This window comes from Planococcus citri, chromosome 5 (assembly GCF_950023065.1).
Source record: "Planococcus citri chromosome 5, ihPlaCitr1.1, whole genome shotgun sequence".
Taxonomy (NCBI): Eukaryota; Metazoa; Arthropoda; class Insecta; order Hemiptera; family Pseudococcidae; genus Planococcus; species Planococcus citri.
The window spans coordinates 14823714-14894547 of record NC_088681.1 but is presented as its reverse complement, the minus strand read 5'-3'; the positions used below and the strand labels follow the sequence as shown (position 1 = coordinate 14894547).

Sequence of the window (70834 nt, the reverse complement as noted above, 5' to 3'; positions counted from 1 at the left end):
GAGGGAAGTTGGTAAAACCTTTATGGCGAATATGTATCTCTCAGACTCGACTAACTCACGTTATAATGGCACGAGACAAGCAGGTGTTACACAGATTGCGAACATATAGTTCATATAATTGCGGAAAAATTTCTCTGTTTACCACGAAACGACAAACATTTTAGCACACAAAGGTACAGTATACCTACAGTAAAGGAAAATACCTCGAGTATATATCGACGAATACACATACCTATCTTTAGCATGCACCTATGGTAATGCAAAAAAGTAAAAAAAAAAAAAAACTACATAAGTACTTCATGCTATAAGCCCAAGTACGTGAAAACGTCAAATATAATTTATCGCATTTCGCGATGGTGCTTTTGTTAGGTACGATGGCGCCTAAAAATTACACGTTATCGTAAAAATCGCCATTTACCGAGATGGGTTTTGAAAATAAATGCTAAATGCGTTAGGTAGCGAAAAAGCAAAGAGAAAAGAATACTTATATGACTGCAACGGACGACCAAGATGATGACGACGACGACTACGACGATGTCTATTATTTGTATTATAATAACTTTTTTATGGGTTACTCGACATCGGTTAGTTGTGTGTGCTGTGGTCGTCGTTGTCGTACTTAAATATCGGTAATTATTTGTACGACGAGGGGACTGGCGCTCAAGTAGTAAAATGAGAGACGACCAGAGACTGACAGTGAGTAACAGACAAATTTAACCCTTTTATGTCCAGATGGAGTTCAGCAAATAAATTTCGAAAATTTTCATGCGAGAACTGAGGCTGAAAAATTATATTCTGATACCCACTTAATTGGAAAAGAGCCACAACTCAATTTTCAGCAGCCTTAGTTGATTTCCACGCCTTCTGGAGAAATTTTAAAACTCTGGAGAAATCGAAAATCACGCTGGAGGCTCCAGAATATACAGAAATGGTGAAATTTGATACGAGGGAGTTGGTATTAAACATTTTCAGGCAATTTTTATCCCCCCCAACCCATCCACTGTTTTGAATTTCCATTTTTTTCAATGTTTTATCAATTTTTTAAAAAATTTTATAATTTAAAAATGACCGCAACATGTGACCTTGTTTAATTCCAATTTTCTCATTAGGTGAAAATTTTAGCCTTTTATTTCGAGCGTTAAAGGTCTAGGTCACGTTAGGGTGCGAGATGAATAGCATAGGGTGAATTTATGAAGGAGAAGTGAGAGATTAAAAAGTTCACTTTCATTGTAACATTCATTGCGAAATCAAATTACCCATCTCGTATCCGCATTAACCCTTTAAAACGTTCGACGAAACAAAGACAGACACAAAAGCATCAAATATGACCTCGCATCGTATCCTATCCTCTGTCATACAACTACACATACATCGCTTATACGTCCTGCTATAGATTTTCAGGGAGAAGATCGTTCACTCACTAGACCATCTAAACGTTTCATTAAAATAACTAAACGACGGGTGGTTTGGTAATAAGTGGCGGGTATCTTGTTAGAAAACGTCGTTGTCGTCTTCTTTTTATTTGCCATAATATTATATGTACTTGTACTTATATCTCTTAAGAGTACTTACTCGTCCTAGTCGTACAATTCGCATCGTTATCGGTGAACCAGCACCACAAAAGCCAAAGTCCAACGCATACACTACGTAAATGTGTAAAAATGCCCAGCCTTAGAGCAGACAAAAAAGCAATAATCGTGTCCAAGATGTTGATCACAGACGAACGAGAGAGACAGATGAAAAAAAAAACTCTTGTTCGAGAATAGTTACATCGATGTCGGTGCGTAACTTATAATTATCGAATGTAAAAACTCTCTCGGTACTTGACCATAGTATTTTTTTTCTCTTCCTTTTTCTCTATCTCTTTTTCTCTGCTTTCAATATGATATATCTTGTACCTTGGGTAATTTCTCATTTTACTGCCATTTCGACTTTGGCATTTTTATTAGCGCTGTATATGTCATAAAAGCGCCACACACAATATATCCCGGCGCGTTCAATAAACAAATGTCCCTCTTTCTCTCTACCCTCCTTCTGTGAGTGATGGTGATGCAGTATGAGCGGTAGCTGTGGCGTGAGACTTTTAGAACCTGTGTATGTATGTACATACAACATGTAATGAATATAGTCATAGGTGACGTGTACGAGGTTATATTGTCATTTTATGTACCTAGTACGACGTATAAGTTTTACGTTGGCTGTGTGAAATCGGTATTGAAAAGACCCTGCGAAGAGCCATTTGCATCGTTTTGACCTGTAAAATCAAAAAATGATAAACAGTAGAAATTACCAGTACAAAAATTTTTATTTTCACGTAAGAATTTTTCTAAATAATCTTCTTTTTAAGAATAAACCCTCAGCAATCTATTTAGGTCCCCCCTTGTTTTTCTAAATAACACACTTTTCAAAAACAAATTTTACTTGGCCTCCTTAAATAATCTATACTTAATGGAGTCCTACAAATTTAAAAAAATTAAACATTGAAGTGTTTTGAATTTTTGTTTTGTAATAAATTTTTCATTTCTTGCCAAAATCCTCGTGAAAGACCCTGTTTTTCAGGAAAAAACCTCTCCCCCTTCCCCCAAATAAAACAGATTTCTTTATAGGTATTGAGTCCAATCCTCATTTGGAAAAAAAATAATCCAAAATTGAAGTCTGAACATTTTTTGAAAATTCATCATTTCGCGACAAAACCTCGAAGGAGATTTTTTCTTGAGAAGAGGGTAATTTTGGAGGATTTTGATTTGAAATGAGAAATTTCCAACAAAAAAAGGTGCAGATTTAAATGTTTTTTTATTTTTTTTTTCATTTTGAAGGTCCCCCATACAAAGGAACCAAAACTGCCTGGAGGGGTATACTAAGAAACGTTTTTCCTTGAAAAATGTATAGGTAATTTGAATAAATCTGACACAGAACCGGTTTTTTTTTGTTAAAAAATTGGCTAAAACTGAAAAATGTTCAAAAATTTTGATTATATTTGTATTTTCCACAGGGTGTGGGCTCCATAACAGGAAATATGTGAAGAGTACACGGAAAAAACCAGACAAGTCACTTTTTCAAACTTTTGTGTTATGGTGTTTTAAAGTATCAAAATGCTCCAATTTTGTAATGAATCTGAATTTCATCAAAGTAATGACTGGAAATATATCACACAACATCCCACAAGCACAACACCAGGCGTAGTAGGAAAAAAATGAAGAGATACGCCAGTTGTTATGGAGTTGAAAAGTCACTCTTTTCGTTAAAAAATCAAGCAAATAAATACCCGAAAAATTAGTGTTTTGCAACAACTTGAATTCGATGAAAATCGATTATCATGATGACATAATAAAAAATTTTTGCATTCTAAATAGTTAATGATGTTGAAAATTTCTTCCTTTTGTCTCAGGTTTGGTTTCGGCTCATTTCTCTCCCCTCCTATATGAAACCTTGATTACACTAGGTATAGGGGAGGAAGAAAATGGCCAAAATGATCAACAATTTGCTCCATGGATCCAAAAATCAACTCGAATCATCTCCCCGAATTAATTTACGAAGGTCGATTGAAAAAAGCTACGAAAAGAGTGCCTTTAGCTTTTAGCTCGCAGGTTGTATTCGATCGAGACGTCTTTTGGTCAAATTATTTTAATAGATAAGAAGTGCTATTAAAAGACCGCAGCTTGGAGATGATCATCGTCTCGGTATGGCTAAAGACAAAGCCACCAGAGGGCGTTTCTTTCTATTACTTTCTGCTCTGTAATTACCAGTTTGTGGCGTTTTTCGAGAAGAAGACGCATTTAAAACGTCAGATGTCACATTTTTTATATGTTCCGCGTAGGTACCTTTGCCTAGGTGTATCTGTGGTACCCGGGTCTCTAGTATATGCCAGAGATCTAGATACCCTTGTTTTTTTTTTCCATTTAATACGTGGCTCGACACATCGGTTCTTTCGTTTTTACCATCACGACGACCATAATACGCGGTAATATTTCTGCTCGAAGACAATTTAATAACACACGAGTGAACGTTTTTCTCGTCGAGTTGTATGGAATTCCACGAATATATATCCATCGAGGTATCGGGGGTCACCTAGTTTGCCTCGTGGCCCTTTTATTTTCATTAAGTGTGTGTGTGGAACACGCGTATCGAGTGTGTGTGTGAGTGTGGGGTGTCGCTGTATAGTTTGAATGCGATAGATAGGTAGATGGAATGAAAATGAAATCATTTGAAGAACTTTTGTTTTTTCAGAATGTGAGATGTTGGTTGTCTGGTTTTCTTTGAGAATTGTTCTTACTCTGCAGAATTAACGTGTAATTTAGGGTGGTTCTTATTTTGAGATTTCGCTTTTCTGTGCTCCTACCTCTCTAAGTTGTTGGATTTTATATTGAAATATTGTGTAATTTCCTATTTTTTGATTTCTATATTTTCCAGGCCAATTTTTCCAACTTTCCTGATTTTTAAAATACCATAACTACAAGTCAAGTAGCAAAAAGGGGGGGGGGGGTTAAAATTATCACCAATGGTGATGGCAAAGGTCATTGAGTTTCCCACCTCTGCGCAACCTTTACATTTCAGAAGTCAACAACACAAGTGAACGTATCAAAATCTTTCAACGTGAACCAAAAAACTCTCCTTTTTTTGTCAACATCCCACAAACAGGGTACTAATCCAGTAAAAAAAGAAAATCGCAACAAGTATCTTCAGATTAACATAATTTAACTCAAAAGAAGGGGGAGAAAAGGTAGATAATTCAGCATTCGTTACACGTTCTCGTACAAAGCGCACTTTAAAAAAAATTAACGAATAAGAAACGAAGTATAAGGAGTTTAAAGAGCATCGTCAGCCAACGAGAAGAAAAATCTGCATTAAACAACGCTCGAGGTATCAATTAATCTTATACAAGCCCCGGTAACACTGTAGCAAGATCCCAGGATCTGACACACCGAAAGTAAACGACGACGACGACGCCGACGTCGACGTTGTACTGCGGTGAAAAAGCATTGTCAACGTAAAACCGTTTAAAATTTAAACAACCTTTTAAACACTAATTTTCAACGAGCCAAAGTCCCCTGCTACCCCGATTCAGCCCACGGCTGTCTGTGCAGTTCGCGTGGGGTTTAATTTATGTTAAACGCTTATAAAGACACCCCAATTTAAAAGCTCAAACCTCCCTTGCCGCCGCACTGCGCACGCCAAGTTGCCAAACGAACGAACACGACGATGACGACGACGACGAAGGGGCGACGAAAATGAAAATGGGGATACGCGAAATTATTCAAAGCGGATAATTTGTTAAAATATCCTTGCTCGTAACAAGTGCTGCTGCGTCGAAATTAAAAAAGAAAAATGGGCTAAAGAAAGATTTAACACCGACGAAAGATGAAAGTGACAAGCTCTGATGGCATTTGTATCGCCTCATTACCTTTGTCTCAATTTTCTTTCAACTGTGAAACCCCGCCGTCTGTGTACAGTGCGGTGTGCTTTTACCCCCGTGATCTTATATATTGCTACCGTCAGTTGAACGAGGGGGGGGATGTTGTGGATGAAAACGGCGATACTTTTTATACTCGTAGTAAAACAACGTCGATCGTGTACTACTTTTACTTCCCTGAGTATAATTTCACCCTTCTTGGTTTACTTATAGTGTTGTAATGTAAGATATCTGAACGTATAGAGGTTATTTTTGCGGCTATGCTTCTGCCTGAGTTGGTGAATACGCGTCTGCCCTCTCGTTTATTCGATTTTTCAGCTTGTAATCGTAATTTTCGCACGGTTCGAAGATCACCACACCGTCGTACGATTAAAATGTCGTCGACGCCTATGATAAAAAGGTACTATTTTCACTCAAAATGTAGTGCAGGGTTCAAGAAAGAACTATTCTAGCAGGGAAGTTGACTTGAAAAATTGGATTTTGATACTTGAAAAAAAAATTCATTTGATTGAATAAATCAGGATCAAATGACAAAGACATTTTTAATTTTGAAAATTTCAATTTTTAAATTTTTAAAAATTTTGACGAAGCATTTAAATTGAAAACATTTTTATTCAGGGATACTGCTGAACGTGCATGGAAAAAAATTTCAAGTTTTTGATCACTTTCATATAATTCATTTTTGAAATTTGATTTTGAAAATATGCCAATTTCCCAATTTTTACACTTAACAGTGATGCTTACACTTTATTTTCCGCTTTAAATGTCAAAATACGTAAAATAGGTATCAAAATTTTTTTTGAATCCAAAATGGAAATTTTAAGTACAATTTTGTCGATTGTTGAACATTTCCAAAAATTTAAGTTTTTTTATCAAAAATGTTTTCTAAATTTCAAAATTCTAAATCTCCCTGCATTTGAAAAATTTGAGTTTGAAAATCAACATTCCTAATTCTGATGATAAAATTTAATTTCTGAAGTGACTGATGATTTGAGTGTGAAAAAAAATTTCACCCACATTTAAATCTTTGCTCATGCCAATAAAAAGGTTCACTTCACAGCTCAAATATGTATAGGTATGTCTATGTATGCAGTTCAAATGTAGGTTTTCAAGTAATGTTATGACACTAGGCAAACCAGTTATGCAACTTAAAAATCACCAGAGTAAACCTACCATGACTAGTTCTAATTCAGGGGAATTTTAAGTTTTGGAACACAAGGTAAACGAAATAATAACAATAATGAACAGTTGTGTAAAAAAATTGATAAAATAGCTAATTTATATACTTATTAAAAAAACCATAAATTACACTAGGCAACGGCATATTTGTTTTCGGGTCGAAAATGGGCTTAATCGATAGTTTAGACCCTAAAACAAAAAACAGAGTAAGGTTTTTCAATTTGAGTTGTTTTTGTAGTCAGGAGAGATGATCAAAGTTGCAAAAATGGCCGTTTTTGCCCTATTTCACGAGTCTGTGGCGACATCAGTATCATGTTTCAAAAAAAAACAAGGTCATATTCGGATTCTACGCACTTTTTTAAGTAAACATCTTTACCGGATTTTTGATTTTCGAACATTCAAGCGCATACGGAAGATTTTCGTTTGTAACACGAAATTTTTACTGCACGAGAACCTCGCCCGCGCGAACACGGTTCCGCGCCACGATTACATCGTGGAGTAACGCCAGCGTCGCGCGCTCCGAGTTTTAAAATATGTTACAAACAAAAATCTTCCGTATGCGCTTGAATGTTCGAAAATCAAAAATCCGGTAAAGATGTTTACTTAAAAAAGTGCGTAGAATCCGAATATGACCTTGGTTTTTTTCAAAACATGATACTGATGTCGCCACAGACTCGTGAAATAGGGCAAAAACGGTCATTTTTGCAACTTTGATCATCTCTCCTGACCACAAAAACAACTCAAATTGAAAAACCCCACTCTGTTTTTTGTTTTAGGGTCTGAACTATCGATTAAGCCCATTTTAAACCTGAAAACAAAAAAAAGGTCAAAAATTGTTGCCTAGTGTTATCAAAGTAATCGTCCAAAGTACTTATCAAAAAATTGGTAAAAAGTTGAAAACTAAAAAGAAGGACCTTGGAAGGACTTTGTGAAAGGATTGAAAATGTACTGATCCCCCCCCCCATTCACTTCACAAAATTGCCCAACAAAAAATTCAAAAATTTATAGTTCTTAAAAGTAAAACAAAAAAATAATCAAAAAAATACATCAAACGATGGAAATAATCAATTGGTTTTCACTTTTCAATAACAAAATATTTAATTTTTTGCTATGGCATTTAATTATTTTCATGTTTAAAAAAATGAAAAATTGAAAGGATAGAACTATTTGAAAATTTGGAAAAAAGGACCTTCGGGCACAAAGGACTTTTTCCTGACTATTTTGAAAATAAAGACCCATAGGCAAAACGACTGTGACAGAACTGACAGAAGTTGTGCCAAAACAGTTTAAATTGGTTTTAAAAAAAATGATAAAATTTCGCAAAAAGTAGTAAAAATTGAACAATTTATCACAGAAATTGTCGAAAATGACCGAAATTGAAATAAGTAAAAATTATATCAAATTGGTAAAAAAATTATCAATTAATATTTTGCAAAAATTATCTGGAATAAAAAAAATGGCAAAAAGTTGATGCCTGAAAAGTTGATAAACTAGATGACAGAATAATTTATAACTTTGGTGAAATTTAAATTTTTAAATCATACCACAAAACATGAACAAAATTGACAAAAAAAAGTAAATAAAATACTATTGTGAAAAATTGAAAATTGCGTAAAAATCATAAAATATTATCATGAATGCAAAAAACGCTTCAAACACCACAAATATACGAAAAATTGACAGAAAATTGACCAAAGTTCTGCTAAAACCGTTAAAACTTTAAAATGACAAAATTAAGCTAAAATTTCATAGATTTGTTGTAAAATTTGCACGATTTATCAGAAAAAAAACGCCTAAAATGATGACATAAAAATTGGTAAAAATATTAAAAATATATAAAAAGTTGTAAACATTCTCTAAAAAGAAAAAAATTCAATGAACTCGTAAAAAAAATGAATAAAAATTGACGAAAATTCTAGAAAACTGATGAAACACCTACCTGATTTCAAATTTACTGAAATTTTGAAGAAAGAAAAAAAATGCCACAATATACTCGTATGAACGAAATAGCTCAGAATGATCGGAAAATCAGTAAAATTAACATAAAAATACGAAAGAATAGAGAAAAAGCAGGTAAAAGACGCTATTAAAATGATTGAAAATTAAGTAAAATGTGATCAAAAATTCAAAAGATTTCGAGAACTGCTCAAAATACAATAAAAATTGAGTTAAATTGATGAAAAGTTGATAAAATTACGTTTAAAAAAAGTCGAAACTATCAAGAAATGACAAACTACAGCTGAAAGTTCGTTATAATTACTAAAAGTTACGTACCTAAAATTTCCGAAAAATCAGAAAAATTGAAATAAAGTTGAAAATGATCAAGAATACAAAAATGTATAAAACACAGAAAAGCTTGCTCGAAACTTTTAAAAAATTACCTAGATTTGAAATGAAACGTTGACAGAATTAACGCCACAATAATAAGTGCCTAGGAGAAAAATTATAAAATTTTGTAAAATTCACAAAATTGTTTGAAATGATCCAAAAATCAATCTTCTTGACATAAAAAAGATTGAATATTGAAACAGTATTTATGAAATATCGAAAATTTCCTCGAAAATTCTAAAAAAAATCGCTAAAATTTATATGAAAATTATTGAGAATGAATAAGGATTTTTTAAACATAGGTACTGCGAAAATCAGACAATACACATATCGACAAAATCAACGCAATTTGCCAAACAAATGTTTAAAATCGAGATGAAAATGGCTTAAGAAACTGGAAAAAGTTCTGAGCACATCTCATAATTCTCATATCATGGAAAAAATGACTAAACAGATCTAAAATTTCATAAAATATATTTAAATACGAGTATAATTTCAGATACATCAGAAAAATCAGTAAAATTGACACGCATAATTATGAAAATGGAGAAAAAATTAATTGAAACTGTCAACGCTGAAAAAAAATTGAGAAAAATTCACGAAAACTTGGCTAAGTAAATTTACATAAAAGTATCGAAAAAAAAACATCTTGCGCAGTTCGCAAGATCAACCGACTTTGCTCTAAATATACCCCAGTAATTTACCAACATTTATCTCAGTAATTTACCAGACATTACTTAAAAATTTACCAATTTATCAAAATGCGCGGAAGTACCCAAATTTACCGATTTAATGAATACGAAAAGTCGAAAACATCGACAAAATAAAATAGTCAATCATAAGTAGCCATCATATTACACTTTTATGAAATTGATTTTCAAATAAAAATTAGCGTACTTATGAAGACGTAACCGTCATATTACAAGTGGAATAATATATCAGGAAAATTGTTGACAAAAAACAAAATTATTACCGAAATTTACCAATTTACCGAAATTTAGCTATTTACCAAAATTTACCAATTTACCAAAATTTACCAATTTACCTATTTACCGAAATTTACCTATTTACCGAAATTTACCTATTTACTGAAATTTACCTATTTACCAAAATTTACCTATTTACCGAAATTTACCAATTTACCAAAATTTACTGATTTACCAAAATTTACCGATTTACCAAAATTTACCAATTTACCAAAATTTACCTATTTACCAAAATTTACCTATTTACCAAAATTTACCAATTTACCTAAATTTACCGATTTACCAAAATTTAGAGGTTTTTAATGGCTTAATTTTTATCCAGAATTGAAATTTAGCTATTTACTGAAATTTACCAATTTACCAAAATTTACCAATTTACCAAAATTTACCAATTTACCAATATTTACCAATTTACCAAAATTTACCGATTTACCAAAATTTACCAAATTTACTAAAATTTACGAATTTATCAAAATTTATCAATTTACCAAAATTTAACATTTTACCAAAATTTACCAATTTACCAAAATTTACCAATTTACCAAAATTTACCAATTTACCAAAATTTACCAATTTACCAAAATTTACCAATTTACCAAAATTTACCAATTTACCAAAATTTACCAATTTACCAAAATTTACCAATTTACCAAAATTTACCAATTTACCAAAATTTACCAATTTACTAAAGTTTACCAATTTACCAAAATTTACCAATTTACAAAAATTTACCGATTTACCAAAATTTACGAATTTACCAAAATTTACGAATTTACCAAAATTTACGAATTTACCCAAATTTATCAATTTACCAAAATTTATCACTTTACCAAAATTTACGAATTTACCAAAAATTACCCCAGCAATTTACTAACATTTACCTCAGTAATTTACCAGACATTACCCATTAATTTACCAATTTTCCATTTTACCAAAAATTACCCCAGCAATTTACCAACATTCACCTCAGTAATTTACGAGACATTTCCTCACTAATTTACCGATTTTTTTACCGAATTTTAATTACCCCAGTAATTTACTGTCAAAGGTTTTTACCAATTTACCAAAAATTACCCAAGCAATTTACCAAAATTTTCGACCAACTTTAATTACGAGTAATTCACCAAAAATAAATAATCATTTTATTTACTAAAAATTACTATTAATTAACAAAAAAAAAAAAAAATTATCAAAATTTACTGGCTATTTACCAAAAACTTAATGTTTTTTGTTAAAACAAAAATTACACTAGAAATTTTTGAAAAATTTTGATTTTTTATGGCAAAAAAATTTTGGACGGATAAAATTAACAAAAAAATTAACAAAAAAATCAACAAAAAATTTTCTCCTCTTGACTCGCGCGGGATTCGAACACCCGACCTTCGGCGTACCAATCTGCAACCTACACACCCTAACCACCCCATCTGTTTGTTGGGGGTGAGCCGTTTGCGAGATATAAGGGTTTACACAAATTTCTGCTTATCCATAACGTTGAAACATACTTAAACGTTCATATCTCGTAAACGGCTGAACCGATTTCGACCAAATTAAAAATTTCTCTAGTTCAGTATCAAAGCAATATTTTGCCATCATCAGTTTCGACTTAAAGTTCGGAGCTTTTGAGTTCAGCGTGACACAAATTTATACATAAATTGATATATATATAAATAAATATATAAATAAATAAATATATATATAAACTTATCTCGTTTTGCGCCATATGTCTTATCGTGATCAGCACACTCCAAAACGTCAAGAAAACCCACCCCCACCCAAATCCTCAACCATCATGACAAATACAATACCTTACTTTTCCGTTTCACGGCAAAGTCGGTAAAATGCATAAAATGTCAACAATATTTTCCAAAAATGGGATAAAAATGGAATTTTTTGAAAGTATCCAAAAAAATTATCGAAAATTTATCAGTCATCGGTTCAAGAAAAAATTAATCGCATTCAACGAAGTTTAGTTTCTTGTCAATCATCTCAAAATTAATCCAGAAATTTCGATATTGAATTATCAACGAATTCAATGTTAAACTGCTTTCATCAAAAATCGTTCCTCTTAAAAATTAAAAATGTATACATTTTTTTTTTATAAAGTCTCGTATCAATAGTTAGTTCAAAATTGAACTAGGCTATCAATAATGATACTCTAATGAAATTTTCATCTTATCGCAGAATAATTTGAAGAGATGAATGTTGAAAAATTTCATAACTATAGCGTAGTCTCCCATTGACAGTCGAGTATTTGTTCGCAAATATTCACGGGATAAAAAAATGACTCATGAACCTGCGTACAAAATTTTTTAAATGTTCTTTGAAGTTCTTTGAGATAAATAGAAATTCGTCGAACGTTACGATGGAAAAAAATCACTACGAGTTATCCCCATTCAAGAAGAGATACAGAGGTAAGATGTCACCTATTATTCGAAATATGATTTCATAAATAATTTTTGCCTTATATATTATAGGTATTTAAAAGAATTGTTTTTTGCTTTCAGTGGACAACGTAAAATTGGTCATCAGAATGATGATAAAAAATATACGGCATCTATAGAAAAAAGAAGAATTGACATCTAAAGTATCCGATACCTGTTAATACCAGAAGAACATTGAAGAATCAAGAGGAAGAATAGGTCAAACAGTACCAATCTTATGACTCACGAAAGCATACCATTGCGACTTTAATCTCGAATACTGTTTGACACAAGTGACAATTGTTTCACGATAATTCGTGAAGTTATAGAACTACAGAATACACGATCGAAAAGTACGAAAGAGTAACCACCAACAAAATCAAAATCAGACTTCGAAATCCATGAAATTTAATCCACACTGATGCTTCACAGAAAATGAATCAGAACTGGCAACTATCGACGCAAAGTCACAATAATAATGGCTTTGATAGGATTTTTGGAAGAAACGTTCCTGTGTGAGAGTAGAATGATCCAAAAGCCCGAGGTTCAACTTCCCACCTAAAGACACATATTTAAATTCATCGTCGATACATTATAGAACAAATCGGTTTGGGGCAAGTTTGCGAATTCTGCATTAATTTTGCATTTATGTATTGGAACGGATATCTCAAGAGAATACAATTTGGAGCTCATTTGACCTTCGATGATTTAAGTAAAAACGATCTACACGAATTTTTCATGAAATTCTCGTAGTGTGGGATAAAATCAGACAACTTGGAATCTCTGTTCCAATTTTGAGGATATGTCGTTACACACATTAGGCCTACACCATGATATAACTGCTAAACTTTTGACTATATTTTTGATTCGTCAATGACTGTTTCATCGTCGGATAGATTTTTTTTTACGGCTGCGATGAAATCTAGTACAATACGAGGATCTTTAGAATTCATAATAAGTACATGCATAACTCGATACCATTTTAATATAAGCTATAAGTATATCTAACGTATCAAATATAAAAAATTTGACAAATACTGTAAAATGTTTCGATTATTTAGAATGATGACCATACAAAGTGGAGTGTATTCGATTGAACTAATAAATAAAAAATGCTATAATATCGAACTGGTTCCATTGAATATTATTCTTGTCGCAAATATAAAAAGATACGTGTATCTATCGTAAAACCATTAGTAAATTCTCGAATCCTTTTTCAAAAAAATGTGCAATAAATGAAATTTCAGCTGATAAAATTGATTTTTCGAGCTTTTTGGGAACATTTAAAAATCCAAAATTCACCATTTTCAACAATTTTTTTCTATCAAGGTAGGTGTACCAGTACCTACTACCTAATCCCATGAGCAAGTATTTCATTCAATTTTTTTTTTCAGTAAAAATATAGGTACATACTTGTACGTATTTACTGAGTAAGAAATAAGAATGATGAGAATTACTCCAGAAACTAATCCAAATTCTACCATTTCGGACCATTCTGGAGTCTCCAGCACTATTTTCGATTTCTCCAGAATTTTTGAAGCTCTCCAAAACGCGTGAAAATCAATTTCAGCAGCTGAAAATTGAGCTGCAGCTTAACATCTTCGACCTGTTCAAGGAGTTTATCCACATTTTGAGCTAGTCTTCAAGTGAACACCTTATTTGGCCTTACTTGAGGTAAAAAAAAAATACCAACTGAACACCTAATAAAAAAATTATAGTAAAAAAATCACACTTGAGGTAGGTACTCGGATGGAAATCAACTCAGATGTGGGTAAACTTTTTGACAGCTGAAATTTAATTTCTGCGCTTTTTGGAGAACTTATAAAAATTCTGAAGAAATCAAAAATTGTGCTAAGGCTACAGAATGGCTCGAAATGGTGAAATTCAAAAGACGATACTGTCATTTGTAGAGAATTCAAAATTTTACCAAAGATTAGGATGTTTTTGATGATTTGTGTTTTTTTGGAGGCTTCAAAATGGCTGGAAGTGGTGAAATTTGGGTCGTGGGAGTTCGGATTAGTTTCAGGAATCCTTTTCAACATGCTTACTGAATAAATAGACATACGAGTATTGGGGTGGATCGCGAAAAACAAGTCGATAGATTTTGACCAAATTCAGCAAACACTTTCATTTTGAGTCGAAATGTAACTCAGAAAAAAAGTTACCTCCGGAGGTGGCTCTGGAGGAGAGAAATGGACATTCAAAGAAAATACATTTTTGGAGAGAATCGAGGTTCTTTCGCTCCTGTTGCCGTTCAACCTGTTTTGGGAAAAATGACCCAGTCCCAAATTAAAGTATTGGCGATTATGCGTCGATTTATGCTACTTTCGTCAAAATCCAAGACCATTTTCAAGATTCTACCGAGGGTTGAAAATTTGCAACTCTCGCTTATTTTTGGATAAAATTCGCGTTTTTGAAAATTTTTTCTTCGCAAATATTTTGTATGTATTAATATTACCAAAATATTCAAAAATACAGGGTGTGCCGGAAAAATTGTCTGCCAAGGTTCAACTGTAGATAGTACTCGAGAAGATGAATTAAAAAACGTCGGTACGACTGGTTGCCTATCTTCTGAATTAAAGGAGCCAAGTGGTTTGCAAACCTCGAACTAATTTTGAAAAAAATCAACAAGAATAAGAAAATGTTTGAATCATTTAAATGATGCCCATAACCCATATATAGTACTCGAGTGGACAAACCAAAAAATGTTATTATGACAAATTGTCCATCTTCAAAATTGAAGAGGCTAACCTGACTCAGAATTTCTAAATTTATCGTGCCCTAGATTTTGAAAATTTTCAATTTTCAACTTGTGTTTTCTCCTTTAATTTTGAAGATAGGCAATTTGTCACAATAACTTTTTTTTGTTCGTCTATTCGAGTACTGTGAGTTAGTAAAGTCACTCAAATGATCCAAACATTTTTTCATTTTTACGAATTTTTCAAAATTGGTGAATTTTTGCTCAAAAATGGTGTAACTCCTTCAATTTACAGATAATCAGTTGAAAAATGTTTGCTTATCAGACTTCAATAACCCACAGGGCTCAAATGGACGAATAAAAAATGCTGTTATGACAAATTGCCTATCTTCAAAATGGAAGGCATTAACACAAATCGTAAATTTGAAATCCTCAAAATTTGGAGCATCCCAAATTTGTAAATTTTGAAGTGAGCTTGCTCCAATAATTTGGAACGCAGTGGTGCCAATTTTTTTGTTCATTGCTGCCAATTTCAAAGCGATTTTCCTCAATTTTTTGAAATTGGCAATAATGACCAGAAAGTTGGCACCACTGCGTTTCAAAATACAATATTTTTTACTCATTTTGAGAAGTTGCACAGAGTTTTACCTTCAAAATTGACAAAAGTTCACTTTTTGAAAATTTTGAGGAACTTACTTGTATTGCTTACATAGCAGCTTTTTCAGTACACACAAATACATATAATAGATGAGGTGTGTAATTTCGTAAACGAACATTTCCTGTTCTTCTCAAAGAACTATGCCAGAATTCACACTCAAAACTATCAAATTATGAAAATTTGGACACATCCGGCATTTAATTTCGCATTTCATACGACAGTTCTCTAAAATTCAATTCACGACTAAAAAACTGGCTTTGTTTGATTTCTTCGATAAAGAAAAAAAATCACTCAAAGCCTATCGATCTCATCTTCGGTTCAGCTCCATCCACGCTACTTAAATTGAGACTATTTTTTATATTAAAAAAGAAGAACAACCTTCCAAAAAAATACAAGAATAAAGTAGCCCGGCGTGAAAAAAACGATTACGTGGAACGGTGACTACGTCGTAATGATGAAGTGGTAGGCTGGGTGGAGGAGCCGTCAGCATTACGGCGACACGAATATTACATATTTTAGGGTTAGAATAAGTGAAACGTCCCTGGGGTCATTGCGAATTCCGTTATTTCTTTGATGTGTGAGTTGTTTCGCCATTATCGCGGAGTTGAATTTTGCATCTTTTGACAAAGCTTTTTGCTACACTGTATACTCAACTTTCACGCGTGTACTTTTCCACCACATCTTTTCCACCAGTAGGTAGGTAGGTATGGCGTATGCCGAAAGCTTTATAATATGTAAAGAAGTCGGAAGGGAAATTGCGAAATTTTCTTACGCTATTCCTGGTACTATGGCATTTTCATCTTCGTATATAGAACTCTGTGTACGACGATGACGACGTGTAATCCGTATACTAATAAATTAAAAAGCAGACTACACGCGTAATTACCGCAGCTCGGTGCGTTGGCAAACTTCTGACGCCTGACTCAGTGCTCTGTGTGGTGCTTTATCGTAGAAAAAGCTAAATCTGTGGGTAATGAAGCTGTAAACGAGAGCGCGGTGTCGACGTCGAGTACCACACCATATAGATGAGAAAGAGCTGAAGCTGAAGCTGTGCCGCATATTACGATCATGACAAACGACACAGACGCGTTCTAGCGTATTAAAGGCGAAGTTCGCCATTAATCATTACCCTTTTTCAAGTGTCAATAACCGAACAAATTTTTAATACTTTTTCCAATCGAAATGGTTTAAATTATTCCTCAAGCGGTGGGTTCATTCGCTTTTTGTCAAAAATGTGCGTACGAACCGCAAAGTACGTTTACGTGAAATATAAATGTACTTTGAAAGGCGATTTGTGTAATCGAAATTGATTTTTTTCCGGATATAATACCGTTTTAGGGTATTCCATCTCGATTCGCTCGAGCTTTTCGATTTTGGTGAAAATTTGTTTCCTGGATCGTGAAAAAATTGATACAATATCTACAAAAGTGGGGATAATATGCAAAAAAAAGTAAGCAAAATGTTCATAAAAGTAATAAAAAAAGAACAAAATTCAATGGAAAAAATTGCATAAAATAGATAGGTATCAAAAACATTGCTCTACCAACTCTTGGCTCTTCAAAAAAAAAAAAAAAAAAAAAGTAAAAATTGAAATATCTACACAAAAAACTTTAAATGAAAATAACTGCGTTAAAATATACCTAATTAATTGTCGTACTCAGATTTTTAATAAAATAGTCTCGTCGACGATGACACTATTCGTTGCAGGCCTTTATCAAAATAAGCTTCTATTCTTTTCTTCGACTGACAGAAAAATTCGAAAATCTCGAACCGCTATAACAAAGCGTAATTGTCGGACTTGCGAAAACGAATTTATCGCAAACTCGGAACGAAAATAGTTTACCCGAGAGACCCGAAAGCATTGTACGAGTCAACTTTTTCATTTTCTATTATCTCCCATCCAAGTTGCGAATAAGTTTTGATAAATCGCGAAACTCTGGGGATAGCATCGCCAACGTTATCCATCAAAAATAACATCAAATCTGTCTTGATTGCGCCGTATGCGTATGGCAAAGGCTTTTGTCACTTAAAGGCTAGTCGGGTTGCCGTGCTGTGTATACGATAAGGTGTATTAGATATTTTTTCCGAAATGACGAACTGCGGGAAAATGATGAATTCAATTTATGAATAGAGTAGGTTATTTCATAAATCAAGGTGTAGGCAGTCGATGAACTTTGTGAATACAGATTTTACCTACCTAATTTATTTTTCAAGAATTTGAAAACTTGGAACAATTTTTTGTGAAAGTGGGCTTTTTTCCCCAACATGTATTGTTACCTTAGTTTTGATTTTTTGAAAACAGTTAATTACTTTCAAAATATTCAAATTGGGTCTAGGTATAAGTTTTTAGAAGGGTAATTGATGCATTCGTATTATAACAGATTCACACTATTCATGATACATATACCTAGTGGCACGATAGACAATCCTCCATCTTCCATAAAATTATAAAATAACTCACTAATAATTCACTTATTCTTATACGCGGTTAATACATAGGTACATATTTTGTAACGTTCATACGTCGAAAATTCTTATAGCTTACTCACCTGAAACAAAGAAAAATACAGTAATGGATTAGTTGATTTTGATCAATAATTAGTTAAATTTTAATACCTACACTCCTGAAAAGTCTAAAAAGCATTAGTCACATGATTTTCCCAATAACATTGGCGAACTCACTTAAAAAAATCAACAAACAATGTTGCGCACAAGAATTTTTAATTTTTTTTTTTTTTTTTTTTTTAATTTAATGGCTGATTGTGAGGTCTAGGGCACCCATATTGAAAAAGTAAACTGAAATTTAAATTCAGCACCTTATAGAAAAATTAAGCTGAAATTATTCAAAATCAGCACCTTCGAAAAACCAACAAACTAAAGATGATAGCTGTCATAAGCATTTTTCATTTTTTTTGAAATTTGAGCTTATTTTGGAGTCTAAGGGACTTAGCACCAATAAAATACGCGAACATCACAATTTTTCAAAAATTTAGGAGCTCAGACTATTGTGAGACCTCAGGGACTTGTATCAAGAAATAATTTCAAAATTCCAAATCAGCAGCTCTAAGAACCAAAAAAAAAAGAACAACAAAAAAAACCGATACATTTGGGAACTAATTATGAGGCTTAAGTAGAGGACTCATTATTAAGAGAATTTTGAATTTTAGATTTTCTCAAAATGAAATTTGGGGCCTGACATTGTGAAGCTTAAGAGACTTGTAATAAACAAGATAAGCTGAAATTCGAAATCAGCACCCATTAAAAACTCAATGAACCATAGATTACATAAATCATCAATTTTCTTCTCTAAGAGCCTAGTACCTAAAAATCATTTTGAAATTCGCAATCAATACCTCTGGAAAACACATAAAAATCATGGTTGACAAAAATTTTACAATTTTTTTCATTTTAGAAATCTGAACACTTCTTAAGGGGACTCGTATCAAAGAAGAATTTTTTAATTCGCAGTCAGCTTTTCTGATCCAAAACACACAAAAACCACGAGTCACTCGAATTTCATTTTTCATTTTTAGAAATTTGAGGACATATCGAAAGGCTTTGAGCACTTGGATCAAAACAACAATTTGAAATTAGAACTTTTGAAACCCTCACAAATCATAGGTCACACATACTCGTATTTTTCAATTTTTTTTTTTTTAAATTAGGGGACTTATTATGGGCCTTAGCGAGCAACGCTGTATCAAAAAAAAAAAAAAAAAAAATGAGATCCCATTTTCAATTACTTAGCACGTTTAAAAACTCCACCAAAATATCACGAATTTTTCCATTTGTGAGCTTATGTGAGGTCTTGGGGGCTCGTATTGAGAAACTAATAGCAAAGTTCAACTTTTTGTTCTCGCAATCAAACGATTTTTCAATTTCGAATACCTTGTTTTGAGAGGAAAAATAAAAATAATCCAACACATTGGTTGAATAAGTTGCCTATCTTGAAACTTGAACGGCAAATATGTATCCACTTTTTCAGAAAAATCTGGTGGAACGATTTTTCAATCAAGAGAATAGAAATCATACAGATGTAAAAAACCATTGGTATGTATAAATTTTCATCAAACTAGTAACAACTTTTTGAAAACAGAAGAGACAAAAGAATGATAGATTTCTGCTCGTAGCTTGAATCAAAATTCAAGAAGCTACAAAATATTCAGATTAGTCGTATTTTCAAGAGTTGATCAACTTAAAATGTTGACAATTAATCAACTTGGATTACTAATTTTTTTTTTCAATTTAATAAATGCTAATTATACAATTATTTCAACGCCATATACTCGTAATTCTAAATCAATTATTCAAAAACTGGAAAAATTTCAGCACAGTTCGAGAAACAGAATCAACGAAATGAACACCATCGAAAACTTGAATCAGTATTGGAACTCAGAATCATTATAAACACATATCCGATACTTGATACAATTTTTAAAAATTAATTTGCACTCAAGTAGGAACAATCAACGAGGAAAGAGAGAAGAAGATCAAGAAAAATTTTTAAAAACACATTTTAAAACAAACTCATGTCTCAAAAATACTAAATTCTCTTTGGTCAAATGGCCACCAATACGATAACTCATGACTTCGTTCATGAAGACAAATCAACTGACATAAAAGCTTTACCAACCACATGAATAGATAACGAAAAAAAATAAAAATAAGATTAAAAAGAATTGAATAAAAAATAAATCAGAAAATACACTTTAAGACAGTTCTATACATCTTCACTTAACGTGGTTTTAAAATTGACTCTCCATAACATTATTTATCTCGAAAATAAAAAATAATTATAATTCACTGCAACTTCAAATTTATTCAATGAAACTTTCTAAACGATGGTAATAGGTAAATTCAAAGTCGAATAAATATTCGCAACTTTGAATTTCGTCTCTTGTAAGGTATTAAAATGCTGCTGATAAGGTAAGTATTAAAAATGTCCCATAGTTCGAACTCTAACGATTGCCAAAATAAAAACGTCACACAATAACGAACTCAATATTTCTATCGAAAATTGAAAAAGTAAACTCAGTTTATTCTCTATCAGGGAAAAATAATGGAGATTTGATTCTTTTTTTAATAAGAAAAAAAATGTTTAAAAGGATGAAAACTTCAGTTCAATATGACTGAAAAAGTAAAAACGCTATTTTTAAAAACAGCATACGTGCGTTTTCCTGTTGAAGAATCACTTTAAGAATTAAATTTCAAAATAATCAATATATTTTTTAACATCTCAACTAAATAGATAATAATTGTGCAATGTGCATTATGCATAAAAATATTAAAAAATGAAAATGGCAAATCTCAACATCTAACAAAATTTACATTTTTTTTTTTTTTTTTTTTAAATAAAAAAGTATTAACACAATGGTTGAGTACCTGTTTCAAACATTTTTACCTTTTTAGGATTTAGTTCGAGAGAAAGAAGCATAGAATTTATTTTTAATAACATCTTAACTGGTAATCATTAGGTTTAGGTATAGTAAAATTAATTACCTAAAAACTGTAGGTATGTTCAGCATTCAAAAATTCATAAAAATTCAACAAAGAGGCACTAATAATTAATTAATTCCAACGTAAAATTTGAATAAATTATGTATTACGATTTTTTTATAAACACGAAATTTTAATAAACATCATTAAAACGAAGCCCAGAACGTGGTATGAAAAAGAATCGATCAATAAAATAATTTTTCTAAAACTTGACAAATTACTCCTAACATTTGATCAAAATTACTCGAACGCTTTGATCGATAGATACTCGTAGCATCAATTTTCTTCTTGATATTTCATCATCCATTCGAATTCGCCCAACTTCAAAATCATCTTTAGCTCATTCACTTCGATCAACTTTTAAAATTCAAAAATTTTATAGTGATAGAACCCCCCTGACTACATGAGCTGCCCTAATATGGTGGAAAATTGGGGGGAGGGGGAGGAATCACTCCAGCGAAATCAGGTAGGAACCTTGGACTCGAATAAAGTAATTGTAAGTACTTAGGTACACTAATTATGATACAGCTTATCCTGCTTATCTATAGGTATGTAGATCAATCCGGCCAATGAACATAAATCTCCGGTCAACGTCCAGCTCCGTTGAGCTTTGCAGCCGTTAGTAGGTAGGTAGAGGTACCCTTTGGATTTCCCAACGTATCCATTTCCAGTTCCCTGATGTAATTGTGAGGTTGACTAGGCGAAAACAGTACATTGGTGTAGACGTAGATGTCCTATTACGTACCAAATGGGAACTCATCCATCACAACTGACTAGGTAGATACTTTCAAAATCAAAAATTGATTAGAAATTCATCATAAGCGTTACATTTATAGTTAATTTTACCTTACGTCGAACTAATGGAGATTGAAACGGGGTTCTAACAACTGCTGCGATCGATATCGTCGAACTGAAATACCTATACATATATCGATCAAAACTGAAAAAACTCGATCATCGTTGTATCTTTTATCGATGAATTCGTTCACTAGTTTGTCATCTGTCACTCTTACCACAGTCTTACAAATTGAGATCGATACCGAACAATAATTCTAGAGACACAAAAAACACATGAATACGTGCTCGGTGATCATTTCCGATTTTCGCGAAATACCTAAATATCTACAATCACCAATCTATATACATTCTTCTTCGTTGAAACTAAAACGAAACCATACCTCAGATTCACACCAACGAAACCGATCGAAATTATTATTAGGAAACTTCGCAAGTAAATCTATCAACTACATGATCCTGTTCAAGTAATTTCATCGAACAGTTTCTCACATCGTTTCAGTAAAACATTCACTTCTTCAGTTCGTTCTTCACAATTAAACGTAGAAAGCTTTGATTATATCGTCTACTTTATACTTTATCTATTGATGAATTTCTGCGACCGATGCTTGAAAGTTCGACGATTACGACCGTATACAGTTGACACTTATGGTATTCCCTACGAGCTTTCGGTGACGATGGTGATGGCAAATAGCTCAAAAGATGATGACCGGAGTCAAGTATTGGTTGGTTGCAATGTAGTTATCCTATCCTCACATGGGCACCGTTGCACTGAAAGTACTAACTCAAAAACGATTTAACCATAGTAAGATTTCGATTATTTTATGTGTCTTACGTCTACAAGATATCCTTACAGTCACCATGTACATTTTCCTCCATCAAGGCGAATTATTTAATCCACAGCAAGTCGTAGTTACCGTAGCAAGTAGCTTGATTCGTACCTGAGTGATTTCGAATAACACGAAGTGTGCATTCGTTCCTGGACCATTTTCGACTTCCAAACACGCGAACTGTCACTAATTTTCACTAATTACACTAAAAATACAATCATTTATCGCGAAACACGAACGAAATTCGAAGAAAAAAAGATTTTTTTCACGAATTCCACGAGTTACCGGCGATCTTTGTGCAGGAAAAAACGCGGAAACTCGAGTTCCATCTTGAAGATCAGTGTTACCACTACCAGCACTTATTTTTTCACCGAAAAATTTGATGCATGAACGCTTCCAATCTTGAAAAAATATTATTTTTTAGTGCGGTTTTTTTATAAAAATTATTATTAATCATAAATTTTTAGAGAATTTGACCTTTTCTTTACAAAATTGGTAATTTAATTTCAAATTCTCCTCATATTTTAGATTATTTTAGAATAAAATTGATTTCAAATCAAAATTTAAAAAAAAAATAAAAACTTACTTTTTTGATGTTGTGAAAAAAGCAAGATCCATAATCGATGCTGGCAAAATACGACTTTTGTTCAGAAAGTCATTTGATTGCGTCTTTTAAAATTTTTTTTTGTTGGCAAATTTTGAAATTTTTTTTGTCGGTGTCGGTAAAAAAATTTCATTTATTGTGAATTAATTACCAGAAAATGGTAATTTAAATACTTTAATTCGTATTTAAGATGAATTCTAATTAGTTCCGAGTGTTCAATAAACAATCATTCACCTATACAAACTTCTCTAAACGTATGTTCCACTAGTGACGTGTTTTTTCGATAAGGAAAAAAATGGATAAAGTAATCATCTCTAAGTTTATTTTATTACTATGTACGGTATACGTGAATTGCGCCACCGTTAGCATCTCGCCGAATTTGAAGATAATCAACGTCGACCGTCTGATCGATATATCATCTCAAATAGTCAAAGTAACCAATAAGATATCGTTCGAGAATGCCGGTAGAGAACCAGTACCTCACTTCGTGTTCACCGTTGATCCTCAATCTGTCGATAAACTGGCCATCATCAAAGCTCGAGTATCCGATCTAGATGTTCCTCTGAGCGTCGCCGAAGTTACCATCGATAAGAAGAAGTGCTGGTTGATTAAATTCGAGAACCCGATTGACGAAGGTAAACGAGCTGTCGTGGACGTTTACTATTCCTTAATCGATTACCTGCAACCGTACCCTACGCAGATCACTCAGAGGCAAAAACAGTTCATCAAGTTTATCGGAAACTGTTACATTTACTCGCCTTATCCGGTCTCCAAAGTTACTACGAGTATCGCTTTAGGTTCCAAGAATATCGAAAGTTTCACCAGATTTGAACCATCTTCGTATTCCGATTCTCATATCTTATACGGTCCGTACAAAGATCTGGCACCTTATTCGGTCAACGAAGTTGTTATTCATTATGAAAATAACTCGCCGTTCTTGATCGCTTCGAAATTGGAACGTAAAATTGAAATATCTCATTGGGGTAATATCGCCGTCGAAGAAGAAATCACCTTGGAGCATACTGGAGCTAAATTAAAGGGACCTTTTTCACGATACGATTATCAGCGCGAACCTGACAGTGGAATGTCCAGTGTTAAATCGTTCAAAACTACTTTACCTGGTAAATATCGAGTTTCTTCAAGCTCTATGTGAAATGAACGAATATTTGAGTATTTATTTTATTGTTTTAGGTACCGCTCAAGATATTTACTACAGAGACGAAATCGGTAACATTTCAACATCGCATTTATACAGTTTGGAGAATTCAGTCGAAGTAGAGCTACGTCCCAGGTTCCCCTTATTCGGAGGATGGAACACTCAGTACATTTTAGGCTACAATATACCATCGTTTACGTATTTGTACACGAAAGGCGATAATTTCCTGCTTAAAATGCCTTTAATCGATCACATATTCGATAACATGGTGGTAAAAGAAGCTCGTATCGAGATCATTTTACCGGAAGGATCACACAACATCGAATTGAGCTTACCATATCCGGCCGAACGTTTAGCTGACACACTCCATCATACGTATCTCGATACCATTGGTCGACCTGTGATAACGATTAAAAAAACCAACTTGGTCGAAGATCACATCGAACCGTTCGAATTACGTTACGTGTTCCCTAAAATGTTCATGCTTCTGGAACCTTTACTAATAATCGGATTTTTACTTATTTTATTCGTTACCGTTATCATCTACGTTAGGTTAGATTTCTCGCTATCCAAAGACGAAATGGCCGAACAAAGATTACGAATTTCAGGCCTATGTGGTAAATTCGTAGGCTACCAAGACCGAGTCATGAAGTTATTCCTCAGTTTCGACGATAAACTCAACGCTGCTAAATACAGTCCTGATCTCAACTCGTTCAACGCCGCTGTCAAATACTTCAATAACGAATACAAAACGTTATCTACTCAGATCTCCGAAATATCCTCCAAGTTGAAGAACGAATCGCCCGAAAACGTTGAAAAAATCAACGATATCCAGAAACTAGATAAACAACTGAAAGAATTATACCATCAGCAACAAACCTTATACATCGAGAAGCTCATCCCGAGGAAAATCAATAAATCTGGTTTCTTAGACGCTGAGAATAATTTCATCAAGAAAAAAGACGAATTAGTTGGCAAAATTAACAAACTGATTAAAAGCTTGGAATAAGCGAGACTTGAGTTTTGGCAGATATAATTATACTGTGTAATGGAATACTTAAAAGGCTGTTTTTTTTTGAGAAAGCTGCAATCGTTATGGCGTGTAAATTACTGAAGCGTTTTTCGTGTAAATATGTAACATCTTTGTAAGCAATTTTTTTTGTTTCAATGGTCTCGAAAGGTGACTGTTCGTTGCCTTAAAAATGTAAATAATTTATTACGCTTTATTATTCCAATTAGGTATTGAAAAAAGTTGACGCATTTATTGTTATTGTATAATTTTATAGCGTTATTGTTTCTTTATATTTTACACGATTTCATGAAAGTTCGTAAATACTTAAGAAATTTATTTCATATAATATTGTTTTTAAATCGATCGTTATAAATAAGTCTAAACGGTTGATTAAATCGTTTAGGTATATTTGTTTTTGTTTTAATTTTTATTTTCTCGAACACGTGTTGTAATTGTACGTGCATATTTTTTGGCTTGAAATTTTTATCAATAAATTTTCTCACATTGTATACGAGGTTTGTGGGTGTAATTTTTTGAAACTGTTATGATGTTCGTCTCGAGCTTATGGATTTTTTTCCCAATTGCATTTCAAGAAGCAAGTACAAACTACACATCTACTAATTGTCAGATTAAGATGAAATTTGAAATTTATGTATTTTTTTAATCAAGGGTATGGGTGAAGTTGAAAGGTAAGCTTGTTAATTGAACAAATTACGAACATGTTGGGAAAAAACAATATTAAATGATCAGATCTTGAACGAGTGTTCGTGAAAATGAACTGCAGGTTAATTGGAAATGAAACGATCTGAATCTTGATGATTTTTTCTAAATTTTAATACTTGAATGAAATTCAATTTTATTGTTTCACTTCGGACTCGATTTTTCTTCAAAAATTTGATTACAGCGTCGTTGATGACATTTGCTTATTTTGGATCATTCCATGTCAAATCAGTTCGGTTTTGAAGCTAGATCTACTCAAGTACTCATGTCGTGAAATACCAGTAAAACTCAAATTTCAGGTACTGAAGTTCGTTTTTGAATTCTTGACGAATTTTTTAAAATTTGAAAAGAAAAACTGTTTCGAGGAAGATTTTCAAACATTTTCACGAAGTATAAAATTTCTTGAGCAAAGTGAACCAAAGAGAATAATGCCTTCAATTCAATTCTCGTCTACTGCGTTTAGGCAATTTTGAAGCCTCCTATGATTTTTCAATTTTCTCCAGAAATTTCAAATCGATTTGAAATGGCTAAAAATGAAATTAGGCACTCAAGTGGTGCTTATTTGGTACTTGCACGGCCGTTTTAGGTGATCACTGCAAAATTCTAGCAGTATGAGTTCGATATTTTGTTCCTTTCTTCTTCGAAGATGAATTTTTGTTCTAGATAGGTAGAGGTACCTACCTACTAATGTATTCTTACGCTCAAAAATACTCAAACAGTTTCTGTTCGATCGAATTGCTACTAAAATGAAAACTCAAAACTCAGTTAAAAACAACTCAACTGACATGAATTTCCACAAAATTATTACAGTGGAACCGCGATAAGTGCAAACTCAAGGGACCAGAAAAATCAGTGCACTTAAGGTGAATAAATTATGCGACAAGTACCTATTTTTTTTTTTTACTCAATTTTGATGATTTTTCATTTGATTTTACCTTACCTACATCCATTTTATGCCAACTTTACCGATTTTTCAATTTTAAACGATTTTTTTTGGACATTCTACTATTTTAGTGTAAATGTTGGAGGATTTTTTGGATATTTTCTACATTTTTTACAGTATTTTTCAAATGTTCACTTTGATTTCAATGATTTTCACTAAAAATTTGCCAAATTTATTGCACTTATCGAGGTACTGTTGCAGTTATGGAGGTGAATTTACATGGTAAATCGACTGTAGGGACCGGGGATTAATTTTTGTTGCACTTAACGTGAATTTTCACTTATTGAGGTTGCACTTATCGCGGTTTCACTGTATTTACCTCTAAAAAAAATCCCAAGAGTCTACTTCAATGTGAGTAGAAATTTCAGAAATTGGGTATCCTCTTCAAAGTTTTTGAGATACGTCAAAAATTTAAAGAAATTTTTTCCAAGTTTATGAAAGTCAGAGAGAAGATTCTAAGATCAAATTAAAACTAACAAACTTTTTTCCAAGAGTCTGATGACATCAAAATGTCAGAAATTGTTCCTTTCATTGAGTCTTTAAAAGTCTGACTTGATGTCAAGAGTTTATTGAAATTTTTTCAAAGTTTCGAAAAGTAAAACAAAATATCTGCTTTTCAGAATTAATTGACAGGATTTTTTCAACGTTTTTAAAAGTCCTGCGTAATTTTATGAATCACTTATTGATCGTAATTCTTCCTAGGTTCTTAAAAGTCAGAAAAAATACGGTAAAATCATAATTTCACATTTTACTTTAAATATCGGTTGGTTTAAATTCAAATTTTTTCAAGTTTTTGAAAGCTTGAATTATCTGAAAATTACCCAACAATCAAGAAAACAAATAAATCGAATGTTTTAAAATAATTTGCTCAATTTTTTGATTTTTTAAACGTTTCAACAATTTCAAACTTTTTTTTTGTTGCTTTGAATTTTTTTTCGTTAATAAAATGTAAGCATTTTGAATTTTGCATTGAATTTTATGCAAAGCCTATTTTTTTCTGATGTTTGGTTTGCTGTTTGCTTCTACATTATTTCACCCCAATTTTGACATCTGAAGTGTTTACTGTTTATTTAACAATTTGTTTGAAATGTTTTATGCAACTTGAACATTTTTTATACTTACTGAATATTCAACTTTTTCTTGTAATTATTTCAAAAAAAGGTGGTTAAAATTTTGATTTCTAAAATCAGTGCTTAACAACCCCCCCCCCCTTCTAATCAGTATCAGAAATCAATAATTCAAAAAACCACTCGTTTTATGTACGCATACCTTTTTTGAAAATTTGTTTTTTTTTTCATCGTATTTTTTTCTGAAATTTACAAATTGGTTGAAAAATGTTTCTTGAATGTGGACTTCTGGGATTTCGCTGCAATCACTAAAAACGACCGAGAAGGTGCCCAATAAGCTCCTAAGTGAAATTTCTGGATTCTAGAGAAATTTTGAAAAATTATTGGGGAGTGGGGAGGCTCTCAGATGGCTTAAAACGTTTTAAAACGGGTGGTTGTAGACGTGTGGGAGTTGAGTAATTATTTAAACGTAGGTACGTTGGTTTTAATTAAATTTTTATCAAGTTCTGATGCTGAACATAAACATACAGTCTTTGATTGTTTTTATTAATTATGTACCAGTTAAGATGTATTGTTATTAAGAATTCATTTTTTTAAATTAAAGTACACTAAAAAGTAAGTTCAAACATTACATTTCAAAAAATCAAAAATACGAAAATTTCACATTCTTATTTTTCGAAAATTAAAATAAATTATTTTTTGATGTTTTGAGTTCTGGTTTCAGTTTTTCTGGGTTCTTGCTTCGGTTTTTTTTCAACGTTTCAGGTTCGATGGTTCCAGCTTCAGTTTTCCAAAAGCTCACAAAAACTCGGAACAGAGGAATAAACTTGAGACGGAATTAACAAAAAAATGGCCTGTAAATTTTATTACTTTTTTGAAAAAAACAACAACAAAATCTCACTTCTCAGTACGTTTCTTCGCAATACTAAAAATGGACGGGCATGATTTTAGAGCTGAAATTACCGCGAATTCGGTTCCCCCAAAACCAAATTTTCAGCTGCTTAAGTTCATTTCTCGATTTTTGGCGAACGGTTGAAAATTCAAAATTGACTGTTTTTGGCGATTTATGCATTTTTTTAAAAAGTGCGTACTTTATGAATAAAAATGGTCAAAATAAATCCCAAAACTAATATCAATTACCCAAATCCAAATTTCACCATTTCCAGCCATTCTGGAACCTCTAGCGCGATTTTCAATTTCTCCAGAATTTTGAATTCGCTCCAGAAGGCGTGAATATGCAGTTGGGTACTAAAAATGGAGTTGTGTATTATACTCGACCTGTTTAATGAGTCTATCCACATTTGAGCCGACTTTGGAAGTGACACCTCAAGAGTGTTTTTTTGACAAGCTTTTTTCAAAATTAGAAAATCCAAAAAATCAAAAGTTTCCCGTTTGCGTGGAAATTTTTGAAATTCACGCGAATCGCTGTATTTTGTCCATAAATAACTCCCCAAAATCCCAATTTCACCATTTCCAGCCATTCCGGAGCCTCCAGCGCGATTTTCAATTTCTCCAGAAATTTGAATTTGCTGCAGAAGGCGTGAATATAAAGTTGGGCAGCTAAAAATCGAGTTGTGTATCATACTCGACCTGTTCAACAAGTTTATATATATTTGAGCTGATTTTGGGAGTAAACTTGATTTTTGGATTTTTTATTTTTGAAAAAAGCTGGTCAAAAAACCACTCTTGAGATGTCACTCTCAAAATCAACTCAAATGAGGATAAACTCGAGAAACAGGTCGAGTGTAATACACAACTCGATTTTTAGCTGCCCAACTTCATATTCACACCTTCTGGAACAAATTCAAAATTCTTGAGAAATTGAAAAATTGCGCTGGAGGCTCCAGAACACCTGGAAATTGCGAAATTTGGAGTTGGGGGTTAGTTTTAGACAAAATACAGCGATTCTCGCGAATTCCGAAAACTTCCACGCAAAAGTGAAACTTTTTGATTTTTTTGATTTTTCAATTTTGAAAAAAGCTGGTCAAAAAACCACTTTTGAGGTGTCACTCTCAAAATTGGCTCAAATGTGGATACACTCGTTAAACAGGTCGAGTGTGATACACAACTCGATTTTTAGCTGCCCAACTGCATATTCACGCCTTCTGGAGCAAATTTAAAATTCTGGAGAAATTAAAAATCGCGCTGGAGGCTCCAGAATGGCTGGAAATGGTGAAATTTGGATTTGGGTAATTAATATTAGTTTTGGGACTTATTTTGACCATTTTTACTGATCAAGTACGTACTTTTAAAAAAAAAGCATAAATCGCCAAAAACAGTCAATTTTAAATTTTCAAAAATTCGCCAAAAATTCGAAAAATGAACTTGGGCAGTTGAAAATTTGGTTTTGGGGGTTTTAGACTATGCTCTTACCAAAAATCGCGGTCCCGTTCAAGTCGGAGTGTGACACCTCAAGAGGTTCCCTTGTCAGTACTCTTCTTCGCGATTCCAAAAATTAGCATGCTTTTAGAGCAGAAATTATCGCAAATTCGGGTTCTAAATGAAAAAATACATTTCAAAAAACGCGATTCGTAGCATAATTTAGAAAAGATATTATTCCAAAAGCTCATAAAAAACTCACTGAAATAATAAGGCTTTTGACGTATTGCGGGTTGCATATCGGTTTTCCAGAACTTTATCGGTTTGGTGGGCATTCTTATCAGTGAGTATCACAATTTCATATTTTGAGCAATTTTCACAAGATGTTTTTGAAATTTATAGCTTTTATTTAGTTTTTCCTTCAATTTTAAACACTGTTAAATCCTGTGATGGAAAAAGATCCCCTCTTTGTCGAGGTTCAAAGACGTTTTATCAACTTCTTTAAAACTCGACGAAGAGAGGATATTTTTCTATTACAGGGTTTAACAGTGTTTAAAATTGAAGAAAAAACTAAATAAAAGCTATACATTTCAAAAACACCTTGTGAAAATTGCTCAAAATATGAAATTTTGATACTTACTGATAAGAATGCCCACCAAACCGATAATGTTCAGGCAAACCGATATGCAACCCGCAATACGTCAAAAGCCTTATTAAGATGTGCCACAACTAACATACCAAAGTCTCAAACTAACCCAACCCTTAAACAATTCGCAGCACTTTCTGATATGCGATTGGTACTTTTCAAACGAAGAATTAAACCGCGGTAGTTCTTTACTTTTCTTCGAGCAAAATTCAAATTTTTTTGTAGCGTTTCGATAACTTTGGACTGCGATTTGATTTTTGCTTTAGTCATGTTCAAATATTTCTTCGCACGTCTGAGATCAGATAAATGTGGTGATTGAATATCCCCCACATATCGAGGTTCAGCGAAAATTCTATGACAACGTCCATTATCTGTAAAAGAATTAATTGAAAAAGTGGCAGATGTAAAATATGACACAGATAATTCACAATCATTCAATGTACAACAGATAATGTAGCATTTTACCACGATTAGTTGTACGAGAAGTTGATAAAGTTACGTGGTCTTCGCTTTGGTTTTTTTGAACACAACTATCATCTATAAAAACAAGAAAACATCATCTTTCAATTTGAAAACGCTCAGCTCAGGCACATTGCGTAAATACCACCATATTATTCTACCTGCATGAATATTTGAATGTGACTGCTGAGAACCGCCTAAAACAAAGAGGTTTGAAACATCAACTTGGCAAGCCACATCTGAAATAAAATTAAAAAAAAAATTAGTATTCTTGGATGAGTCGTAAAATTGTAATGTTCGAAATAGAGTTATGGAGCATATACCTCGAGTCTTTGTGAAGACAGAAGATTCGAACGTTTCAACTTCGTTGATTAAATCCGAGGCATCAGTTTGGCAATCGAAATCTGTCGTCGGAGTAGTTTCGGAGATGTTCATCTCAACGTCACATAAATTTATAGTAGCGTTTAAGGTGTCATCACCTTCCTTTGTATGATTTTCATTGTGTACTTCTGGACGAGTGGTAACAGGTGGCGGATTTACACTGCAAAAAATGAACATTGTTAATAATTTAATATGTATATTTGTGCATTGTCCCATTGTGCATATGAAGATTCACATACTACAAATCATCTCTCAAACGTAGGCATCTGTGCAGTAAACGTATCCGGTTTTAATTCCCCTCAATTTTTGAAAATTAACTTGGTATGTTGAAATTACTGCTTACTTGAAAGGTACAGCTTTCTTTCGCAATGTTTTTTTCCTGAATGGTAGATTTTTCCCAATGAAATCACAATCGGAGAAATGAATGCTACATATACGATGGTTATCGGTGAGCAAACGATGACAATTTTCAATTCCTAGATTCTGTAACCACTGATTTTTAAGTTCTGAATTTCTGGGAAAGCTAAAAGGAACATATTGTGTAAGATCAGTCCGTAATCATCAACTGGACTCGTCGTGGCGAAATGAGAAATAAAATGGACACTCATCACACCAAATTTATCAACGTACAGGTGAAAGGAACGGTTTTCTGAGTTATCCAGGAGTCCACATACAAAACAATTTTTTTTGAAATGTTTTCCGGATTTCGAATTTGTCATTCTGAAAATGTACACGTTGAAAGAATTATTAGTGAAATTTCCAGTTTTGAAAATTAAATATAACAAGGATATAAAAATACAAACGGAGTAATTATTATCGATGGAACAGCTCCTTTATACAATCTTTGTTTTAGAATTTGTACATCACTACTCCTAGTGAAATCCTCATTCCTGAAATGACCACTGCATATCCTGGCATCTTCTGGCAGAGCCCAGGAATTGGAAAGATCAATCCCACATCCCAACAGCCATAATATTCTTTTATCGTTATCCTTTGGAATTCTGTAATACAATCCTTTAGTTACAAAACAAAGTTCATTCGTGCAATGTATAATAATTCATGGTCAATTTGGTCATCACCTGAATAACGAGTCCTTTGAGTTTCCACAGGCACAACATCTTCGGTCTCGGTCCCGAACCATTTTTTTTTTCAGATCACGTAATTTTTAAAAATCCTTCTATTTGGATTTATTATCACGTACATCGAAATTAATTTAATCCATTTATAACATTATTCTTTGAAAAATAATGTTAATATTATAAAAATACCGGGTACAGCTTAGTTCCTTCGTTGTTCGATGATAAGAGAAAAGGACCCATCTGCCACATTCTAAGTACCGGGTGTCCAAGAAACGAGCGTCTCAGGAGCAAATTTGAAGCGAGTTTTTCTTTTTTGTTTTTGGACTTGTTTTATTTTTTATGATGGTGTACGTATTCCGATATTTCTACATTTTTCTTTTCATAATTATAAATTACTTCCATGTCCAAAGTGTGTTGCACAGAACTTAGCTTCAACTCCGCCAACATTTTCAGTCACAACCTGTTACATTTTCAATCAATCAAAACTTGCATACAAAAGTAGATTTTGGTGAAAAGTATTTTTATTCTTACTAATGACGATGTACACGTTGAATTTATTCGATTTGACCCTTGACTTTTGCAACGTCTTTTTCCAGTTGATCTGCTTTTGAAGTAGCCGCTACGATGGCAATGATAATGCTTACGATTCCCATCTTTCAAACGAGCAGTTGCCCTTACCGTGTATCTACAGAGATTGTCCTTTTCAAGTTCATTTTTCCAGGTTATGAAAGCTAAATATTAAATAATAAATCAGTATTAATAGTGTGTGATGAATGACGAAAACATCTATGTAATGTAATGAAACATTAATACATATTCAACTATATACATAACTATACATACCATCATAATTAGGAAAATGAAGATTTTGTTCTTCCAATTCCACACCATGGCATTCTTTAACATGGTTCTTGAGTAATTTGTGTGCAGAAAGTATTTGTCCACAACCATCTTCAGGACAACGAATTACATTTTTATTATCGTCTTCGTTATCCTTACTAACATTCGAACACGATTTCTCATGCCTTTCCAAGCTCCATTTACGTCCAAAAACTTTGGTACATTTCGAGCACATAACAGATGACGATGCCGACGAATCCATACTATTAATAATATAATTATAATTAAATCATAAATAAAAACATAAGAAACGATTAAACGAAGAAACTCAGGGAGAAAAAAACTCAAATTATTCCCACTTTGGTTTATCAAAACGTATCAAATTTTTGGACACCCGGTATATTCCATAAACAACATTTTGCTTTTTCTTATCAATCTGCTGCAAAACTGAACACTTTTTACTTTTTTTTCGAATTTTTTCAAAATTTCAACAGATTAGAAACGTATTTTAATTATGTTGAAGTTGAAACTAGGAAATTAGCAATAACTAGAAGTAAAATTGTCTATTTTATTCAGTCAATGCGAATCATATTGCGTTAAAATGGAACGTTGATCGATCTCAGGGTACGTAGATAATCATGATACTCTCGAAATTACAATACAAATAATCAGTATTTAGGACACCCAAGGTCCAAGCTTCGGTAAATACTTGATTTCAATAATTCCATAAACTCTGTCTTTTTGTTTAGTTGCCATCGTTTAGAATTTGATCCTCGAAGAAGAAAGATATCACCGTACAATGGATAAGGTTCCCAACTCTGATGAGAGTTCAAACTTAGTGCTGCAAAATTGTCGAAGCTTGGAGCGATTTTTAGATACAATACGTGAACCGAGCCCTGCAGAAGACGAAATCCTGGAAATATTGAAGAAAAATGTTCAGCTCTTCGTTGCATTCATTGAGCTGGAGACTCAGTCGCTAATTAATGATATACCTTCGAACCAGCAACAGAGTAAGTAAAGAGAGAACGTTCGTGATATCTAATTCAAGATGACTGCTCCTTGAAAAATTACGTAATATATAAGTCCATACATATAATAATTACGATAATTTGACTTTTTTAGATCACAAGAATGTAGAAGAATCACAAAATAAGAACAAAGTTCAATTTTCGTTTAGTGATTCGAACCTCCTCCGTGATGAAAAGAGCACAGAGAATCAAGCACTCGTTAATTTACCAGCTCCACCCTGGTCAAATTCAAAGAAATCTATTTTTCCATCTTCGTCAAAGTCACAGCCTCAGGAAGCCAATGCTAACAAACCGAAGACACGGATAGAAACTATGTTAGGGCTGGATATATTCTCACTTCCTTTTTCTAAGACTAAACGTAAGAACGAACCTTCCTGTAAAAAGAATGACGCTGTGACTGAGCCTAAGACTAAAACTAAAAACGAACCTTCCTGTGAAGAGAATGATGCTGTGGCTGTGCACACATCTCCCCTCCTAAAGAGTTTGAACCAGCTACAGAGTAAGTGAAGAGAGAACGTTCATGATATCTCTTATAAGAATAAGATGACAGCTCCTTGAAAAATCACGACTGTAATATTCGAGTCCATACATATAATAATTATGATAATTTGACTTTTGTAGATCACAACAATGTAGAAGAATCACAAAATAAAAACAAAGTTGCATTTTCGTTTAGTGAATCGAACCTCCTCCGTGATGAGAAGACCACAACAAAGAATTTGAACCAGCAACAGAGTAAGTGTGAAGAGAAAACGTTCATGATATCTCTAATAAGATGACAGCTACTTGAAAAATCACGTAATATTTATTAAGTCCATACGTATAATAATTATGATAATTTGACTTTTATAGATCACAAAAATATTGTAGAAGAATCGCAAAATAACAACGAAGTTCCATATTCGTTAACTGAGTCAAACCTCACCAGTGATGAGAAAACCACAGATGATAGTGAGAAACCATCGAAATGCAATTCTGATTTGAAAGTCGCCAGTAAACCTGCTGATACGATTGATCGCACACTAATTAAAGCACCACCTCCTCCATGGCTAGTCTCATCCTCAAATTCAGAGAAATCTTCATCATGTTCGCAGCCTCAGGCAATTGAGGTAGTAGTCAATGTTATGGAACGGAAGAAACAGAAACCTCTTCCTGCGTCAGATCTGCCATCATTACTCTCATTACAATTTACTAATAGGTACTAATATTTCTATTGAAAAAACAGTCCTATAACAACAATAATATTGTGGATAAGCGCACATTCATTAATCGTAGTGTTTCTTCCCTTCATAGTGCTGAAAAGACCACGGAGGATGGCGTAAAACCGTGGCTAATTTCAGTCGTGCCAAGTTCCAGCTCTAATTTAGAGGAATCTACTTTGTCATCTTCATCGTGTTCGCAGCCTAAGGAAGCCAATGCCAAGAAACCGACACTTCCTGCGTCTGATAAGGAAGCCAATGCCAAGAAATCGGCACTTCCTGAGTCAGATGAGAAAGCCAATGACAAGAAACCGACACTTCCTGCTTCAGATCAGAAAGCCAATGCCAAGGAACCGACACTTCCTGCGTCAAATAAGAAAGCCAAGGCCAGGAAACGGAAACGTCCTGCGTCAAATCAGAAAGCCAATGCCCAGATAGAGATACCGAGTATTCCTGCGTTAATGCAGAACACCAGTCCCGAGATACCGAGTATTCCTGCATTACTTCAGAACACCAGTCCCGAGATACCGAGTATTCCTGCGTTACTTCAGAACACCGGTCCCGAGATACCGAGTATTCCTGCGTTGCTTCGGAAAGCCAAAGCCCAGGCACAGTTACTTCCTGCGTCAATTCAGATTCAGAAAGCCAAGATACCGAAACTTCCTGTGTTAATGCAGACACCCACTGCCAAGAAACTGAAACTTACTCCGACAAATCAGATACCATTCTTCCCATTCCAAATTTCTGGGGTTCATCCTACTAAAGGAACACAGAATTATATTTTAGCTAGGCATAAATTCGGTAATGGTACTGATTCTAAAGTGGTATTTGTTCGTGCTACATTACTACTCGGCGATGGTTACGTTTATGGTGTTGGTACATATGTTTCGAGCTCATTGTCATTAGACCCCTTATTGTATAACAGTTCTTTATCGATTCCACAGCTTTCAGCGGCAATCAGAAGGTTTAAACAACTGCCAGAAAGCGTTTGTATATCTATCGGTAATATCGAAGCTGTGCATGGGTTCAGTATTTTTGCAATTCGTCGTCAGTATCTCAGTCTGTTACAGACTTTGAGCAGTTTGGGAGTACGCAGACTGCATGTATTGCCACTGGTGCCTGTTCCTAAAGGTTCGTCAATTAACCACCTGGCAGTGGCCGAGATGATAGCGTCAGATTGGTCGGATCCTTTCGGTGGTCTGTATATTTTCGAACGCGGTATTATTCCTCCGGGCATTTGCGCATCTGACTTGTGCCAGCCAATACCCAAGAAAACTAAGAAAAAAGCTTCGGGACCTTTAATTACGGTATGGAATACACTCGCGGATGCGATTCAAATACGGTTATGTAGCTATTAATTATTGTTCTTGTGTACCTATTCGAAGAAACTCTAGAATTGAGTGTGTGTAATTTAAAAAATTGTTTACCTACGATATCAATTTATACTTACTGTAAAGCTGCAAGATAATATTGTTTAAAGATGTTAGGTATTTATATGAATTACCTATTCGTCGTAGTAATTTGAAGTATTTTTATTATAGCTGATTCTTGTTTTTGAACTGTTGTTTACTTTTGTTGCGTATTTCTTTTTTGATATAATTTTTTTTGTGGTGTTTATTTTTTATTTTCGTTGCTGTTTGAATTTTTGCAGTTAAAGAACTAAAACCAATACGAAAAATAGAATAAGAATAATTCTAGTCCGGCATATGACAATAGGAAATTTTAAAGCGAGCTTGCCAAAAAAAAGTTAGTCCTGTTAACAAAAAAGTGCCCATTTTGATTGACTAGTCCGCCGAAATCGCAGATTTTTCATTCCAATATAAGACTAGCACGATATTGTTTAAACTAGACGAAGCTAAATTATCAGCAGCCAAAATTTCAAGTGCTGAAGTGTATTTTTCGAGTTTTGTTGAATTTTTGAAAATCAAATTTATGCCAAAAATGAGAAAAAAAATCAAAATTTTATCAAATTAACGATGAGAGCTGAAATTTGGGATATACCCTATTTTCGACCAACCAAATTGATTGGAAACGGTTTCAAACCGTTTTGAGCACTGCTGGAGCCTCCAGTAGATTTTTGAAACTTGAAATTTCTACAAAATTTCATGGAATGAAGTTGGAAATCTGAAATTTACGCTTCACTCTAACTTAAACACGCTATTAAGTCGACTGCTGGTGAGTTAAAGTTATTATTTTGAGCCTCCGGTGACTTTTTGAAAATTCTGGGAGCCTTTAGTAGACTTTTTCAACTTGAAATTTCCACAACATTTTATTTTTCAATAAAAAAATTGAGTTGGAAGACCGAAATTCACTCAACACAGTACGTGCTAAACTTGATATTGATTTGGACAAAAGAAAAAAACGCAGAATAGACGTAATGGTACTATACGAATTGAAACGTATTTAATTTTGAGAAGTTGTTGAACTATTTCGAAACTTTTTGACGAAAAATCGAGACATTTTGACAATTTTTCGACAGCAAAGTAGGTAAAGATTTTGGCAATTTCTGACCAAAAATGGAATTCTTGTAAAAATAAAACGAGACTGACAGTTTCAACAAAAGGAATGGGTTTCTGACAATTTCTCGCAAAAAGCAAGACATTTGGGCTATTTTTTTAAAGAGTAAAAATTCAAAATTTTTGGAAAAAACAATTATTTTTAGAAATTTTAAAATTTGTTTAAAAGCGAGTATTTCTTACAATTTTTGGCAAACTGCAGGATATTGACAATTTTAGCAAAAAGCAAAATGGACTATTTTTGAGAGAAAATCGCGAATTTCTGGCAATTATTGGCCAAAAAAATGATTCATTCTCGCAATCTTCGTTGAAAAAAGGGAGACATTTTTAGGTCATTGGCATTTTTTTTAGGCGAAATTAAAGCGAGATTTTTAGGTTATTTTTAGGAAGGGGGACGAATACTTCTTGAATTTTTTGTTGTTGAAAAAGTGATAATTTTTGGCAAGGAACGAAGCTGTTTGGAAATTTGGCCAAAATGTGAGATTTTTAGCTACTTTTGGCCGAAAGGTAGACTTTTACTACGTATTTTGCATTAAGTAAGTCGGTGATATTATTAGCACTTTTTTGTCTCTCCACGATGTATTCAAAAATTGAATTCTAGTTGAATTTGAATTGGCAAAGAAAACTCTCCCTTAAGCCTTAAGGTGTCCTTAACATACAGAAAGCTTCTACTTCTAAGACTTCGAAAAAAAAGTCAAGAAAAACTCTAGAAAAAGAAGCGAACAGTCGAAAAATAATGTAAAAAAAAACTATAGGTATAAAAACTAACAAATTGTCGAATTTAAATTGGTAAAAAAAAATGTGTGATGATGGTAAAAAAAACAAATGAAATGAATTTTAAGAATTCGATGTTGAACTTGGAACTTTGAAGTTGAAGTTTAAATTTGAAAATCGAAAAAAATGATATAAATCTAAAAGTTAGGGAGTTTAATAGTTTCATACCGTGGCTACACTGATTCTCATAAACAATAATTTGAATGAATCTGAAGAATTCAATGATGAACTTGAACGTTTAAACATTGAAATTTATTTATATTTAAGTAAAAATTTGAAAATTTGAAAAAATTAAATTAAATTAAAAATTAAATTGAAAATAATACGCATTTCCAAAACTAAAAGTTTGAGAGTTTAATAGTTTCACACCCTGGCTACACTGATTCTTATAAACAACAATTTCTTATCAATTTGATATCAAACCGTGGCCAGAACCGAAAATGCTTTACTTTTTCTCAAATTTTTCAAAATTTTAAGAGATTGTATAGTGAATTTGAATAATGCTGCGTTGAAATAGGACGTTAATTGATTTCAGAGTAAGTAGATAATTATGATATTCACGAAATTACGATACAAATACCAGTAATTAGAACCAAGCTTCGGTAACTATCTACTGGATTTTGATTACTTCATGAACTCTACTTTTTTGTTTAGCTACCATCGTTTACAAAAATTATCCATTTTATTCAGTCAATGCGAATGATATTGCGTTAAAATGGGACGTTAATCGATCTGAGGGTAAGTAGATAATCATAATACTCTCGAAATTACAATACAAATAATCAATATTTAGGACCCCCGAGGTTCAAGTTTCAGTAAATACTTGATTTCGATAATTTCATAAATTCTGCCTTTCTGTTTAGTTGCCATCGTTTAGAATTTGAACCTCGAAGAAGAAAGATATCGCCGTAGAATGGATCAGTTTCCGAACTCTGACGAGAGTTCGAACGTAGCACTTCAAAATTGTCGAAGCTTGGAGCGACTGTTAGATACAATACGTAAACCGAGCCCTCCAGGAGACGAGATTTTAGAAATATTAAAGGAGAATGTCCAGCTCTTCGTTGCATTCATTGAGCTAGAGACTCAGCCGATAATTAATGATATACCATCGAACCATCAAAAGAGTAAGTAAAGAGAGAACGATCAAGAACATCTCCTCTGTAGATACTGGACTAGAGCACTATAACAGGGGGTATGCTGATCCGCCATTTTCTTGCCTTTTCAAGTAACCAAGTTACTAACGTTACTAATAGTAACTTTTGGTTACTTTTTAAAAATATTGGTCACTAAAAGTTACTTTTCTCATTTCCTTTTTTTTTTCAAAATTTTATCCAAAATTCTTCGGAAAAAAAACATTGCTTTTATTTTTGTAAATGGCACCATTGCTTTTTCAGCGTTACGAATTTTATTTTTTCAGTTTTGATGATTTTTGTTTTGAAATGTACATAGGGGTTTTCTAATTCCGACAGGTACGTATTATTATTTTTGAATTTCTCGATGATTTTCTGTGGATTTTCTCCTGTTTTGATTGATTTTTACATCTTGAATTTTGATGGTGATTTTTTTCTAAAATAATTTTTTCATGATTTTTTCATGAAAATTTTCCCTGAATTTTTGTTCTTAATTTCGGCGAAACTTTTTTTCTTGAATTTTCGACATTTTGTATGAAATTTTCTCCTAATTTGGCCCCAAATTTTCGTAATTTTTTATGCCTAAATTTTCGCGGAATTCCCCTGTTCACAGATTTTTTTCAAGTTTTTTTGGACTTTGAGACTTGATGGTTTTATTTAGAATTTATTTTGAGGATTTTTTGATTTTTTTTCAATTTTTATTCTTTTGAATTCTCATAGATTTTATTTTACAATTTTTCCATGATTTTACTCGAATTTTCGTGCTTTCTTTTGTGCCTAAATTTTGGTGACGTTTTCGCAATTTTATCGGTAAATTTCGTGAGTTTTTTTTTCAATTCTCGCGATGTTGTTTCTTAAATTTTAGTGTTTTTTACCTTGATTTTTTCGACGAAGTTTATCTACTTCTAGTTGAATTTTTATTCTGGACTAGATGTGATTTTTTTTCAACGTCAAAACTCTGTTTTTTGGTTCATTTTGAATTTTGCTCTTGAGTTTTGTTCTTAGGGATTTGTGATTTTGATTTATTAAAATAAGGATCACAAAGAGGTTTTGTTTTGGCCTTTTTTCCATTTTTTTGAGTCGTGTGAATTTTTGACAGTTTTAATGGACGAATTTTTTTCTTTTTGAAGCAAGGTACATTTTTTTTGTATTCGAATTTTTAAAATAATTTTCACAAATTGTTTTTTTTTTCAAATTTGAATTGCAATCTCTCCCCTCCCCCGTCGCCCTTTCCTGTTGATTTTGATTTTTTGAAATGATTTTAAATAAAAGATTAAATTTCGTTCCTCCCTGTTTCGGATAACTTCCCCCTCTTATTTCAATTTTTCAATTTTTTCAGTAGTTTAATACATTTTACATTTTTCGATCGTGTTTCCGGGATCTAATATTTTTTTCATGCTTTCGGTTTGCATTTTGATCTACGAGTAGTTTAATTTCAAAATGTTAATACTTATCTTTTTTGAGCTTTTGCTAGTTTGTTTTTTTTTCCAAAAATGGTTTTTAATCTGATTTAAATTATTGTACTCAAAAAAAACCATGGCCCTACTCACAAAATGGCGGGAATTTCGATTAACAGGTCAGCCGAAATCGCAGATTTTGCGTTCCAACGTAGTACTTGCATGAAATTTTTTAAATCGTACAAAGGTAGATCGATAGAACAGACAAACATTCATGACCTGTCGAAATTTCAAGTGCTAAAGTGCATTTTTCGATTTTTGGTGAATTTAAAAAAATCAAATTTTAGGCCAAAAATGATGGGAAAAAATCAAAATCTGACCAAATTAACCTAAGATAGCTGAAATTTAAGCTATACGCTAATTTATACCTGTCAAATCGATTGGAAACTGTTTCAGTCCGTTTAGAGTAGTTCTGGAGCCTCCTCCAGCAGATTTTTTTAAACTTGAAAATTCCCACAAAATTTTATCTGATGGAGTTGGAAAGCTGAAATTCATTCTGCAAATTAATTTCAATACGCTACGAACTCGACTGCAGGTCTATTTCAAGTCGTTTTGGAGTCTCCAGCGATTTTTTGAAAATTACTGGAGCCTCTAGTAGATTTCTGAAACTTGAAACGGAGATGGAAAGCCGAAATTTACTCTGCACTCCAATTTTAACTCTCTCTGAAGACAACTTCAAGCGTGTTCAAGTCATTTTGGAGCCTCCAGCGACTTTTTGAAAATTCCTGGAGCCTCCAGTAGATTTTTAAAACTTGAAATTTCCTCAAAGTTTTGTCATATGCAGTTGAAAATGAAAGTTTGTTGAAATTTCAAGTCTTAAAAATCTACTGGAGGCTCCAGGAATTTTCAAAAAGTCGCTGGAGGCTCCAAAATGACTTGAACTCACCTGAAGTTGTCTTCAGAGAGTGCTAAAATTGGAGTGCAGAGTAAATTTCGCATTTCCATTTCCGTTTAATGAAAATGATAAAAATTTAGCATCAATGGATAGGCAATTTCATCATCTTTAATTTGAGACTACGCAAAAGTTCACCCAAACCCGCGAACAATCGAAAAAATTCTGTGTTTTTTTCACGAAAAATTGTACGAATTGTTATGTTTGAATTCTGATAACATCTGTTACATTTTTTAGGAACCAAAATGGCGTATGCGAATACTTCCCCTTATAGCGCTCTAAGATGACCAAACGTCTCTTTAAAAAGTCCCGCAATAATGTCCATACATATTATTTAATAATTACGATAATTTGACTTTTGTAGAGCGTCGTCGTCGTCGTCCTGGTTCCAAGAATCAAAATCAGAATGAAAATCCATATCCGTCAAGTGAACCAAATTCTTCGCCTTACAGAAAATCGGATTCACTCCCTAGTCATGGAAACACCACAGAGGATGATGAAAAACCTATTCACGCTCTCAGGAATTCACTACGTCCTCCATGGCTATCTTCAGTCGTGCAAAGTTCTAGCTCAAATTCGAAGGAATCTATTTCTTCTTCTTCTTCATATTCGCAAATTCCAGTAGTCAACGCTATTGCTCCGGTAGTCAATGCTGCTCGTGTAGTCAATACTACTGCTCCAGTATTCAATGCTGCTGCTCCTGTAGTCAATACTATTGCTCCGCGATTCAATGCTGCTCCTGTAGTCAATACTACTGCTCCGCGATTCAATGCTGCTCTGCAATTCAATGCTGCTCCGCAATTCAATGCTGCTCCGCAATTCAATGCTGCTCCTCAATTCAATGCTGCTCCGCAATACAATGCTGCTCCACAATTCAATGCTGCTCCGCGATTCAATGCTACTCCGCGATTCAATGCTGCTCCTGGTGTCAATACTATTGCTCCACGATTCAATGCTGCTCCTGTAGTCAATACTATTGCTCCGCGATTCAATGCTGCTCGTGTAGTCAATACTATTCCTCCATTATTCAATGCTGCTCCTGTAAACAATACTATTCCTCCGCGATTCAATGCTGCTCCTGTAAACAATACTATTCCTCCGCGATTCAATGCTGCTCCTGTAGTCAATACTATTCCTCCATTATTCAATACTATTGCTATCAACCCGAACGAACATCAATTCAATCTACTTCCCAGGTTTGTCCAAGCACCAGGCGGACAAGATATCACTGATATCAGTTGTGGAGCTGTTCCTCCGCCAAAACGTCAAAAAGTACCTCCGCCAAAGAAACCAAAAATACCTCCGCCTAAACAAAAAAAGGGAACGGGGGCAGAGAAAGGAAATTACCATCGCAGATACCGTAAGCGTTTCGGCACCGACTCGGCAGAATTGCGCCCATTCTACCCGCTAAACAGCTACCCACATTTCTACACGGCGGCAGGGTTTGAAGTAACGGAAGATAACTACTTCGCGGTATTCTTCGCCTACAACATTTGGATGATTGGTGACGGCCATGTGGCCGGCATGGCAAAAAATCTAGGAACAGGAAAGCCGTACGAACCGGTGATAAACACTGAAATTTACCGTCGGGATTTATTATTGATCACGTTGGTCAACTATTTGCGCAACAGCTTTAAAGAATTACCGAAGCGTATAATGATGTCGATAGGAAATTTCGATGTAATAGTGGGAACCACGCACACCGAATTCCATCGGAATATGCAACGGCTGGTTTCATTATTAAAAAAATTTGGCGTAACCGAGCTGATTATTGTACCGTTAATTCCCCATCCGAGCGCTCAATCATCATCTTTTCAAAATATTCAGCGAGTACTCTCTTACGAGTGGGGCAAGTCGTTAGGTGGTACAGTGACTAGAATCGACGATATGTTCACCGATTTATGCCAAACAACAGCTGAATTCGACAACTTCGGTCCGTATTATCCGTCAGAGGCTTACAAAGACACCTTAATGAAGATTAAAACACGTTTCATACCCGATATACTACCCAACCAACCAGCCAACAAACCAGCCAAAGAACCAGAACCAGAACCAGATGACGAATGTGCCGAACTACAAATATCAACAATGGATACAGTGTACAGGTATAACTTTGCGTTTTAATTACAATTATTAAAGAAATTAGTCCGGCATATGACAATAGGAGTAATTGCACCCCCCCCCCGCCGATCCTCCGGGACAACTTTTTTCTTAAAGGGTACATCTTAAGAAACATTTTGAAACAAACTTGCCAAAAAAAAGTTGGCCTTACTTACAAAATGGCAGCCATTTTTCAAACTTTACAAAGGTAGATCGAAAGATCATGCAAAAATTTATCACCTGTCAAAATTTCAAATGCTAAAGTGCGTTTTTCGATTTTTGGTGAATTTTTGAAAATCGAATTTAGGCCAAAAATGTGGGAAAAAATCAAAATTTTACCAAATTGACTAAGAAAGCTGAAATTTGGGATATACCCTATTTTCGACATGCCAAATCGATTGGAAACGGTTTCAACCCGTTTTGAGCAGTTCTGGAGCCTCCAGCAGATTTTTGAAACTCGAAATTCCCACAAAATTCCATCAAATTAGAGTTGTAAAGCTAAAATTTATTCTAAAAACTAATTTCAATACGCTACGAAGTACTGCAGGTGAATTTCCAGTCGTTTTGGAGCCTCCAGCGACTTTTTGAAAATTCCTGAAACCTCCAGCAGATTTTTGAAACTTTAAATTTTCACAAAATTTCATCAAATGGAGATGGAAAGCTGAAATTTACTCTACACTCCCATTTTAACACCCTCTGAAAACGACTTCTGGTGAATTTCAAGTCATTTTAGAGCCTCCAACGACTTTTTTGAAAATTACTGGAGCCTCCAGTAGATTTTTCAAACTTGAGATTTCTCCAAAATTTCATCAAACTAAGATGGAAAGTCGAAATTCATTCTGCAAACTAATTTCAATGCGCTACGAAGTTGACTGCTGGTGAATTTCAAGTCGTTTTGGAGCGTCCAGCAACTTTTTGAAAGGTTGTATGATGTTTTTTGGAAAATTGAAATTTCCTAAAAGTAGCTGGAAGCTTCAAAACCATTTGAAACCACCATGTAGTCTGCGAAGTAAATTTCAGCTTGCCAACTCCATTTGATAAATTAATGTTGGAGAAATTTCAAGGTTCAAAAATCTACTGGAGGCTCCAGTAATTTTCAAAAAAGTCGCTGGAGGCCCTAAAAAGACTTGAAACCACCTGAAGTCGTCTTCAGAGGGTGTTAAAATTAGAGTGTACAGTAAATTTCAGCTTTACATCTCCATTTGACGAAATTTTGTGAAAATTCAAAGTTACAAAAATCTGCTGGAGGCTCCAGTAATTTCCAAAAAAAAGTCGCTTGAGGCCCTAAAATTACTTGAACCTACCTGAAGTCGCCTTCAGAGGGTGTTAAAATTGGAGTGTAGAGTAAATTTCAGCTTTCCATCTCCATTTGATGAAATTTTGTGAAAATTTAAAAGTTTCAAAAATCTGCTGGAGGTTTTATGAATTTTCAAAAAGTCGCTGGAGGCTCCAAAACGACTTGAAATTCACCTGCAGTACTTCGTAGCGTATTGAAATTAGTTTTTAGAATAAATTTTAGATTTACAACTCCAATTTGATGGAATTTTGCGGGAATTTCGAGTTTCAAAAATCTGCTGGAGGCTCCAGAACTGCTCAAAACGGGTTGAAACCGTTTCCAATCGATTTGGCATGTCGAAAATAGGGAATATCTCAAATTTCAGCTTTCTTAGTCAATTTGGTAAAATTTTGATTTTTTCTCACATTTTTGGCCTAAATTCGATTTTCAAAAATTCACCAAAAATCGAAAAACGCACTTAAGCACTTAAAATTTTGGCAGGTGATAAATTTTTGCATGATCTTTCGATCTACCTTTGTAAAGTTTGAAAAAGTTCGTGCAAGTCCTATGTTAAAACGCAGAATCTGCGATTTTGGCTGACCTGTCAATCAAAATGGCCGCCATTTTGTAAGTAAGGCCGACTTTTTTTTGGCAAGTTTGTTTCAAAATGTTCCTTAAGATGTACCCTTTAAGAAAAAAGTTGTCCCGGAGGATCGGCGGGGGGTTGCAATTACTCCTATTGTCATATGCCGGACTAAATAGAACAATGAGACTCGGTTAATTTTCTTTTACTCAGGGATATTACTTTTTTACAATACACATTCATTACGATAGTTTACACAGGTATAATTTTATTTCTAAATTCTATCTCTCACAAACGGTTACATTTTCTCCTACTACATTACTCGACCAATAGAAAACAAGCATACATGAAAATAACAAGAAATGATACGTCAACGTCATTGTAACAAATGAAACAAACTTTGTGATATCATATGCTAATTAGATTGATTTATCCTAGGTTTCAAGGAGGAGCTGCCATTTCAGCAGCCCATTGAAAACCAACAACCCGCCGAGAATCCTGAACCGGTGTAGAATTTGTCGCTGATTGAAAACGCTCAACCAATCAAAGAAGATCATGGCAAAGTTATCCGAATACTCCAGCCAAGCCATCAGTTGCGTCACCCTCGTTGTAAAAAGCTGGATAACAGCAGAGCAGATGACCGAAATAATAAAACGAGAAGTAAAATACAGGCGATGCGAGAAACTGCGAAAAGAAGAGAAATTACAAAAGGCCGAAATTTAAAAACTTTGCAATCGTACAGAAAAATTTGTTTGACACTGAGCAGTCAATGAAGCAGTCGCACAAGGCGAAGAAGATGGCGGTTACTTGCGAGGAAGAATAAACGCCGAAGTAACAAAAGAAGATTCTGAACCTTCAAGCTCAAAATTCTTCAAAAACACCCAACTCGACTACTCCAACAATAACCTCCAAAGCGACTCAAGAATTGAAAAATCTCGAGCCAAACTTGGTCAACGTTTTGGACCCCTCTTCAAAGATGACTAAAACATGGTCCCAAAGTGTAAACGAAGGGGGAGAGGTAAGCGAAGCGGCGAAAAACTACTGAAAATGAAGTTGATCAATACGTAACAACCGAAGAAGAAGAAGAAGAAAAACAACAATAAATCATAAATTCTTCATTTCATTTTGCTGCAGAAATACCCCCTTCGTTTCGACCTGTTTTTTTGCTGTAAATACTATTGTTTATCAAATGACATTTGTTTGTATTTTCGTTTCGCATGTAATTTTTCGTTTCATTACCAGATGTAATTATTTAAAAAATTATATTTTTTATTTTTTTCAAAACTGAAAACTGCTTTAAACTTTTTTTTTTAGAATTAAATTTTGAAAAATATTAATTTTTTGCTTTAAGTAACTAACCGCAAATTTAATAAGTAAATTTGGCAATTTTGACCAAAAAAAAAAACTGAACCTCTCAGACAATTTTGGCAAAAAACAGAAGTTCTTTTGGACAATTTTTGCAAAATTTGTAATTTTTTGATTATTTTGTGCTCGGAGTGTGACTTTTTCACAATTCAAAAAAAAAAAAAAAAAATCGAAAAGACTTTCTGGCAATTTTGGTAAAATTATATTTTCTGATCATTTTGACAAAAAACCAGGACCCGTTTGCTGATTTTTGCAAAACCAACAGAAAACAGATTTTTTTGGCAATTCTGACGTAAAACAGGACTTTTATTGGTAAGTTTGAAATTTTAAACAACTAAGGCTACAATGAAATTGCTTTTTGGATGGTTTGGAAAGAAAACAGGAATATTACAACAGTCGAGGAGAAAAATTAGGACTAGTCCACAATTTTGGCAAAAAAAAAACACTTTTTCCCGAATATATTTTCATCTTTTTTTTTGGAGAAGGTAAAAGGGAGGATTTTGACAAGAATTCAAAACATCTTGTCTGAAATGGTGACTTTTTAAGAATTCTAGAAATTGTCACAAAGCTTTCTCTAATTTTTGTCAACATCGTCAAACAATAATGGGCCAAAATTCCTTTTTTTTTTTTTTTTTTTTTTTTGTAAAAATGATACTTTGAAAATTTTAACCAAAAAACAGGACTTTCGGGAAATTTTTGGGAAAATGGGACTTTTTTTGAGAATTTTGGCATTTTTGGCACATATTAGTATAGGACTTTTTGACCATTTGTCTTGAAATGAGACAGTCTGACTGTGACGTTCATTTTTTTTGTAATATTTTGAAAAAAAAAAACAGAACTTTTTTGGTAATTTTGGCCGAAGTGAGACTGTCTAACAATTTTGGCTGAAAATTGTGCTTTCTTATTAAAAAAAAAACTGACTTTTGGGCAGGTCTGAAAAAAAAGTAAAAATTTCAGAGAACGGTACAAAAATTGTGGTTGTCTGCCATATTCTGAAAATGTTGGCAAAAAAGTGCGTTTTGGAAATTTTTGTAAAAAAACAGCTTTGTGACCAATGACCATTTAAAAAAAAAAAAAAACAGAAGCATTTATTTTGACAATGCTGACAAAAATTGAGACTTTTTGGCTAAATAAAACTGTGTAATAATTTTGACAAAAAAGAACCATTTTGACAACTTTGAAAAAAACTGACTTCTTGGCAGTTCTGCAAAAAATTGAAAATTTTAAATAATGGGGCAAAAGTTGTGGCTGTCTGGTGTCTGCTATTTTCTGCCAATTTTGATAAAAAAAAGTGCATTTTAGATCTTTTAGCAAAAAAAAACAGTGATTTTTTGGCGATTCTTGCAACAAAAAACAGTACTTTGAAACCATTTTGAAAAAAAAAACAGAATTACGACTTTTTGAGTGAATCAAGTACTGTGTGATAATTTTGACAAAAAAAACCAGGATATTATCTATTTCTGACAATTTTTTCAAAATGTAAACCTTTTTGACAGTTTTGGTAAAAACCTGCCTTTTTGGCAATTTTGAAAAACGTGCCGAAAATTGTGATTTTCTGCCATAAAAAAGCTGCATTTTGGGAATGTTGGTAAAAAAAACTGTAATTTTTTAGCAATTTTTGAAAAAAAAAACAGAATTTTTCCACAGTTTTTAATTGGGGGGGGGGGGGATATTTTGTAATTTTGATATATTTTTTTGGAAATAAATGTATTGACTGATTGAAAAAAAAGAAAACAGAACCTTTTGACAATTTTGGCGAAAAGTAGAACTTTATGATAATTCACCCCTAAATGAGATTGTTTGACTACTTTGGCAAAAAATGGGATTTCTGGTCATTTTGACCAAAAAAACATGACTTTTTTGACAACTTCGGCAACATAAAACCAGGATCTATTTCGCAGATCTGTAAAGAAAACTGGTTATACACGTTTTAAGCAGTGCATGGAGCTGGAGCCTCTAGCAGATTTTTGTAACTTGAAATTTTCACAAAATTTCATAAAATGTAGTTGGAAATCCCAAATTTGCGCTTCACTCCAACTTAAACACGCTATTAAGTCGACTGCTGGTAAGTTAAAGTCATTATTTTGAGCTTCGGGCGACTTTTTTGAAAATTTTGGGAACCTTGAGTAGATTTTTTAAACTTGAAATCTCCACAACATTTCAATTTTCAATAAATGGAATTGGAAGACCGAAATTCACTCTGCACAGTACCTACGTGCTAAAGTTGATTTGGACAGATGTCTGGTGTCCAGAAGTTTTTATGCCAGTCCAGGTGCTTTTGAGTTTTGCGTTTTTAATTTGATAGCAATTTGATTGATACTGAGGGAAAATTGTTTGAAAACTCTTATAGGTACATGACTTGTTCTCTCTTCTACCTTGTTAATTGTTCAACCCTAATCATAAAATTTGTTTAAAAAAATTGTGTGAAGCAGATACGTGTTTATGGTTATATTTTGACCAAGTTCCATAATGATTTGGTAATTGGTTTCTTGATAGTGCTCATAGAAATTATTCGCATCGATTCGCTATGCAAAAAAGGACATTTATTTCAAAAAAATTAAAAATGCTCTTAGACTACCTTTTTTGAATTTTTAAAATTTTCAAAAATTCTCTCAATATCCCAAAAGGCCAAAACGAAAAACGAACTTAAGGTCTTTACATTTTCAGTTTTGGTTACAAGAGTATGGAGTATTCAGACGTATGCTCTTTCGATCTAGCTTGGTTTTGACGTTTCGGTTTCGTTCAAGTCGGAATGTGTGAGTTCAGAAGGTTCCCTGGTTAGTGTAATTGGAAAATCCAAGATACATTTTCAATTTTTATTTAAAAATTGAAATTTATAAAATTATTTTGAAAAAAAAATTGAAAAAAATAATTTAAAATTAAAATTTAATCATTTTCATACCCTGGCTACACTGATTCTTATAAACAACAATCATTTCTTATCAAATTAAACATCTGTTTCTTATCAGTTTGAAATAATCTGCAAGAACTTCACTTTTTTTTTCAAAATTTTAAGAGATTATACTGAATTGCGAATAATACAGCATTAAAATGGAACGTTAATTGATTTCAGCGTAAGTAGATAATTATAATATTCACGAAATTACGATACAAATATCAATATTTAGGACCAAGCTTCATCAAACACTCGATTTTGATTACTTCATAAACTCTGCCTTTCTGTTTAGTTGCCATCGTTTAGAATTTGTACCTTGAAGAAGAAAGATATCGCCGTAGAATGGATAAGTTTCAGAACTCTGACGAGAGTTCAAACGTAGTGCTGCTGCATTGTCGAAGCTTGAAACGACTGTTAGATACACTGCGTAAACCGAGCCCTCCAGGAGACGAGATTCTAGAAATATTAAAGAAGAATGTTCAGCTCTTGGTTGCATTCATTGAGCTAGAGACCCAGTCCCTAATTAATGGTATACCATTGAACCAGCTACAGAGTAAGTAAAGACTAAAGAGAGAACGTTCATGATATCTCTTATAAGATGACAGAACATCTCCTCAAGAAGTCACTCAATATATGTAAGTCCATACATAATAATTATGATAATTTGATTTTTGTAGATCACAAGAATCAAAACGAGAACGAAGTTCCGCATCCGTTAAGTGAACTGAATTCTTCGCCTTACAGAAAATCGGATTCACTCCCCAGCGATGAAAAGACCACAGAGGATGATGAAAAACCGTCAAAATCCATCTCTGATTTGAAAGTCGCCAGTGAACTTGCCGATACGATTAATCACGCTCTCCTCAATTTACCACCTCCCCCATGGCTAGCTTCAGTCGTGCAAAGTTCTACCTCAACTTCGAAGGAATCTATTTTACCATCCTCATCATGTTCGCGGCCTGAGGAAGCCAATGCTAACAAACCGAAGAAACGGATAAATTCTAGGTTAAAGCTGGATTTATTCTCACTTCCACTTCCTGAGAGAGCAGGACAACGGCCATATAAATTATTATTCTCATCTTCAGCTCCTCCTAAGACTAAAACTAAAAAAAAAAAACCAAAACAATATGTTGTGGATAAGCTGAAATTAAATAATGGTAGTGTTTCTCGTGTGGTATGTTTTGGTCGTACGCTACTGCTCGGTGATGGTTACGTTCATGGTGTTTGTAAACACGTTTCGAAAAAAATTGACCCCTTATTGTACAACAGTCCTTTATCGATTATGCAGCTTGAAACGGCAATCAGAAGGTTTCCACGATTGTCAGAAAGTGTTTGTTTATCTGTTGGTAATTACGAAGCTCTGCACGCATTAAATGTTAAGACAGTTCGTCGCCAGTATTGTCGTCTGTTGAAGACTTTGAGCGATCTGGGAGTACGCAGACTGCATGTTTTGCCTTTGATGAATGTTCCTGCTGGTTCGTTAATGAAGTGCAAGGAAGTAGCCGACATGATAGCGTCAGATTGGAGGGCTGCATTCTTCGGCGGTGATTATATTTTCGAACACGGTCTGAGATTTGTGAACAATAATTCTTCGCTGGTATTGCCTAAGCTATGGGATATGCTCAAGAATACGATTAAAGTACGATTGAGCAGCTATTACGAGTAATTACCCTTTTATATGTACCTATTTTCGAAGAAACTCAAAAATTGAGTACCTACCTACCTGTAATTCAAGAAATTGATATGTTATTAGTACGTAGGTATGCGTTTTAGTCAAGTTAATTTGAAGTAATTATTAATTATTATTTTTGAACAGTTGTTGCGTTTTTTCTATTTTGATAAAGTTTTTGTTGTGTGTTTATTTGTTATTTTTGTTGTTATGTAGTCCAAATCTTCGCAGATAAATGACTAAAACGGTACAATTTTTTTCTACCTAAAAAACATTTTAAAGCAAACTTGACAAAAAAAAAGTTGGCCCTATTCATAAAATGGCGTTCATTTTGATTGACTGGTCAGCTTTCCAACGTAGGATTCGCACGAAATTTTTGAACTGCACAAAGCTAGATCGAAAAAACATGCAAGAATTTATCACCAGCCAAAATTTCAAGCCCCAAAAGTGTATTTTTCGATTTCTAGTGCATTTTTAAAAATCAAATTTATACCAAAAATGAGAAAAAATTCAAAATGTTACCAAATTGACCTAGAAAGCTGAAATTGTGTGATATACCTCACTTTTGACCTGCCAAATCGAACTTAAGCACGCTATCAAATCGACTGCTGGTGGGTGTAAGTCATTTTGGAGCCTCCAGTAGATTTTGGAAACTTGAAATCTCCACAAAATTTCATCAGATGCAGCTGTAACTTGGAAATCCGAAATTCATTCTGTAAACTAATTTCAATACGCTCTGAAGTCAATCGCAATTGGATTTCAAGTCGTTTTAGAGCCTTCAGTGACTTTTTAGAAATTACTGAAGTCTGCAAGAGATTTTTCAATGCCCGAAATTTCCATAACATTTCACCAAACAGAGCTGGAAATCAAAATTCTTTCTGTACTCCAAAGTTAACATTAACACGCTGTCAAGTTGACTGCAGATGAATTCAAGTCAATTTGGAGACTCCAGTGACTTTTTGAAAATTCATAGAGCTTCCAGTAGATTTTTGAAACTTGCAATTTCCTCAACATTTTATCAAATGGAATTAGAAATCCGAAATTCACTCTAGGGCCAACGGGTCATTCCACCTCAATCCGACCAACGTTTTTGAGTCATGTCCTTCGAATTCACTCAACTTTTTTTTGCAATGTCTACCCACCCAATAAGTAAGAAACCCGCAATCAGTTTAGTCCCAGTCCCCTCTGGAGGCCGGTGGGGGGGGCTTCAATTATGTTCACGTTGTCTCGAGGTACTCAACTTCAGCAGCGCATTCCTCCAAAGCTGTGATACTTTGGTCAAAACTGATTTCACAGTTCGAAAGGGCATCGCATTTTGAACTTTTTAAGTATTTTGAGATTTTCAAAAGTTTAAAGTTGAACTTTCAAATTGAAAGTTCAAATTTTAAAATGGCGCTGTAAGTTGGAGCTCCCATTTAAAATTCTGAAAAAATTTCCATAAATGAACCTTTTGATGCTTTTTTGAGATATTCAATTTTCAAGATTGGGATCTTTTAATGGCGAGGGAGCCCCCTCCCCCAAATTTGGGCAAAACTTTCAAAAAAAAATCTGGGGCATGTGATATATCGACTTGTATGTTTTTGGTGACGCTGAACACGAATATGACGTTAGATTTTTGATTGGACTCCATCCACTGCCCCCAGCACCTTCCTAAATGGGGTAAAAGTTCAAAAAAGTGTTTTGTTCGTGCGACACATGAAATAGTATGTCTTTGGTAACGCTGAACACGAGTACGACGTCATGGGTGAGGTCAATTTGAAAAACTAAGGCTATATTCGTGTTCAGCGATATCGAAAACATACTGGGTATTTCATGTGCTACGCGAATGAAATCATTTTTTTTTTACTTTTACCCCCTACTGGGCAGGTGCTGGGGCCCGCGGATAGGGTCCAGTCAAAAATCTAACGTCATATTCGTGTTCAGCGTCACCAAAAACATAGGTATTAAGTATTTTTAACATTAATTCCAAGGTGGATTGCAGGCAATTTCAAACCGTTTTGGAGCTTTCAGCGGTTTTTTAGATACTTTTGATCTTCAAAAAATCCTACAAAATCTGTCCGAATTACTCGTAACTTTAGCACGTACTGTGCAGAGTGAATTTCGGCTTTCCAACTCCATTTGAAGACATTTTGTAAAAATTTCAATTTTTAACAATTTATGGAAGGTTTCAGTAAGTTTATTTCCAGAAAGTCGCTAGAGGATCAAAAACGACTTAAAATCTACCCGCAGTCGACTTAATGGAAAGTTTAAGTTGAAGTGCAGCATGAATTTTGGATTTCCAACTTAATTTGATGAAATTTTGTGGAAATGTCAAGTTTCAAAAATTCACTGGAGGCTCCAAAACGGCTCAAAACGGTTTGAAACCGTTTCCAATCGATTTGGCTGGTCGAAAATCGGGCACATCCCAAATTTCCACTTTATAGGTCAGTTTGGTAAAATTTTGATTTTTCCCTCTCATTTTTGGCATAGGTAAATTTGATTTTTAAAAATTCACCAAAAATCGACAAATGAATTTCAGCGCCTTAAATTTTTCCTGGTGGTAAATTTTGGGATTGTTTTTCGATTCCCCTCTATTCGGTTCAAAATTTCTTTGTCATTTGAGAGAGGCCTACTTGCTTTGCGAATGGTCCAACGTTATCTATTTACATTTTACTCGCACCAAACAATACCTACAATAAGAAACCCCAAAAAGCCTATGTCTTCAAAGGCAATTTCTGTGGTAAAAACAAATCAACGTTGAAAATTTTTGTTCGAAACATTCTCCCTTACCATCTTCCCCAGGTAGGTGGAGGTATTTCAATTCAAATCAATTCTTTATTGCGTACGTGGTCGTGGGCGCCTTTCTGCTTTATACTTACTCGTAATATCAGATACCTACCTATACTGATTGACCTTTCAAGTTTAAAAAATCTTCAATTTTAGAGCGATAAATCTGAAATGTTCATTAATTTTTTATCTTCACTAGAGATCGCAAATTTGTATGCCCAGGAGTTTCAATTTCAATTCCACTCCACCGTTAAATTTATCAAAGTATCTTTTATGATATTCATTTCGAAGAAGGGTAATGGAATATCGACTATCGTAATCAATGGCTACATGCTAAATACTCAGCTACCAGAGATTGAGGAAAATTTAGTAAGGTAGCATGAATTTATCTGTTGATTTGAAAAGATACATTATCTAAAATTTCTGATTAAATATTTATACTGGCAGATACACCCTAGATATGAGCTACCTATTTTATTTACATGATGCCAAAGTGAAAATTAAATTTTTTACCAGTTCAATTTTGCTTCGCATTCGTTGATGTTGAATTCTACAGCTTGTTTTTCGAGCCTGTTGCTGGATGCTTCAAAAAAGTAAGTAGGAATTTTTTCATATTTTTTGAGCATGGGGGGAGGAGGAGGAGAGACTGAAATTTTCCTAGCTTTTTTGGACACATTTTCCCAACTTTCTACCGCAGATCCTCTTCTCCGGGTCTCCGGGTTTTCAAGCTATTTAGCCAGAAGTTGTTCGAACAAATTTTGGAAGGATGGTTGGAAGCTAGAATGTTGAATAATTTGAAATTGTCAAAAACAATAATATGGCCTCAAATAGATGAAGTGTCCAAAATCATACCATTGATTAGCACGCCCACTGTGATCAACATATTTTCCAAATTTGAGCTTCCTAGGTCATTCCCATCACATTGAAGGTGCATATTACCTCCATCTTAAATTGCGCGTCTTTTGCAGGTTTCAACTTTACAGCCCTACTTTGATCTCTCTCCAGGGTCAAAAAAGTTTATTTTTGGGTTATTAAACGTGTTTTTTTGACTTTTAGGAAAGTCTGCAGCCCCTCCAAATTGAAAATGGCAATGGTGCACTGCTTTTTGTTTTTATTCGTGTTCAGAATTTTTTGTGCTGGTACGTATGAGCATGAACTTATTTAATATTCAAGTTAGTTTTCTTTCATGTAATTAGTACAGGATGCACAGAAATATCGTGACTTCGTGAGCCCCTAAAAAAGTTTTCAGCTACCTACCAAAATGTTTTGGTTGATCACATTGAATGATAATATAATGATAGCAGATGATTGGTTCTTAGACTGAGGTGATAACATTCCACCAATCATATGTAGTGGGGACTAGGGACTCCAAGTTACCCACCTAGATGGGATGGGAACTTATGCTCAGGCTCTGGCTACACTGATCTGTATCAGTGACCTCTGGTGGATTAGTTCCACTCAGAGGTAGCCGGAGCCGCAGATGCCTGCCTCTTAGCAGTTGGTTTTATCCTTTATTAGACATAGCACCTTTTACGCTGGGTGCATGCTCTTAGAATCCAACGCTCAGCAGAATTGCATCATATACTGTATCAGTCAGCTGTATGACAGCTGACACTTGTTGTGCACTACTAGCAATATACCATTTATATAAGCAGTACTTTTGTGTCTCCTTATTGGTATGTTGGTAGAGTCACACATTGGTTGGGTGAAGACATACGACATAGACCACCCTTTGTCCGTTAAGTCCCCGATTCTAGTGGTACCCTGTTGGGGGTTACGACGTAGAGGAAACCCAGGGAGGGAAAAGTCTTCTATCCCCCCAACATATATGCATCCATTTCACGTTGCCAACCTATATTTTTAATAAAAAACTTTCTTTAAGGTGTACACAAATTATTCATGAATATTACATTATTCTTTAGGTACTACAAATGTCGTGGGAAATGATGAAGAATTGTTCAAGAGCCGAGGCAATGCTGAATTATCTCAAATAGTACAATCGGTATGGAATATGTATAATTATCTTCTTACCTATTAGATAAGCGTTTTACTTCATGTCCCAGAGATAAAAAATCTAAATTCCATTGAACTTTCAAAAAAAAAAAAAAAACTTAAAAGGGTCAAGGATGGTTAAAGATTTTTTTAAGCTTATTTTTTAATCTATAAGAAAGTTTGTGTTTATTTTTAATGGTACAGAAATCTACTCCATTCTGAAGGTACTTACCTACCATAACATTGTAGGTAGGTACCAAGCCGAATGGCACATTCTGTTCAATAAAACATTTAATTTTCAACCTGAATGATAAAATTCGAACAAATTTATGTAAGTAGGCATGTAATTATTTCCATTGAATTTTTCAGATTCAACTTGAATGTTTCAATAAAATTGTAAAAAGGTGTGAACTTGACGATGAAAAAAAGTATATATTAGAGATGGCCATGGAAACCGCTACTACGGAAATAGTTATGGAAATTTCAAATAAATTTTCTTCTCTAAATAGCTCCTTTTCAAATAAATTTTCTTCTCTAAATAGCTTCTATGTGAGTACCTACGATTCATTTCTTTTACCCACATACCTACTTAGCTAATATGTACCATTGTACCTATTATTGAATTTTAATTGTTTCAGAATAGAGTAATGAACTACTCAAAACGAATATCATGTGGAAAAAAGTTAAGGCATGAAATAGAAATGTTTAAACTTGACGCACTCTGTATTGAAAATATTCTTCAAGTAATAGGCAACGTGCATCCGACCTTACAGAAATTGGTAACTGACAGATATAATAATCTGATAACCTGTATGAGCTCCTTCAATTCATACGCAAGTTCGAAAAAATATGAAAAAAATGATAAGGGCGACATCACGAAGACTAGCTTCGATGAAACTCATTTTAAAAACGGCTGGAATATGTTGAAAACTTTGAACCTGGAAGTTCCAAAGGTCCTTAGTGATAGTGAAACACGGACGAAGTTAATGACATCAACTGAACTAAAAATAAACAATGTAATAGATGCATTTATTGGTCTGTACAAATTAAAATCAAATGAAAATGAGGTAAGGAAAATGTTTCAGAAGCAAGAACATCTCTGGAAAGAACTCACACATGATTTAAAACATTTAGTGGCTACCAACATGAGCACTGAATTAATACCGCTATACGAAATCGATAAGATCTTTGTACCAGATAAAGAGAAGATACATATAGACAAAATGGATTACATCTATGGATTGGTAATAAGCCGCCAAATTGCGAACACTCTATCATCAACCGTATTAGACCAAAAGGTCAAGGAATGTTTGGGAGTTTTCCATTTCTCTTACTCTTGGAATATTAAACCCACATTACTGGTGTTACAACAGCGCTGGAATCTGGACAAGTACAAATGTATTCACATTTTCTGCCACGAGTTCAGCAAATTACATCAAGCTGTAAGCAGTGACTTGCACAGCCAGCCGAATATATTGGATGCCCCAGCTGAGTGCGATCCATCTGACCATGAATTTGAAGACTATATAACACGTGTTTGTGGCACATGTCACCGTGAACATGCGATTCTCGTCTCTCAAATCCTGACTGGTGTAGTAAAGATTAAGTACCCAAAGACATAGACAGGTCCTACGACTCCACCATCTCCACCAACTTCACCTTAAGAATGAAGATTGTAGTAAATATACCTAAACGTACTGATCTTAATTTAAGTATAGTAGATAACTTAATTACATATTTATTTTACTGAGTGATTGAATGCAATACATTTTCAACTTATTTTTACATGGATATACTTAATATGTTGGTATGTATATTTTCTTTGCGCCAGGAGTCATTTCGCGGAATTTGTGTGACGCAAAAGCAGCTATGCAACTCCAAATACAAATTAAAAATCACATTTTCTTTGATAACGATTTGGACGATTCTGATTGGCTGCTACCAGACAATCATATGCGCTTTCCTAATACAGCCAACTAAAACGCCAACTTGTACTCCATTATACTGCCATTTTTTTTATTGAAAAAAATCCAAGTTTTAATGTGACCAAATGGGCTTGAATAAACAAGCTAAAAATTTCAAACCTTCAAGTTTTACTGAGATCTGAGATTCACTCTACAGCTTCCCAATTACGTACTTAGGTACTTAGGTACTTTCAATTTTTTAAATCTTATTTAGGGTTCAGAACTACCCTTCAACCTTCAAAAGCCGAAACAATTTGAAAAATTGCATGTGGTACCAGTTCCAATAATGCCTCAATATTAAAGAGTTGGGAACACCTCAAATTATTTTTAAACGCAATTTTTTTGTTTTTTTTTTAAAAAACTATTTTTGAAAAAAAAAGTGAAAATGACCCTGCACCTTGTTCAGAAAAATTTACTGAAAATTGTTCTAGTTTCAGTATTTTCATCAGCAACCAATTCGTTTTCAGCAGTTCTGACCTTGAACTCGAAAGACGCCAAAAAATTATCGGAATCAGGAATTGAGATCAGAGAGTTTCGAAGTTTATTAGGTTCAAGAGATCGGGTTCTGTTTTGGATCAGGTTTATTAAAATAATATAGTCGGTATCTTTTGAGGCCAGTTGACGAATTAATCAATTCTGCAAGGAGTCCAATTGCTCAAAATGTCTACGTAAGGGTTTATTCGATGGGAGGAATCAGATTTCAATGATATTTCCCAGTTGACCACATGCTAGCAAAAAGCTAGCGTTTTATTCGCGTTTTGATAAGTTGCTAGCAATTTACTCGCTTTTTGTGGCCAGCAATAATTGTCTCGCTAAAAGTAAGCGATTTTCTTGCAGTTTTTCGCTAGCAAATTCAATTCTAGCAATTTTCGAGCTGTTTTCCAGCGACTCTCAGCTAGCTTTTACTTCACTTTAACTTGCTCGCCTTATGCTAGCGTATTACTGGCGGATACTTGCTCGCAATTCTATGCTAGGACAGTTCAAGCAATTTTCTCGCATATCTCAGCTAGCTTTTACTTCACTTCATACATGCTCGCCTGATGCTAGCGTATTACTGATGGATATTTGCTTGCAATTCTATGCCAAGAAAGTTCAAGCAATATTCTCGCATATCTCAGCTAGCTTTTGCCTCACTCTATACCTGCTCGCTTAATGCCAGCGTATCACTGACTAATATGTACCATTGTACCTGCTCACAGATGATAGGAAACTTCAGGTAATATTCTTGCATCTCTGAGCTAGCATTTACTTAGCCATCTGGCTCTAGAAAAATGTAAGCATATCTCTAGTTTCTGCATCTGGTGACTTGGCGTTTTTTTTGTAGTCAAATGATAGGAACGTGCTACCAGATCTTATACGCATTTCTCACCAATAAACCTTTTTCTGCGTTATTTATTGTAGCAAAATGCGAGCAGGTATCTTTTACATCCCTCAGCGCGCATACAAAAATCATTAAAAATATTCCTGCATATGACAATAGGAGTAATTGCACCCCCCCCCCCCGCCGATCTTCCGGGGCAACTTTTTTCTTAAAGGGGACAACAAAATTTCATCAAATGGACATGGAAAGCTGTAATTTACTCTACACTCCAATTTTAACACCCTCTGAAGACGACTTCAGGTGGGTTCAAGTCATTTTAGAGCCTCCAGTAGGCTTTTGAAACTTTAAATTCCCACAACATTAATTTATCAATTGGAGTTGGCAAGCTGAAATTTACTTCGCAGGTTTCAAATGGTTTTGAAGCTTCCAGCTACTTTAAGGAAATTCCAATTTTCCAAAACACGCCATACAACCTTCGAAAAGTCGCTGGAGGCTCCAAAACGACTTGAAATCCACAAGCAGTCGACTTCGTAGCGTATTAAAATTAGTTTGCAGAATGAATTTCGACTCTCCATCTCAGTTTGATGAAATTTTGTGAAAATTTAAAGTTTCAAAAATCTGCTGGAGGCTTCAGGAATTTTCAAAGAGTCGCTGGAGGCTCTAAAACGACTTGAAATTCACCTGCAGTACTTCGTAGCGTATTGAAATTAGTTTTCAGAATAAATTTGAGCTTTACAACTTCAATTTGAGTTTCAAAAATCTGATGGAGGCTCCAGAACTGCTCAAAACAAGTTGAAACCGTTTCCCATCGATTTGGCATGTCGAAAATAGGGTATATCCCAAATTTCAGGTTTCTTGGTCAATTTGGTAAAATTTTGATTTTTTCTCACATTTTGGCCAAAATTTGATTTTTGAAAATTCACCAAAAATCGAAAAAGGTACTTTACCACTTGAAATTTTGACAGGTGATGAATTTTTGCATGATCTTTCGATCTACGTTTGTGAGGTTTGAAAATTTTCGTGCACGTCCTACGAGTATGTTGAAACGCAAAATCTGCGATTTCGGCTGACCTTTCAATCAAAATGGCCGCCATTTTGTAAGTAAGGCCAATTTTTTTCAGCAAGTTTGCTTTAAAATGTTCCTTAGGATGTCCGCTTTAAGGAAAAAGTTGTCCCGGAGGATCGGCGGGGGTGCAATTACTCCCATTGCCGTGGACTAAAATGTTGTTCAAATGTTTTTGAAATTTTTAATTTTGATGGTTTGTTTGATACTTCATTTTCAAATTTTAAATTTTGACAATTTTTCTATTTCAAAAAAAACGTCATTTTTTATTTAATAAAGAGATTTTTCAACCTAAGCGCTAGCATAATGCTAGCGAATTGCTAGCGTCGATCTCTCTCATGGTATAGTTTGCTACTCTTAGATAAAGTGTGTCATCAAGTTGAATATAAGCTCAAGGTGGTATCTTGTTGAAAAGTAAGAAGAGTGACATCACTCTTCTTATACTGTCCCAAGATGCTAGCGTTATGCTAGCTCTGAGCTGGGACAGTCGCCTAATTTTTGGAATTTCCTGGAAAACTACCACCTGTTAAAGGTAAACACCCAGAATTTTTAAAAATTAACTAATAGTAATTATTTTACTGATCAAAGTTTTTCTACGCTAGCAAAATGCTAGCTTCTTGCTAGCATAATTTGCGCTAGCGTAAATGGTGCCGGAATATGAGACACTTTTTGCAAAAATTGCTAGCAAATCAGTCGCGATTTAGTCGCATGTACGTAGCAGAATGCAGAGCAAAGTGCCAACAAAATGCTAGCTTTTTGCTAGCTTTGTGCCAGCTACGTGCTAGCTATTTGTGCGCAATTCTGCTACTCTAATGTGACCTAATCGCAACTGATTTGCTAGCATTTTTTTAAAAAAGTGTCTCAAATTCCGGCACCATTTACGCTAGCACAAAATTTGCTAGCATTTGGTCAACTGGGTTTCATCATTGGATCAATATGTATTTAACAGTAAACGGCTTTATTTATCTAGTGGAAGCTATTTTCACTCAATTTCAACATGCTGATCACAAATTTTACTTTTTCTTGTAACTTATTGGTAAGTTGTTGTTTATTTACGCTAGATCAACTTTGAGTAGTTTTTGTTTCTCAAAAAAACAGCCTGTTATTATATTATTTTGCCTCAATAAAAATGGTTGCAAAGTTGAAATGCAAAACTATTTGAAATGATAATATATGGCAAGCTATATCCTAAAATTAAAAATATCATTTCTTCAAACCAGCATGGTTTTGTTGAGGGTAGGCCAGTCAACACAAATCTTATCAACTTTGTTGAGTTTTGTCTTAGCTCCCTTGATGGCGGTGGTCAAGTGGATGCAATATATAGGTACCTACCGATTTTAAAAAAGCATTTGATAGTGTTAACCATAGAATTCTAATACAAAAACTTGGTAAACTTGGTTTCTTTCACAATTTGTGTAGTTTGTTCTGGCCTTATCAGAATGGAAGGGTGCAATAGGTATGTGTCTTATAAAAACAAAATATTCAATATATTATACCCCTGTCCATCTGGTGTCCCTCAGGGTTCAAACTTGTGTCCCTTATTTTTTCTATTTGTAAATTACCTACCATCTGTGCTGGAAAATTCAGAGAGCCTGATCTTTGCTGATGATGCAAAAATATGTAAGAAAATTCAAACTGTAAAGGATAGCCAAGAACTTCAGACAGAGTTAGATAGGTTTGTTGAATGGAGCATTGAAAACAAACTTCCCTTGAATGTTTTTAAATGTGTGACAATTACATTTACTAAAAAAAATATATCGTTACCTTAATGCCAAATCCGAGTATGTCCATCCAAAAAAAAACATCGTCGTTTTGCGTCACTGATAAGACTCTGGGAAGCCCTGAATTGAAAAATTTGCATCTGAGTACAGTTAAAATGCACCACCGAAGATGCACGAAGCTGACTGATGTTCAATCAGAACCCAACGAACCCTTCCGAGCATATCCGAACCTTATCAGTGATGCGTAAAATCGTACTTTTTTTGTATGGACATACTCGGATTTGGCATTAAGGTAACGATATTATAGGATGCGCATACACAGTCAATGGGGAAGAACTTTCTCACTTAACAAATAACAACAGTTTGAGACCTGGGTGTAATTCTTGATGTGGGGCTAACCTTCAAGTATCATGTCAATACTGTGTTAGTCAACGCTAGAAGGATGGCTTATTTTGTGGTCAGAAATTCTGTGCACTTCAAGAGGATAAGTACGTTTAAAATTTTATATTTCTCATACCGACAGGTGGGGTCGCTTTGATTTCGCGAGGTGACTTTGATAGTGCTTATTTTTTTGCACGTTTTGATCTATGGAGCGAGTAAAACGTTGAATTACATTTTTTTCCCAAGCGAAGTGATTACTCTGATGTTGAATTCATACGATACCGGTGATAATTTCCTAAATAAATATTTTTTACCGCATTTTTTATCACATTTTCTAAAAACGCTACATTTCTGAAATTTTCAACTACTCAAATTAAGTTGATGTTCTAATATATTCAGGTAAGTGATAGAACATTGGCTGATAGCTTATCATAAAGGTACACTCCTCGGAAACTTTCACCGAAAATTTCAAGTTTCTAGGTTGAGGTGCCTCCGATCCTTGGCCCATTGTTCTCCAGTGGGATGTTATTGATTTTTCATTTTTGAGGCTAAAAATTTAGGTTTTGAGACTAAAGTGAAAATCAATGCCATTTTCGGATTCAGGGTGAAATTTCATCCCATTTTGATAGGTTGCAAAGGTATTTTATTGAATATCTAAAAATTTTGTTAAAAAAATTAATTTTATAAAAAATTGAGGAAATACAGGGGCTTTTATCACTTTTTCAATAATATGAGGACTTCCTCTCGGCCAAAGTTGATGAAATTTTGTATGGTAGGTCTAAAGGTGGTGAGAAATCATTTTTTGAAAAAAAAAGTACCCCTATCAAAGTGACCCCATCTTGTGGGTGACTTTGATACGGCCTTTGAGGGCAATTTTGAGGCACAAAACAAAAAAACAAAAAAAAAAACTAAAAGGTCATTTGGTGTGTTTTGACGTACTTTACACACTGAGTGGTGCAATTTTTTCGAAAACATCTTTCTACGCCGCACAGAACAGAAAACATTTTTTTTTTATCAAAGCGACCCCGCCTGACGATACATAAGGTCAATCCTTGAGTTTGGAATACTATAGTCTGGTTTTCTCATACCAAAAAATTTATAAAACAACTTTAAAAAATTCAAAACAGATTTCTAGAATACCTATAGATATTTGAAGACTTTTGAATATTATCCTCATGACTTGACTCAAAAAGAACTTTTAGATGGATTTGAAATCGACTCGTTAGAAAAAAGAAGAGAAATAATCGCACTGATGTTCCTGTATGATGTTATCCATGCTAATATAAATAACAGCCTTTTGGGAAAAATTAATTTCTGGGCCCCAAAAATCCATTCTAGACAGAAAAAAACATTCTCCTTGAGCAATTACCATACATCTAGGATGAAGGTGTCTCCTATGAACAACATCATGGGCATCTCAGATGCTTTTCTCTGTAGATGTGCAGATGCTGACATTTTTAGTATGGGCAGGTTGTCGTTCAGGCGTGTGGTGAGGGGGCATGGGAATATCCTGTTTAGCAGATTTGGGTTACCCCCCTCCCCCTCCCCCAAATGCTAAATTATAGGTTACAATGGATTGGAATAGTCCAAAATAAGCAATTTTTCTTGTCTGAGTTGAAGTGATATGGCGTAGTTGTGTCATGATATACACTGTTGTAGAGAGGCGACTTGCAAGTTCCAGAATCTTCAAAGAAAATAATCTTGCCCTCGTATTTTGAAACTAATCAGCAGTAGAAGTCGTTTATCATGGTAAGAACCCCCCCCCCACCCGGTGAAATTTTTCAGATCACAACCTCGCCCTTAACGTATTCAAAAGAGATTTAAAATTTCCATCTTTGATAGTTCCAATTTTATTTCCAACTTGAAGAGATTGGCAAAACGTACATTTCCAGTTTTTCACCTTTTTTGTGGGTAAGTTCTTTGAACAAATATGTAGATATCAATATGTATCTCTCAAACATATGAAAAACTCTTTATAACTATTATCGAAAAAATTGAATCATCCAATTTTTAGAAAATGGGGAAGGGGGGTCGCTTTCAAAAACATATAAAACGATACGTCACATTTCTTTTTTTAAATTTTTAAATCATAGATCCAAAATTGAGCTTTCAAAAAATAGGTACTAGGTAGCTCAACTCTGAAGTTTCGAAATTTTTAGTGGATAGTTTTTGAAACTCATTTTTTTGAGGCACCTTTAAAACGCCATGTGTCAGATGGTTTTCCTTAAAGAAATCTACAAATTAAAACATTTTGAGCAAGATCTGAGCACCTTAAGCCCTAAATTGGGCTGATTTGACGTGGAATGGTCCTTAGATAATTTACGTCGTGAGTTTTCATGGTCATTTTTTTCGAATTAAATTAGATTATTTTTTTTACAAAAATGAACTACTCACTGCCATATTTTGAAATAAATTTTATTCAAAATTGTCGAATCGATTTTCAAATTTATTGTTCAGCATTGTGAATACAAAGTTTTTAAATTTATATAGCGTTATAATAGCATTCAAAATTTGATTTTTCACAAAGAAACGTGAGTTTCGAATTCTTCAAGGCTGTTAACTAGATTAAATTTGAAACTGATCCAAACATACCGATATATCTCAATTTCGAGAATTTTGCAATTACCTGGGTTTTTTTGTATACCCTTCACGTGAATTGTACAACTGTAGGTAGGTACTTAATAATAATGTATTCATTATCTATACACCTATTAACCTTTGCTTTCATATGCACATCTGACGATTTTTTTTTCAAAAAGAATGAGAAAGTCAGCCGGAAATCCCACTTTTACATTAAAGTCGCAAAACATTCGCGAGAGATAAAAAAATTTGTTGGGAATACCACTTTTATAATATGTGCTAATTAACATTATATAAAACACCTACTACATATATACGAAGGTATAAATTATGTATTAGATAAGAAATACAGCCAAACAAGAAAAAAGTTGGCCAATAACCTTGTTATCTTAGTTCAAAATTCTCAGAATCAAATTCCAGATCGTGAATTTATGTAAACAAACAAACAGCTACGACAAAATAATGACGCTCGCAATTGCACGTACGATGGCATCCCCGATTAGTGGTATATAATGTGAGACGATCTAGCAAGTAGCATCATTAGTCGTCCACTGTGCTTAAACCTGTTCGGTTAATACTAATTTTTGATAATTTTAAACTCTTACGTTTAACTACCTACTATTTTGAAATCATGAAGCCAATCGTTGCTATTTACTTCGGTGAGTTTTTATAGTGATTTTTAATAATTCTATAACTAACTTTGCTTATAAATTAAAGTATTTTAAATATTTTTTTTACTGATTTTTTTTTTTTTTTTTTTAAATGATTAAAAATGTGCTTGATCATATAAATTGGATGAATTTTTTGATAAATATTTTGAGGTAGGATTTAGATCAACTTATTGAGAATTAATGCAATAGATCGTCTTTTCTACCAAAATTTTGAAATGATCACATTCGTTGAAATTTTCTGATATATGTATTACATTTTCATTTTGGTTGTTTAGCATGTTTTTGAGCAATTTTTTTTCAATTTTTAATTTTATTCGGTCTGAAAAAATCGAAATTCGTCGAAGCATTGGCCAACAATATTTTGGAAATTTTTCGGCAAAATTTTCTACTCTCATCACTCGATTCAATGCAATAATTTAAAGAATAAATTCGATACAGAATGTAATCAAAAAGCTCGATACATTTACTTATTTTTATCGTGTTTTGTGAAAATTTCGAATTCATACAAGAATTAATTTAGGTACTCTGTTTATGCGTTAAAATATTACTTTCGATTAAATATATCATGGAGGAAAATGATTACGTCATTATCTAATTTGTTTTTTGCACAAATTCCAGCTCTTGTAGCTCTCTGCGTCGTCTTCAGCTTTGCTGAAGCTACCATTTGCGCCAGAGATCGTCGTTCCGGTGGTCCCCAAAACTTCGCTAACATTGCTGCGATGAATGCTGAAAACGCTCGAGGTGGACAATGTGAGTGTTTCTTTTTTTTCAATCGTACATATAATTGAAATACTGAATTTGAATTTTTCCAACTAAAAAATATTTCCGATTATTATTATTTTTTTTTCAAATATATTTATTTCTAATGAATCATTCTTTTTCGCAGATGACTGGGTGCACAATGGAGCTTGCTAAATACCGTTGAAAACCATCCGTCATGTCATCAGTTATCAGTTACCATTATCAGCAAGTAAAAAATAAACAATGTGAAAAAATACGTAGATTAAAAAACTAAATCGATAGAAACTTTGTAGCATATGTAAAATCAAAATAATAATAAATCCATTTCTTCAAATTAATCCGCATTCAAATTTTAATACCTATTTTAATATACCGTTCTAATGCGAAGAAGGTATCTAATCTTCTAAATTTTCAGTTTCAAAGTGTTTATTATTACCTAATGCTATTTCTGCGATAACTCGACTTATTACATAATTCTCAAAATTCTTCAGCATTCATTTGAAAAAAGAAGAAAAAAAATCTTAGAGTCTACGAAAACCTCGAAAATGAAAAAACTTGAAATTAAATATTATGATGAGCATAATCATTTCTAAAATTATTTTATATAGTTCTCATAACTATCCAACGTTCGAAAAAGATTCGACGCATAAATTCCAAAAATTGTCACTCGAGAAATTGTCGTAAAAATTGATACCGTTGAGTAGTTATGGTACGAAAAAAGAAAATAAAAGAAGAAAACGAAAGTTCAACATTTGATTATTATGCTGAAAATCTTGCATAAAATGTCATAACTTGAAAATTTTTCATATTTTCCCCCCCTCAATTGTTTCATAGAAGGAAATGAGAAATTTAATGCCTCAAAACACAGTTTTTCATCCCTCTTTTCTCCGATAACTTTGACAATTCACATGAAAGAATGTTCACATCGCGGCTAAATTACGTAGAATGCATCAAGGTCAAGTGATTGCAATTGCATTGACGTCATGACGTGAGAATTTTTTAATATTAGGTATAATTTTTTGGTGGGGAGGGGAGTGGCGGGGAGGCAGGAACCTTGGCCAAAATTGGGGCTTTTGAGTCCTTCAGAGAAAGAACAGTAGTAAAAATATCACTTTAAAAATCAATTTGTTTAAAAATGGTTAAACGTGTTCCTTACCCCAATTTATAGAAACTTCCAAACAGAGCCATTCAAAACTTTTATTTCTATCATGAAAAGTTGAGCTTTCACGCTGAAACTTCAACTGCAAGCTTTTCAAAATTTAATCACCGATTTTGGACTTCTGATCTATTCGCTTGGATCTCGAGCACTCGACAAGTTTCGAGATACAAGTCTTGAAATTTTGACTATCTCACAAGAAATCGTCGAGCCCCTGCCCGGCCTCCTCCCCCCTTTAACAATCTACTGCAGGGCTACTACGAGAGAATCCGAAAAAATTAAAGCGCGTTATTGGAGGATTTGACTTCATTGTTGGTTCAAGTTCGCCCTAAATAAGGTAAATCTGGCAGCCTTTCATGAAATGGTGTTAATAAAATTGCATACTTGATTCGCCGTAAATACGAAATCCAACGTTTTAATATATCGTTAGCTAAAGAAACCATGCATTCAACGCAATCATCTGTCCTCGAATCGCGTATCACGAACCACATCCAATTCTGGCGATTTGAATCACTTTGAATCGCCAATCTAGAGAGTCATTTGTAAAATGATTCGAATCACGAATTGCAAATCATGTCAATTTTTCGAACTGTGAGTCGCATTTTTGGAAAAAAAATCACTGGCTTCGCGTCGTCCTCTCGTTGCTTTTTTCTGTCATTTTTTTTTCGAATTCGTACATAAAATCATTACACCAAATTTATTCAATGAAAATTGAAGTTCGATAAGAAATTAAAAAAATCTATTCTTCACCAAATTTATTCAATGAAAATTGAAGTTCGATAAGAAATTAAAAAAATCTATTCTTATCAGGTAAAAAAAGGTTCGAAAATGGAGTTGAAAGGGGGAAAAATGTATCGTATCGTTGATATTTTCAAATCGCGAATCACGAATCACCGCTTCCTAATTTTAGAATCAATTTTCGAATTTATTGGTCAATATTGTGAATTTGGAGTTTTTAAATTTATAGCATCGGACTGGGGTTCAAAATTTGATTTTTTTTCATGAAGAGATGTGAGGTTCAAATTTTTTAAAGCTATTAACTTCGTCAAGACGGATCTAGAAATACCAATATCTCAATTTAAAAAAATTTTGTTATCACTTAGGTAAGGGTGAAGTCGCCCAAAACCGACCACTTTTTGTAAAACCGCCACCAATCGAAGACTATTTCACTTCAAAACGTGGTAAATGGCTTAAAATGTAGGTTGAACCTTCACCTAACTCATATCAAAATTTTGGCTTAAATGAATAATCCTTAATATGTTTTTTGAATTTTTTTCTGAAACAACTTAAAAACGATTTTTCAAAATTTGGTATCCTAATCCCGACCACATTTGAAAGTGCAGCAACCAATAAAATACTATTTCACATGAAAATACAGTAAATGTCTTAAAAGATAGATTGAACCTTCCCCCAACTCATATTAAAATTTTGGGGTTATAGAATAATTCTTTATGGCTTTTTGTCATTTTCTTCCAAGGCACCTCCAAAATGACTGTTTGAATTTGGTACCCTAATCCCGACCACCCTGAATTTACATGATCTTATGAGTAGTCAGGATAGGAGACCC

General features: G+C 33.8%; 6 protein-coding genes and 1 long non-coding RNA gene across 16 annotated transcripts; 6 read left to right on the top strand and 1 right to left on the bottom strand.

Moving 5' to 3' along the window:
* The first annotated feature begins 23497 nt into the window (after window positions 1-23497).
* Window positions 23498-26081, top strand: LOC135846802 (dolichyl-diphosphooligosaccharide--protein glycosyltransferase subunit 1). Its single transcript, XM_065366084.1, has 2 exons — window positions 23498-24525; window positions 24596-26081. Exons 1-2 carry the CDS (start codon window positions 23700-23702, stop codon window positions 25567-25569), a joined length of 1800 nt encoding a protein of 599 aa, XP_065222156.1. The 5' UTR covers window positions 23498-23699; the 3' UTR covers window positions 25570-26081.
* Window positions 26082-28827: 2746 nt separating this feature from the next.
* Window positions 28828-34366, bottom strand: LOC135846331 (uncharacterized). 5 transcript variants are annotated; one of them, XR_010558952.1, is made up of 12 exons: window positions 34030-34366; window positions 33718-33917; window positions 33187-33646; window positions 32911-33108; window positions 32738-32827; window positions 32451-32630; window positions 32050-32267; window positions 31888-31965; window positions 31733-31804; window positions 31460-31638; window positions 30676-30798; window positions 28828-29156 (listed from the first exon to the last, which is right to left on the bottom strand). XR_010558952.1 is itself a non-coding variant. In XM_065365362.1 (11 exons), the coding sequence occupies exons 3-10, from the start codon at window positions 33246-33248 to the stop codon at window positions 31367-31369; spliced, it is 1170 nt and encodes a 389-aa protein (XP_065221434.1). In that variant the 5' UTR covers window positions 33249-33646; window positions 33718-33917; window positions 34030-34366; the 3' UTR covers window positions 28828-30798; window positions 31360-31366. The 5 variants fall into 5 exon arrangements, 3 of the variants coding, with proteins under 3 accessions (XP_065221434.1, XP_065221435.1, XP_065221433.1); XR_010558951.1 differs by having other exon boundaries at window positions 28828-29128; window positions 29204-31638; XM_065365362.1 differs by having other exon boundaries at window positions 28828-30798; window positions 31360-31638.
* Window positions 34367-34473: 107 nt separating this feature from the next.
* LOC135846330 (zonadhesin-like) lies at window positions 34474-37870 on the top strand. 2 transcript variants are annotated; one of them, XM_065365359.1, is made up of 6 exons: window positions 34474-34650; window positions 34776-35036; window positions 35149-35553; window positions 35676-35789; window positions 35907-36252; window positions 36330-37870. In XM_065365359.1, the coding sequence occupies exons 2-6, from the start codon at window positions 34826-34828 to the stop codon at window positions 37609-37611; spliced, it is 2358 nt and encodes a 785-aa protein (XP_065221431.1). In that variant the 5' UTR covers window positions 34474-34650; window positions 34776-34825; the 3' UTR covers window positions 37612-37870. The 2 variants fall into 2 exon arrangements, with proteins under 2 accessions (XP_065221431.1, XP_065221432.1); XM_065365360.1 differs by having other exon boundaries at window positions 34475-34650; window positions 36348-37870.
* A 2057-nt stretch (window positions 37871-39927) lies between these two features.
* On the top strand, window positions 39928-48272 carry LOC135846937 (uncharacterized). Its single transcript, XM_065366300.1, has 5 exons — window positions 39928-40079; window positions 40198-40281; window positions 40407-40667; window positions 43387-45127; window positions 47420-48272. The coding sequence occupies exons 3-5, from the start codon at window positions 40457-40459 to the stop codon at window positions 47454-47456; spliced, it is 1989 nt and encodes a 662-aa protein (XP_065222372.1). The 5' UTR covers window positions 39928-40079; window positions 40198-40281; window positions 40407-40456; the 3' UTR covers window positions 47457-48272.
* A 2991-nt stretch (window positions 48273-51263) lies between these two features.
* On the top strand, window positions 51264-53103 carry LOC135847718 (uncharacterized). Its single transcript, XM_065367387.1, has 3 exons — window positions 51264-51420; window positions 51535-51795; window positions 51920-53103. Exons 2-3 carry the CDS (start codon window positions 51585-51587, stop codon window positions 52906-52908), a joined length of 1200 nt encoding a protein of 399 aa, XP_065223459.1. The 5' UTR covers window positions 51264-51420; window positions 51535-51584; the 3' UTR covers window positions 52909-53103.
* A 3008-nt stretch (window positions 53104-56111) lies between these two features.
* LOC135847349 (uncharacterized) lies at window positions 56112-59454 on the top strand. Of its 5 annotated transcripts, none has more exons than XM_065366818.1 (6): window positions 56112-56270; window positions 56734-56816; window positions 57600-57679; window positions 58039-58218; window positions 58308-58685; window positions 58755-59454. In XM_065366818.1, the coding sequence occupies exons 1-6, from the start codon at window positions 56218-56220 to the stop codon at window positions 59289-59291; spliced, it is 1311 nt and encodes a 436-aa protein (XP_065222890.1). In that variant the 5' UTR covers window positions 56112-56217; the 3' UTR covers window positions 59292-59454. The 5 variants fall into 5 exon arrangements, 4 of the variants coding, with proteins under 4 accessions (XP_065222890.1, XP_065222889.1, XP_065222893.1 ...); XM_065366820.1 differs by adding an exon at window positions 56375-56605 and having other exon boundaries at window positions 56158-56270; window positions 58308-59454; XR_010559154.1 differs by having other exon boundaries at window positions 58313-59454.
* A 7743-nt stretch (window positions 59455-67197) lies between these two features.
* On the top strand, window positions 67198-68449 carry LOC135847066 (uncharacterized). Its single transcript, XR_010559081.1, has 3 exons — window positions 67198-67358; window positions 67989-68120; window positions 68257-68449. It is a non-coding gene; the product is annotated as an uncharacterized LOC135847066 (long non-coding RNA).
* Window positions 68450-70834: the final 2385 nt, after the last annotated feature.

Coding starts and splice junctions, on each gene's coding strand:
- LOC135846802 (XM_065366084.1), top strand. CDS start 23,700: ATGGATAAAGTAATCATCTCTAAGTTTATTTTATTACTATGTACGGTA. Junction 24,526..24,595: donor GTTCAAAACTACTTTACCTG/GTAAATATCGAG, acceptor TTATTGTTTTAG/GTACCGCTCAAGATATTTAC.
- LOC135846331 (XM_065365361.1), bottom strand. CDS start 33,248: ATGGTTCGGGACCGAGACCGAAGATGTTGTGCCTGTGGAAACTCAAAG. Junction 32,828..32,910: donor CCATCGATAATAATTACTCC/GTTTGTATTTTT, acceptor GTACATTTTCAG/AATGACAAATTCGAAATCCG. Junction 32,631..32,737: donor GAAAACCGTTCCTTTCACCT/GTACGTTGATAA, acceptor TGTTCCTTTTAG/CTTTCCCAGAAATTCAGAAC.
- LOC135846330 (XM_065365359.1), top strand. CDS start 34,826: ATGGATAAGGTTCCCAACTCTGATGAGAGTTCAAACTTAGTGCTGCAA. Junction 35,790..35,906: donor GAATTTGAACCAGCAACAGA/GTAAGTGTGAAG, acceptor TGACTTTTATAG/ATCACAAAAATATTGTAGAA. Junction 36,253..36,329: donor TCATTACAATTTACTAATAG/GTACTAATATTT, acceptor CATTAATCGTAG/TGTTTCTTCCCTTCATAGTG.
- LOC135846937 (XM_065366300.1), top strand. CDS start 40,457: ATGGATCAGTTTCCGAACTCTGACGAGAGTTCGAACGTAGCACTTCAA. Junction 40,668..43,386: donor ACCATCGAACCATCAAAAGA/GTAAGTAAAGAG, acceptor TGACTTTTGTAG/AGCGTCGTCGTCGTCGTCCT. Junction 45,128..47,419: donor ACAATGGATACAGTGTACAG/GTATAACTTTGC, acceptor GATTTATCCTAG/GTTTCAAGGAGGAGCTGCCA.
- LOC135847718 (XM_065367387.1), top strand. CDS start 51,585: ATGGATAAGTTTCAGAACTCTGACGAGAGTTCAAACGTAGTGCTGCTG. Junction 51,796..51,919: donor ACCATTGAACCAGCTACAGA/GTAAGTAAAGAC, acceptor TGATTTTTGTAG/ATCACAAGAATCAAAACGAG.
- LOC135847349 (XM_065366817.1), top strand. CDS start 56,218: ATGTTGAATTCTACAGCTTGTTTTTCGAGCCTGTTGCTGGATGCTTCA. Junction 57,680..58,038: donor TATCTCAAATAGTACAATCG/GTATGGAATATG, acceptor TGAATTTTTCAG/ATTCAACTTGAATGTTTCAA. Junction 58,219..58,307: donor CTTCTCTAAATAGCTTCTAT/GTGAGTACCTAC, acceptor TAATTGTTTCAG/AATAGAGTAATGAACTACTC.